The 60,093-nt window shown below is 47.4% G+C and overlaps 2 long non-coding RNA genes across 4 annotated transcripts; one reads left to right on the top strand and one right to left on the bottom strand.

The window, feature by feature from the left end:
* Positions 1 to 20,651: 20,651 nt before the first annotated feature.
* On the bottom strand, positions 20,652 to 43,696 carry LOC111939418 (uncharacterized). 3 transcript variants are annotated; one of them, XR_002869279.2, is made up of 5 exons: positions 43,576 to 43,696; positions 33,672 to 33,756; positions 31,420 to 31,477; positions 29,859 to 29,999; positions 20,652 to 24,646 (listed from the first exon to the last, which is right to left on the bottom strand). It is a non-coding gene; the product is annotated as an uncharacterized LOC111939418 (long non-coding RNA). The 3 variants fall into 3 exon arrangements; XR_002869280.2 differs by lacking the exon at positions 31,420 to 31,477; XR_002869281.2 differs by lacking the exons at positions 29,859 to 29,999; positions 31,420 to 31,477 and having other exon boundaries at positions 22,028 to 24,646; positions 43,576 to 43,690.
* Positions 43,697 to 43,764: 68 nt separating this feature from the next.
* On the top strand, positions 43,765 to 44,402 carry LOC147649487 (uncharacterized). The gene is made up of 2 exons (XR_015278899.1): positions 43,765 to 43,897; positions 44,005 to 44,402. It is a non-coding gene; the product is annotated as an uncharacterized LOC147649487 (long non-coding RNA).
* Positions 44,403 to 60,093: the final 15,691 nt, after the last annotated feature.

A 60,093-nucleotide genomic window follows, 5' to 3' on the forward strand; every position in this document is an offset into this window, starting at 1 on the left:
TGGAAAATTGGATGCAATTAGAGCCATTTTAGCAAGAGTTCACAACAGAGCTGACCTTTGCTTTCACATGTAGGGGGCCAACAGAAAGATGATGTCTGATATTATTTTATTGCTTGTGGGAGGAAAGCTTTTGTGTTGGCAAGTAGCAGAACAACCCACCTCAGCAGAGAAAAACACGTTGGGAACTGGGGTTAGAAATCAGTCTGGGGGCTCAGATTCCTAAATTTGAGTCTCATCTTTGCCATCAGCTCAGTGTGACAGCGACTTTGCCCCTCTGTGACTGGTTTTAGCCACCTTTAAGGCTTGGCTGGCACAAAAATCCCTCGGAGCTCCCAAATTTCCCCTGATTTCTGTTGGACACTTCCCCTCTTTGCTGTTGGCACCTTCACAGGCAATGATCACCTTGCACAGAGAGCCCAGCTGGGGCAGTCTGGTGGGGAATCAGATCATTCCACTGAGGAAATTCCTGCTTTGGGATAAATATTAGGGGTCTTTTTCCAAGCCAGAGCAGTCCTTAGCATCTAAAAGGCTTTAACAGCACAACTGTTGACTTTAACCACCACAGCCATGAAGAAAAACCTCTGTCTGCAGCCAGTCAGGACTGTGTGGACACCTAAACCCTCTCTCCTTGCATTTTCATGCCTAAATATCTATTTTCCTGCTCTCCCCAGTCCTGTTTCTAACCCCAGGGTCTGCAGCTACCAGGCAAAACTCTTGCAAAGTCTGGCATCGTGGGCTTAATATCCAAAGTGCTTATTTTAAACACAGACTGATGGCTTTTCTTCTAGATAATGATGATTGATTCTGTTTTCCATCCTTTGTCAAGGCTCAGCACATGCCTGGAATTTTAACTACTCCTTCTTCTGATACTTCCATGCATCCATCTGTTCCTCTGGATCTCTCTCAGCCTCCTGCTTTAAATAATGAACTTTGCTACGCTCAGAACAATCTATTAATAAATAACAATCTCGGAGATTACACAAGCCAATTAATAGTGGAGCAGCATCAGGAGCTGGGCTGGGGGATGCTGCTGAGGAAGGGGGTGGAGCTGGCAGTCCTTGGGCACAGAGGATTTCTGGGACCCTCCAGAAGGGCTGGGGGCAAATTCTGCAAATAAACAAACTCAGATCATGCCAAGGGAGGGGCTCTGGAAATTCTGACATTCTTCAGGACAAAAGGTGAGGTTTTGTTTGCAGCTCCACTTGAGGCAGAACCAAAGGGGAAGCCCAGCTCCCTCAGCACTGAGAATTCAGCACCAGGCAGGAGTTCTGCTGCTTTAACTTGAGCAGAGCACAGGGTCAAAAGTTCTGCACCTGCTCTGTCCTTTTTGCTCTCGAGCCCTGAATTCCAGCTCTCATTACTCTGATACAGCAAAACCCAGCTGGGATGGCCCATTCAAGATCCCAGCCTGAGGTTTGGCTGCTCTGCTGGGTGACCCTGGGACAAACAAGGACAAATGGGAGCAGCAGGAGCTGCAGGTGACACATGGGACATCCTCTGCCTCCTTCCAGCTCATCATCTCCACGGCCAGGGCGCAGCTCCTGCTCCTCAGGAAGGGACAGGAGCCTCGGTGGAGTGGCTGAGCCCATCCATGCTCCTGCCAGTGAAGCAGCCTGAGCTCAACACAGACAGGATTTGGCTTTTCAAGGCATCTCTGATGTGCTCCTTGAGGCGGCTCCTGCCCCTCTCTCCTGCTCTTCCAGCAAATTGGGAATTAAATCCAGGAGGTGGAATGTGGGAGATGGCAGCAAAAGGCTCCTGGGAGAGCAGTTCAGGGCTGTAGGAAGCACCAGGTCAGAAAATGGTGCTGTGATACCCCAGCCTGCTCTGAAACTCTGCATGAATTTCATTTTGTAGGGATGAGCAGCTGCCAGCTCTCCGTGTCCGGCAGAGCAGGGATGTGGAGCATCCCCATGGACCAAAGGGTGGCTCTGCAGGGCTGTCCTGCTCTCCAGCACTGTCCCCTGCTCTGCTGGGCATTTAGAAATGGCCTAAACCCCTGCCTGAGCCACTCTGAGTGTTACTGAATGCTCAGCACACCCTGCCAACATCTCCACTTACTCTGTTTGCCATCTCCTTCGCTCCTCTTGTTTTTGCTGTTCCTTCTCCTGTCCTCTCCTCCTTTCCCTTCCATCTCTCAGTCCAGCTCCTGTGGGGTTTTTTTTCCTCATTTCTCCTCCTCCCTGCCCTTCATAATGACTTAATCTGGCAGGCAGCGTGACAAGGCAGAGAATTGAACACGGAGTTTTCCTGCGCTCCAGATCCATTTGAAGATTTCTCCCAGCTCTCAAGCCCCAGATTCAATTTCCCTCTGACAGAACAACAGAATTAGTCTCCTATTGTCATAGGTAAATTACTCACAAGCCCGGTGTCAGGAGAGGGGGAAAAAAAGAGGGAAAAGAGACAAGAGCAGGATTCAAAGGAAGGTGTGAGTGTGACAAGCAACAACAGAATAACAATAGAGACCGGCGGGTGACATCGATCACAGCTGACAAACAGGGACAAAGCCAGCTCTGGATCAAACACACGAATTATTTACCTCTTCTTCCCTCAGCCCTTGAGCCATTCAACCTCATTCTGAGCACTTCTGTGTCTTGTGGAGGACACATAAAGTCTAAATAACTCCGAGATTGAGAAATATTGTGTCTGATTGAGCTTTGGAGGGTGAATTTGGGTTCTTTTTCACAAGACGCTGTTGACAGGAATGCCCTGAGCTGGGAGAGAGGCTGGGATGGGCACGCTGAGAGCAGGGCAAGCTCTCAGGCTGGCAACCAAATTGAAAGCATTCACATTAAAAAGATAAAAGGGGATAAGTAGCAAATCAACAAAAACTCCTCTGGCCTTTAATTCCTGTCTGCAGCAGAGCAGTCAGCTGGGGCTGGAGCTGCACTGCTGACTACAAAACACTCAATATTTGTCACTGAACACCATTTCTACCTGGTTTGGGGTTTTTATTCCCTGCCTGCTCTGCTGTTCCATCACACCTCAGGGATGTGTGTCAGACGCTGCTGATTGGCCTCTGGATGTCCCAGTGCCACGGGGAGATGCAGAGAATGGCAGGAATGGGAATTCTGCTGAGCTGGAGCCACCTGAGCCTTCCCAGCTCATCCCTCCTCACCCACCCAGCTGCTCCTGGCAATGGAGAAGCCTGAGCTCACACACAAATTTTTTTGGGTTTTCTGATGTGCTCCATGAGGCGGCTCCTGCCCCTCTCTCCTGCTCTTCCAGCAAATTGGGAATTAAATCAGGAGGTGGAAAGTGGGAGATGGCAGCAAAAGGCTCCTGAGAGAGCAGTTCAGGATACAGCAGGTCAGAAAATGGGCTGACACCCCAGCCTGCTCTGAAACCCTCCATGAATTTAGGGATGAGCAGCTGACAGGATGCTCCCAAACCCCAGGAACACAAACGTTTCTCATGGGTGCTTCTAAGGGAGAGAATTCAGGGAAAACTTCTATCTGGGTAAATATTGGCTGCAGAATGACACCCCTAAAACCCCAAAGCAGGACAGAGAGAGCCCTGGAGTTTATAAATACCAGGAGGGAGGAAAGTCCAGACCAGAGTCACCTGCAATAAGTCCCAGCCTTAGAGAAGCTGAACTTCACACCAAAGCCAGGCTTTATTTGCCTATTGACAGAATAAAGGGCTTTGTTGGTCTTTCTAACCCACCCTGAGACAGTAAAGGTCTCTCTAATCTGCCAAAGGCAGAACAAAAACTGGGGGCTCAAAGCTGAAGCCATTCAGGCTGGAAGGAGGAGAACATGATTTACTTTATTTTATTTTTCCAGAAAAGAATATGGATTGTGTCCCTCAGTGCCTTTAGTCAAAACTGGGCAAATCTTTTCTCCTGAGTTTTGTCTGGAGCTCCTGGGCAGGGTCACACAGCCTGACTCAGTCCAGCTCAACATTAATTTAGGTGGAACATTGAGAAGCACTAAATAACAGGAGAGAAGCTCTGGAATTGTCCAGAGCATTCCCCCACCCAGCCTGGAGATCCCTACAAATCCAAACACACTGGAACCTGTTGGAAATTCAGATTTTCTGAAAGGCAGAGGCTGGGCTGACTTTGAAATCACCTTTTCCTACAAACACCCCACTCCTCTGATTCCTCCCAGGAGCTGCCAGAGCCCCTCAGCAGAACTGAGGGAAGTTTCCACAGCAAAAAGCTGGAAGATCTCTCTTCCCTCCTCCTTTTCCCCCCTTCCATGAATAACATCAGCCATTGACCTTTTCAAACAGGGTACTTGCTGTAAAATACGAGTTCCAGTCCTCAGCAGTGGCTGTGGAGGAAGGAAGGGGCTGGGGAGAAGGCTCATCGTGCTGGCTCTGCAGGGAAAGGGCTCTGAGCTTGTAACAACCCACCAGGAGGTTTTATGGCTCCGTCTCTGGCATTTTAAATTAATATCATTATTAAGAGAGAGATTGTTTTACAGCATAATGGCTTCTTAACAAGGTGAACGCCACCAACCCCTGCCTGAGAGGAGAAAAAGGGAGGGAAAAAGGAGTTTGGAGGGGCAGTTGTGGCTCTTGAAGAGATCAGCAGTGCCAGAGGAGCTGGAAGGAGCAGCTCCAGGAATGAGTGGGGTTTGATTTCTGTGTTATTCACCCTCTGACTGTGCCCTGCAGAGCAGAGGGACAGAGCAGGTTCAGCCCCCGAGGTGGTGCCAGCAGCAGGAACGCTCAGCTCTGACTCCCCTGGGCTCTCTGTCCTCCTCCCTGCCTTGGCCAGCCTGAAAATGCACCCAAAAAATGGCATTTCCTTGTCTGAACAGTTCCTGCCTTGTGCTCCTGAACCCTGGAGCTTCAGCCCAGAGAGGAGGAGCCTGCATTCATTTCATTCACTTCTCTTTATTGCTGCATTTATGATTTTTATATATATATATATATGTGTGTGTGTGTGTGTGTGTGTGTGTGTATATGCATATATATGTATATATATATGTGTGTGTGTGCACATATATATATGCATATAAATATTATATAGCATATATATTTTATATTTTATATAAGTACATATTATATATAATATATTATAATATAATATATAATTAATATATATTAATTATATATATAATATGTAGTGTATATAATGAATACTATATAGAATATAGTATATACATATGTAAATATATAAAAATGTCGATAAATCTATATTAGATAATATACATTCGATAATATATATTATATTCTATTATATATTAATGTATTTATATTTTATTATAATTTTTAATTTTTAAAATTAGTTAGTTAGTTAGTTATTTTTATTATTTCTATAAACCAACAAAACAAGCAGTAAGAGACACCAATTTTGCCACTGGCCAGGTGGCTGCTGGAACATCCTTTTCAGAGCCACCAGGTTGATTTCTGCTAATCCATCCACATCAAAATCCCTAAAACCAGCCATGGATGGTGTTGCTTCCTCCAGAGGCTGCAGAAGTGCCAATATTCTGAATTAAGAAGTCTCAGGGAGATGCATTCTCTCCTTGCTTACACTGGTTTAGACTGGGATTAGCTTTGCAGGACCATTTCCAAGCAGGGTGTGATTAAATCCCCTGTTGTGGAGGAGACTCTGAGCATTAAACAGCATTTATTTGGTGAGCAGAGCTGCAGAGCAGTTAAAGCAATGCCCAGCAGGACAGCAAGGCCAACCTCTGGCAAAATACTGAGCTTCCAGAGCCTGGAATCTCAATTCCAGAAGCTCTGGGTGCTTTTAGCCATGATTTGTTGGACGGTGGCCACCTCACCAGGCACTCTGCCTGATGCTATAACAACAATAACTGCATTATTTGCAACATCACAAATCTTTACTTCATCTGCAGCCGAGCCCAGCAGAGGACATGGATCATCAGCTCAGTCATTAAGAGAGGTATTGAGTAGCTGAGGACCAAAATAATCCATCCCTGGGGAAGCTGCTTTAAACACCTTCCTCCAGGGATGCTGCCCTGAGCCTCTCCTGCACCTCGCTCTCCCCACTAAATTCCACCTCAGGAAAGCTCTCCTTGATCAAAATGCCAGCACTGAGAGGAAAACAAGGATGTTCTTGCAGCAGGCAGATGTGTCCAGCTGTCAGCAATGCAGCAGCTCCATTTGATGGGACCCATCTGACGCTCTGCTGACTCACACTGGTTTTTATTTTTATCCCCTGCTCTGTCCTAGCACATCAGTTCTGACCTCACAGCGCTGCTCTCCCCTCCTGCTCTGGCCCAGGGAGGACCTGGGCAGGGTTTTCACCTTCAGCCGTGTGTGCCAGGCTCGGGGACACTTCCCTCACCTTCCCCAAAGCCTCATCAGCTAATGCAGCTCCAGACAGCCCAGCTGGCCTGGATCCAGGGCTGAGCTCACGTCTGTCTGCAGCCACCCACCGACAGGCTCCCACCCTGGGGGATGGATTTAAATCAACCCCTCGGCTCCTGAGAGGTCTCATTTTGGGAGCAGAGCAGGGCCATGGCATCCCAGGACGGTTTGGGGTGGAGAGGACCTTAAAGCTCACCCATTTCTGGTCCCCTCCTTCTATCAACTTTGCATCAGGTATCGCCTTCAAAGGACAGGAAATTCTTCCTCTTGGGATCTTTTAGGTGCTCTGACACCCAAAACCCTGTACAAACCCATCAGCATTGAGACAGTGCACAGCTGCTGCCACAAATTTCCTTCCAGTCAAGAACCAAACAATTTTTCTTCTTTTTGGCCCAGAAAATGTGTGGGAGAAGACAAAGCTAACAACTTAGCTGTGTATTAGGGGAGGAAGATGCCTTCATTTCAGATTTCTCAAGTCTGTGTTGCTTCTGCTCCTTCCCAAAATGGAAACCCCAAGGAAAAGCAGCGCTCAGGCAAACCTGGATTACCTGGAGAGGTTCTATTTCCTTGGCAGGGAAACTTTTCCCTTTGGTGAGTGCGACCAAGGGGTTAAATTCAGCATAATCAGACAAAAGTGGGACTCTTCACCTGTCTGAAGTTAAACATGCAGGTGCCAACGCTTCAGGAGACATCAGCAATTCCCGAATTTCTGCATCCTGCCCTGTCTCCCAAACTCTGCTGAGCACTGAGGCGTGAGGGACTGGCAGTACCCAAAACCAGCAGAGCACAGCATCTCTCTGCTCCACAGGCAGCAGCCACTCCGGGATTCTTTGCCAGGAGAGGGAATAAATAAGCTGTGAGTGACAGAGTTTTTAACAACAAAATCATTCCACGGACAGAGTGTGTAATGAGTTCCAGTCAGAGCAAGTTATGGAGGAATAATTTTCTAGTACCTGGAGCTAGCAACCACTTCATGGGTGCTTTTTATTCCTGGGTTGTAAATTGATTTTATACATCATTTATCAATGGAGGCCTGGCTTTATAATGGGGATATTTTAATATTTATGCCTCTCCACCCGCATGCTCAGCAAACAAATGGGAACAATAGGACATGGTTGGTGTTACAAGTCCCTGCTCCCAGGTAAGGGTGATGGAGGTCTGCAAGTGACAGATAAACCCAGGGAAATTTGATTATGGGATGCATAGAGAATGACTCCTGTGTTACTGGAGAGGATTAAAGAAGTGCTGAGGGCTTAAGTTTTGTGTTGCATTTCCATATATTGGCTTTAGAAGGCAAGGGAATCCTCAGAGGGACAAGAGGAGTACATGAGATCCATGGCAGATCCAGGGAGCAGGGATGAACCCTGGTCCTTGGGGCACTGGGGGGATGTGATCAACACTGGGATCGCAACCATTCCCCCAGACCACAGCAAAGAAACCTCACTTGAACGCACAGCATAAACCCCACATCATCCCCTGACCCAGCAAAGGCTCTGCCTCCTGTCCTGTGGCAGAATTTGGCTGTTCTGGGCAGCAAATTGTCCTTGCAGCACCTCAAAACACTGCCCTGTCCTTGCTCACCCCTCTCTAACTTCCATTTTCATTGTTTTACCTGCTGGGGAGCAGCGATCCGGAGTGTTTTCTAAAAAAAAAAACCCAAACCCATTCATGCTTCTGTTTATTTTCATCAGCTCTGTAAATAAAACCCCTGACAAGTCCCTTCCCTCGTGCTGGGGCTCTCAGCTCTGTTGCAGAGCACTCACCCAGGGCTCCTGCAGAAAGATCTCCTGCAAAACCACACAGCTCCGGGGATGGGACATTAATATTCAGCAGGGAAACTGGAAAAAACACATTTACTCCCCACTCACAGCTAAAGCTGTTCTTCAGGCAGCACCTTAATCTGTGGTCACCGTGCTATTTACTCCCAGAAAGGAGATGAATGCTCAGAGCTCTCTCAGTTGCAAAATAAAAACCAACCCGGACTTAATTTAGGCTTAATTCATGCTGGTGTAAGTCAGAACGACCCGCACAGGCTGGGAACAAAGCCCGTGGGCTTTGGGGTGAGGATGCACCCCTGCAGGGCCATAAATAGAGGGAGTTACACTCCTGCTGCACTAATTATCTCCCCATTAATGATGCTGATGAGGCAGACTCTCTGCCTCGGTAAATACCCCTTTATTTATCTGTGCAGGTAAAACTCCAGCCAACAACAGCAGGGCAGGAGCAGCTAAAACACAACACTCGTTTTCTTTCCCCCACGCTCCAGGTAATGCTAATGCCAGGTAATATTCATCTCGGGTAATATTCATACCGGGAAATATGAGCCACAGGCAATATTAAATCATATTTTGCTTCCTTCCTCACTTCCCTCTGCACCTCTCCAAGACAAAAGCAGGAGAGGAGTGAAGTGCAGGAGGCAGAGATAAACCCCCCAAATAATTCTGCTTTGTTGTGGGAGGAAGTCTCCAGGATCCCGAGGCTCTGCCTGTTTAGGACAACACTAAAATCACTTCTCACTCTTTTTTTTCCCCATTCTCCCTCCCTTGCAGCATGAGGAAAAACTAAAACTTCACAGCTTATGGCTCTGGTGGTTGATTTTTTTGGGGAAGGGTGTGGAATAACCTCACTTTCCACACCGTTCCTGCAGCAGGATGCATCCACAGGGACACCCCAGTGAGGAAAACCCCAGCTGGAAGAGGAGATGCTCAGAGACCCTGCCTGTTTTAGCCCTTTTTGCCCTCTCAGTGGAGATCCTGCTTTGCCAAGGAAAAGGATGGAAAAGCCAGGCTGGAATTCAGCCCATCAAGGCAACAGTTAACCACACAAACACTCCCTGCAAGGAGGATTTCACAGAGCACAAGCACAGGAGAAGGCAATGTCAAGATAATCATGAACATCCACATCCCTCCTTGCACATTCAAACCGCTGAGGAGCCCCTTGGAGGGGAAAAAAAAGAGGTTTTCAGCCTAAAAAAAATTGCTTTGTCAAGCAGGAAGGGCTCCCTGCCCCCCATCACCTTCCCCACGGTGGCTTCCAAGGTCACCCCACGGAGCTGTTCAGCATGAGAGCCCCTGAACTGATGGGCCTGGACACATCATTTTTGTCCTGGCAGGCCACAGGGCAATGTCTCCAGGAGCTGCAGGCCCTGGGAGATGCAGCAGGAAGGAAATGTTGGAGTCACAGCGATGCCCTGAGCACCACTGGCCCGACAAATGTCACTGCCATGCAGCTGCACAGCCCTGCCCTCCCCGCAGAGTTTATTCCCAGACTCATTTAACCACTCCATTTAAATAAAAGCTCTGCTGTCAGCTGGACTTGAAAGCAGATCCTGTCCCTGTCCAGCCCCTTCAGCAGCAGGAATTGAGGTCAGGTTTGTGTTCTCCCCCAGACTCGGGCACAGAGCTGCGGTGGGCCGGGCTCAGGGGCAGGAGGCTCCAGGAGTGATGTCTCACCCTGTGTTTGAAGCTTCCACAGAGGAAAAGAAGGTGCAGAAGTACCAGGAGGAGAGCAGGAGCTCTGGGATTAGCCCCCCAGGAGAGCCCAGCTGGGCCATTTGATCCTCCTTGGCCCAGGAGAAGAAAAATCAGCATTTCTGATCTGCATCCATACCCTTCCTTATTATTCCCAAGCACCACAGCTCAGTCCTGGCACCAAATCCCTCCTTGCCAGCCCTGGCACTCGGTGAGCTCCCATCACTGAGCTGCTCCCCAGGGCCCCCACTGGCACTGGAGTGAGCTCTGACCTCCAGAACCCACTGCCCCACAAGAATCCCTCAATAATCCCTCAGTTCCCATTGAGCCATTCATCCTAAACCACAGCAGGCTCTGGGGGCAGCACCAAAATCTCTTCTCCTGTGAACAGGCTCTTATTTGGAGGCTAAATCATTCAATTAACATAGAAATGTTAATTCTATACCAATATATTTATATACACATAAAATGTATATTCTTTATTTATATATATTTAGATATTCATATAAATATATATCATATATTTTTATATATAATATATATTTTAGATGTATATGTATATATTTATATTTATGTTTATAATTTATATTTATATTTATATTTATATTTTAATATTTATTTGTATTTATTTGTATTTATATAGTATCTATTTGTTTGCATAGTCTATATATTTATTTATATAGTCTATATATTTATTTATATAGTCTATATATTTATTTATATATTCTATATATTTCTTTTTATATTCTATATGTTTATTTACATAGTCTATATATTTATATAGAATATAAACCTATATTCAGTCCCCCAACACCCTGGAGAAGGGAGCACAGACAGGTGGCAGATCCCTGCACATTTTTCAGTGGCTCAATTTCTCTTTTTCTTTTTTCATTTTTTTTGCCACCACCTTCCCCTTCTGAGGCTGATGTTTGGAAAGGATGCACAGAGCTAAATAAATCCTGATAACTCCCTGCTGGCAGGGCAGGGGGTCCTTCCCCTCCTGGCTGTTCCTGTCACTTGTGATCCACTTGGACACGGAAACAATTTTGCTCCTGGATGGAAAACAGACCCTTTGCCTTGAAAGATCAGCCCAGCTTCCTGCTGATGCATTTGTAAGCTGTCATTCCACCCTCCCAGCGTGTCACTCACTGCTGGAAGTGCCTCCTGCTGCTGGGGCAGAGGGGAGGAGAGGGGATCCCAACACCTCTGTGCCCACAGCAGAGCCAGCCTGGGCTTTGGAGGGAGAGCACCACTGCAGAGGGAGCAGGCTTTCCTCCCCAGCTCGGCTAATTCTCCACAGAAATAATAACAGTAATAAATAATCAATAATGTCTCACACATCCTGTCATTAATTTGCTAATTTTAACCACTGTGCGAAGTCCACAGAGCCTGAGCAAAGTCCCCAGCTGTTCACCAGACCCCAGCACTGCACATCCGTGCTGTTCTGCAGAATTCCTTGGGCAGAGCACTAAAAACCAACCCCTGCTCCACCATGCAGGAATTTCATCAAAGCCTTCAGGCCTGTTAGGGGGTCTCTATTTCCCTTGTGAGAGCAAATCTGCACATCAGCTCCCCAAATTACCCCCACATAAAGGAGTTATTGCTATTAAAATCACTCCCTTTACACTTGGTGATCTTTCACTGTCCCAGCAGGTCAGGGATGGGAGGGCACAGCAGCTAAATCAGAAATCAGTGCCTCTGGAGCAGGAATTGCCCTGGGGGACAGCACAACACAAATCCTAATCCATTGAAAAATCCCCTTTTCCAGCACAGGAACAAAACCACTCCTGAGGTGGCACCTGGCTCACAGCAAAGTGACACCGATTTTGAGCCATGTCTCCCTTTGGAAGTTTTCCTGGAGCTCCCAGAGTGTCTCTGGGGCTGGAAGGAGCTTCTCCCTGTACCCTGACAGCCTCATCCCACAACTCCTCAGGAAAAGGATCAGCTTGAACTTTGTGTTCATTGTTGATGGTTTCTTCAGACCTTCCCTAACACCAAATGGTCACTTTTCACCCAATCCTTTTATCTCTTTTTTGTTTTTTCACTTTTTCCTCCTTGAACTCAGCTGCCAGGAATGATTTAATGTGGTTTTTTTAGCTCACAAATGCATTTCCATTTGGAGAAAAAGAAAGTAATGTTTTCTGGACAATTGCTTCACCCTTCTGAGCCCTGTGAGTTCCAGTTCTGCTGTTCCCATTGATTAAAAAAATCCTCAGGGGAGGTGGGAGCTGCAGGTTTGGTGTGCACTGGGGATTCCTCCCCTGCCCCAAAATCCATCCTGGCTTTTCATCCCATCCAGTGTTAACAAAACAGCCTCAACAGCACCTTCTGAGCAGTTTTTTATTGACATATCAGAACAGAGAAGTGATGTTGGGAAGGTAAAATCTCATTTTTAAATACTGCACGTGAAGCAGGATTCCTGATTGGGAGAATAAAGGGATTAAAGAATTCCTCTGGTGTCTCAGCCACGGCCACTTCCCCTCTCTGAACTTGCCTTTTCCCCTAAAGCTTGTTCCTGATGGGATATCAGGACAGTACTTTGGGGATCCTGAAGTGGTTATTTCCCTCTCTCTGTACTGCAGGAAGATCTCAGAGGAGGTTTTCCCCCCACATCCCATTTTTGATGGATAGCATGGCTCGATTAAAGTCATTCTCCAAAGAACTGCTTTTTCTACAGGATGAAAGATTGGAATTACTTTTCTCTGGGGTGGAAGAGTGGAATTACCATGTCTGACTTCCCAACAGCACCCAGACCGTGGGGATGGAAGGAGATGCCTCCTCCTATTCCCTCAGATCCCTGATCCCTGCTCTTCTCTGGAGAACAATGATAAAATGCATTCATTACCTCCACTTCAGTGCAGGGAAAATGAGGGGAAAGTGGCTGTTTATTAGATGTCGAGAAATACCAAAACCCTTTTAACTTGTACTCTAAGAGAAAGGAAAAAGGTAAAAAGGTAATTTTCCAGGAAGCTCCTGTCACTGTTTGAAAAGAGAGGGTAAAAAAGACTGCTTTTATTATCTGCTTTATTTACGGTTACCTAATAATGACACAGACAAGTACATTACTCGCTCAGCCACTTGCCTGCTGCTGCCTTTGTAAAGACAAAAGAGCAATCAAATGTGGGCCTGTTTGCTAAAAGCTGAGCTCCAGAGTCAACCAACAGCAGTTTTCCTTGGAAAAAAATGAGGTGTAGTGCAGCTTTCATGGAGAGTTCCCTGCTCCTGGACCTCAGGGCAGCAGGGTTTTGGGAGAGAGGTCGGCCAAGAGGGGGAAAGGAAGAGAGAAGTGAATTTTAGAGGATTTCCTACTTCTTTGTGGGATATTGATTATTTTTGAGCTGTCAAATGAGAATGTCTGGCCAAGATGGGATTCTCAGGTTGTTCTGCAGTGCTGTCACCTACCAAAAAAAGGGAGCTGCTTTGGGTTTGGCTGGAATTCTTTGGAGCCAGGTGGATTCAGAGGAGTTGTTCCCAAATTCCACAGCCCAGCAGAGAATGAAGGGACAGCAAAGTACCAGAGACAGAGGGGGAAAAAGGGATAAAAGAGGGCTTGGATTTGGGTCCAGGCTGGACTCAGGATGTTTCAGCATCAGGCTGAGAGGTCAGTTCCCAGAGCAGAAGAAAGACAGCTGAAATATTGCAGGAGATCAGCTGTAGGAAGGGTTTGGGCATCCAAGGAAGTTGGTTTGGATCTAATGCCTCATTTTCTGATACTTGCTCTAATTGAAACGAGCACCTAGCAAATGTGAGCAAGTTCACAGTGAGACTCAAAAGAAGGGAACACCAACCCTGTCCCTATCACAGTCCTCCTTCTCTTTATTTTCCAATTTAAAATCAAAGAAAATCAACTCAGATATCACAGAGCCTGTCCTGGTGCCACCAGAGCCTCCACGCTGATCCTGCTCAGGTATATTTGCCCAGCCAGGAGTGCAACTTTGGGAGAGGAGGGACATGGAAAAAGAAGGTAAAATTCCTTCCTGGAAAAGCCTGAGCTGTGGCATTTAGCCTGAAGACACTTAAATAAACCCAGAGGGCTTTGTTTGTTGTTTGATATGGATTTTTTCATCTCCCCAGTACACTGACAGCCAGCACAAAGTTTTCTTGCTCCGAGGCACAGACAGTTCTTAATTAAGAGGCTTAAGTGTGTGGTTATTTATCCTGCACACAAAGATCCCCAGATCCAGTTTGGATCATCAGGGCACTGCTGACTTTCAACAGCAGGCACTTAAAGAGATTGGAGGTCTTTACTCGGGGCTGTTTAAGGTGAGTGAACAATCCATCCCTGAACATCGCAGCAGCCAAGCAGGGAAGCAATGCAGCCATTAAAACCCTCTCCTAATAACTCAGAGTGCACTCAGAGCCATCCCAAACACCCTGCTACGAGGCAGAGCATTAATAAGCTATTAACCCGTCCCAGAGCAGGCTACAGCTGGGAAGGGAGCTGGGAAAGGAGCAAGAAATGTGGGGGAAAGGCCAGGAGCATCAGGATCTCTGTCCAGAAGCTTTGTTATCACTTTTTTACCTTCAGCAATTTTTGCAAGGGTTCTCAGCACAGCTTCCTGCACCTTTGTGGCCCCTGAAGCTCCCTCAGGAGGAAAAATCATGTTTGTCTGGCAGGTATTTGAGACAGGAGTCCAACAGGCTGCCTGGGCAGGGGTCACCTGGTGCTCTCCTCACTTCCCCACAATCTGCTCAGCCCCTGTGTGCTCCAGCACAGCACAGCCGAGCTGTTTGCTCCCTGCTCTCATCCCATCTGGCCTGACACAGCTCTGGGAAGAGGAGGGGAGCAGCCCCAGCAGCCCATGGCCGGGCACAGGGAGTGCTGGAAGCTGGAACATGGGGAATGAAGGTGTGTGTTTGCATAGGCTTCTCTTCCCAGAGGGAAAAATCCCCAAAGAAACCTCTCCAGCAGGATTATTTGCACAGGGATAACTCTCAGAATTGAACTCCCAGAATTCTTTTCTGGGGTAACCCCATTTGGAGGTTCTCTCCCAAATTTGCCCAAACTAGGACAATCCTGCAGTGCAGCTAACCAGGGAGGGAAAGGGGCTTGATCTGGCTCCAGAATAAACTGAGTCCATCATGACTTTTATTAAGGGACAATGCTGGGTTTCTCCTAAAGAAACCTGTTTGCTAAAAGCTGAGCTCCAGAGGAGCTTTGTGTGACTCTGGCAGGTCTGAGCAGGACATTTGCACCTCCAGGACAGAGACAGTGGGGTGTGTGCACACAGGAGCTAATGAGGAATACAGCTCTGAGTGGTAGATATTCCATCCTCTTCAAGGAAAACCAGCACCAGGCTATCTCTGCTCCTCATTTCGCCCTGAATAAAGGTTCCCTTTCCCTCTGCATGGCTCTCACATCTCCACCTCTCATGGTGGTGGCTGAAAGCAGCGCCTGGCACAGTGGCACCCCTGGAATATAAATGCACTGAAAACTGTGGCGGGGCCACAAATTCCCCATCCCCAGCCATTCCCCACCCTGTGACGGCTGCAGCAGCAGCAGAGGGTGATGCATGGAAGAAAAAGCTGCACAGGGAGGCAGGGAGGGAGGCAAAATCACCTGCCTGGTGTTGCATCACTCCTCAGTTGTGGCATTCAGCAGCTGGATGAAAGGATGTGCAGGGACCCAGCTGAGGAATGATGGCAGGACAGGAGAGATCTGAGAGCAGGAGGCAGGCAGGGAGGTAGAAGTCCTGAGCAGGAGGGTTTAGAACTGTCTAAAATGTAAAATTGTACATTTATGAGGACAGAAACAGCCTCTGCACACATCTGGCTTAGAGTGCAGAAGGAATTCCGGGGCAGGGAGAAAAAGCAAGCTGCCTCAATCAGAAAAGCCCTGATAAAGGGCTTAGAGAGGGTGTAAAAGGGGGAAAAAGCCCCCCAAAGCACCACAGCTCCATCTGTCTCTGCCACAAACAGCCACACTGGGCACTAAGGAGTTTGCTGGGAGACATTTTCCCTCTGCTGATTGATGGCATTTTCCAGGCTGTTATTAACTGGACTTCACCACTTTGGGGTGATCTATGGAGCAGCAGCAGCTTTAAAGCATTTGGCACTGCAGCCAGGGATTATAGGAAGGAGTAAAAAATTGAAGCAGTTCCTCAGAGCATCCCCATCTGTCAAGGTGTGCACAGGGGCTGCAGGTGATGGGAGGGAGGAAGGGCAGGGGATGCTGCAAGGCATCACTTCCCTGAAAAATGAGCCCTCCCCTGTTGGTTTCCAGGAGCCCCAGCTCACCCCAGGAGTGAGAAATCTCATCAGGAGAAGGGGAAGGAAGGGAGATGCCTGGTGGAAGGAGAAGCTGAGGTTTTCAGGGTGAAAGAGTCGGAGAAACCTGCTCAGGACAGGCTGGTTTGGAGTGTGAGGGTGGAGGAAGGTTTGGGTTGAGGGCAGCAACCCCCACCTTGCAGCAAATGGCCAATCCTCTCTTGTTTGGAAGTGTCTGTGGAGCCTGAACCACCTTCTCCAACATTCCAAAGGCAGGCAAGGCACAGGGGGGCTTCCACCCCCAATAACTGAGTATTTAATTAGCAGTGAGCAGAGCACAAAGCCCAGGTGGAGGAAGCATGGAACAAGGTTGAAATATTTCCCTGACCCAGCACTTCAGCTCTAAAAACACACACAGAGTTGTGACCTGCAATCACAACAGCAATTCTGAATATTAATCTTGCTTTAAGCAGTTCTCACTTCTGGGCTGTGATCTACAATTCAAGATTTTCTTCTGCTGCACCCTAAATTTCCTTTGGCCTCCAGGAGCAAAGATCCAGCCCCACCCCAGCCTGCTGGGGATTGCTAATCCTGGATCCACACACAAAATCCCCTCCCTGTCTCTCCTCCAGCTCCAGCAATTTGCCCAACTTAAGCACTAATTTATGAATCATTTCAGTCAACTTGAAAGCGGCCTCTATGATATTTATTTGTCCAATACCCGTCCACTCAGCACTGTCTTGTCGCAGTTTCAGGGGGTCTAATTAAATCATGGCTTGAATTGGAAAAAGCCATTCTTGCAGCAAGGCTGAGCTGACCTCCTCAACTCATTTATCCACTGATAACCCTGCTATGGAAGCACTCAGCCCCCCTGAGGGAAAAACAACTTCACATCCCATTGATCCCCAGCTTTTTCCTCACTTCTCAAGCAGCTCTCAGTTTTATTCACTGATCAGAAATTACTTGATCACCCACCAAAAAAAAAAACAACCCCAAACAACTCCTCATCCACATCTCCCAGGGAGCCAAAGCTGTGAGAAATCATGAGGGGGGGACAGGAAGGCAGGGAGGCCCAGGGGGTGTTATGAAAGGTGACAGCTCTTGCTGTTGGACTGCGTTTGAAAATGTGAGTAATCATCAAGGTGTCGTTTGTGTTCTCCCTCTGATCAAAGCACTGGACAGAAAAACATCGAGTTTTGCAGGGGACCAGAGGTGCTGGAGAAGCCCCAGAGCTCGGCAGCCCCAGCTGTCAGGAGGAATTTAACTGTTTATGGCCTCCTGCTCCTGTGAGCCATAAAACCAAACAAACAACAGCTGCTTCCCCTCCTCAGCAGCACCAGCAGGACCTGGACTGTTCATTATTAATTCTGCTTGGCATTCCTATCACAGGGGTACAAAATCCTGCTCCCAGACCTTGTGGTAGGTGCTTAACGCTCCCAGAACAAACAGGTGCTGCTGGAGCGAGGCTCTCACAGCCTCACCGTGCCTGTGGAGTGAGGCAGCTCATCTGGAAAGCTTCACACATCCAGAAGGGAGCCAGGCAGAAGGAAATTCATCATCCCCACCCAGGTGGGCAAAGGGAGACAGAGAAACACTTCCCATTCCAGCAGATCCATCTCCCAGGATGGGCAGAAAGCACAGAGCTCCTTCCCTGCCGGTGTCACTCAATCCTGCGTCCTCACGGCGTGGGGCAGCAAATCCCAACAACCCCTGTGGTTGGGTACAAAGGAGGTGTAGAAGAGCCCCAAAATCAGATTTCCAGCAGCTGTGATTATCCAGGGACGATGCACAGAAAGCCTCAGCAGCTCATCCGAGTGTTATCCCTGAGCCGAGGTCCAGCTCCCAGTGGGATGCAGCCAGCTGATTTCCACAGACTGCTTTGGAAATGCCATCCTCAGCCACTGTGAAATGAAAAGGCCAAAGGAGAATTCCCTGGAGCCTGAGGCTCACCAGGAGCAGAGGGAGTCGCTGCTGCCAGGGGATGTTGCCCTGAGAGGAGCAGCCCAGTCTGTCCCACTGGAGCCGTGAGGCTCTGCTGTCCACTCATCCATTCATTCCTCCTCCAGAGGAAAAGGGGAGGATTTCTGTGCCCTGCCCAAAGACATCTGCCCTGCTCCACTCTGCTCAGTCAGAAATGTTCAGTCAGGGATTGGCTGGGGCTGTGCCTGGTAGGGAAGAAACTGGATGGATCAAGTGGCAAAGGGGGAAAAATAAAAATCCTGAGAGTTGCCACGTTGAAAGAAAATGTGTCCCTTGCACAAGAGCTGAGTCTGGGGATGCCAGAGCCTTCCTCATCCTCGTCATGCTCCAGCTCTGTCCCTGTCTGAGCCTCCTGGACAGCCCCAAGCAGGACAGCCCTGCAAAATCTGTCTCAGTTTTCCTGCCAGCTCAGCTAAGGCAGGAAGAGCCCTTTGGAGCTGAGCTGCTGGTGTGGGTGTCCATGCAGGGACAGGGCATGGAACACAAGGAGCATTTTTCACTGGGTGGAAATCCTTTTAAATCATTCCCTGCCATGTGGCAAGTGGAAGGAGGAGAACCAAAGCCAGCTCTTTTCTTGGTGAAACCTCTTCTCTCTGCTTCCCTTCCTCCCCTCAGAGAGTTCATCTTTGTCCCTGCACGGTCCTCTCTTGTCCTTGACCCACGGCCAGGCCTGGGGACGTTTCTCCACCATTTTTTTGTCCTGGACCACCCCTCCATATTTTCTTATTAACATTATATTATTTCAAGAGTTTACAGCTGGGCCTAGGAACCAGGTGGAAATACTAAGACAGTCATTCCTATGTGCCAAAGGGTATTTTTGTGATCCAGAGCTCAGCAGAGGGGCACAGGACAGGCACAGGAGAATGCGAGCACAGCAAGAACTGAAATTTTGGTTGGATACTGCACCAGAATGCAAGAGAAAATACAAATGCAGCAATTTGTATTACAAATACAAATTCCCTGACACTGGGTGCATGGTTACTCACAGAGGGCACAACAAAAGGCAAAATGTGGGAAAAGCTGCCTGCTAAAAGAATAATTTTTTTCTCCTCCTGCCTCTAAGCCTTTAGAGTTATGCAAGTTGACTTTATCTGCAACAAATCCCCCTTTCCGTTGTCAGACCTTGGGAAGTCAAAGTCCTTAATTCTCCTGCACAGACTGAATTGTAGGGTGGGTAAAATCTGCTTCAGCCTGCCCAAAATGAATCCCATCTCCATCCCCCCCGGCTATTGATTCCAGCCTAAACCCGGCCTTGTTTCCTGTCAGCTCAGTCTCACACCTCTTATCTGCCCTGGCACTTTTATCTCCCAGTTCTGTCCTTGCTGCCTCCCAACTCCCTCGGTTCTGCCGCATCATGAGAACATTCGGGTTTTGGCATCAGCTCCTCCATCAGCCTCTCCCCGACAGGATTCCTCCGCAGGAATCTGCCCCAGGATGCCGACAGCCAAATGTTGGGATGGAAAACATGGAATTCTTCTCTTTCTTAATGCTCTTTGTGGATGGCTTTGCTCTCAGACCCAGCACAGCTGCACATTCCCCTGGGCACTGCTCGCTGCTGGCAGCCTGGGGCTGAGCTCCTGAGACCCCAAATTCCTGCTGAGGCTCAGCTCTGCTGCTCCAAGGAGAACTTATTTTGCTTCCAGCAGGAAAGTGCCTGCAGGGTCTGGGCATTCCAGCAGCAGAGCTGAAGGGCATTTTATGAATTTTATTTATATATAAATATATATGTATATATATATATATGTGTGTATATATATGTGTATATATATGTGTGTGTATATATATATATATGTATATATATGTATATATGTGTGTATATATAAGTATGTATATATATGTATATGTATATGTATATGTATATGTATATGTATATGTATATGTATATGTATATATGTATATATGTATATATGTATATATGTATATATGTATATATGTATATTTGCATTTATATTTATAAAATATAAAATTATATAATATATTATATATATAAAATACATATATTATATAGAATATATAAAAATATACATATATATATGATAATAGATAATATATTATATATAATTATCTACATTATATTATATATTCTATATATAATATATAGAATATATAGAATATATTACCATATATAAGATTCTATATTATATATAGAATATACTCTATATCATATGTATAATATATTTATATACATAATAAATTTATATATATTTATATACATAATATATTTATATAGATTTATATACATTATATATTATATATTTTTATATAATATATATTAATATAATATATCTATATACACAATATATTTACTATATATTATTTATTATATATACATTATATTATAAATAATATATAATATATAAATATATATATAAGAATTTATTTAAATAAATAAATAACTATTTTTAAGGGCTGTGTGTGAAGGCTGAGGCTTTGTCAAGCTCAGCTTTCTCACTGCTGGAGCCAGGTGTCCCAGCAGATTTGTGCTTCCTCCAGTTCCTCCCTCCCCAGCACACTGTCATGGGGTGACTTTACCTTTAAGATAGCTTTGGGAGCTAAAGAAGTTGAAGTTGAAGATGCTGGTGGCTGATGGGAGTATTATTCTTACAGTTTTGTTAATAAACTTCCTTTATTCCTTTTAATTTTCAAGCCTGTTTTGCTCTTGTTCTATCCATATCTCACAGCAAGAAATAATTTTTCTAGTAATTTTTTAGTTACTGCTTTAAAACCACGACATTTATTTGGTGCGTTGGCCAGGAAAACAAAACTGGCAAATTTAAACCACTACACACACAAAATTCAGAATTTCTGTATCTCAAGCACTGAGGGCATTCTCTGTGCTCCTCCACACTTAAAATCTCCAGGAAAAATCACTTCCTTCAGCTCCAGGCTTTCCGTGACCATTTCTCTGCAGTCTCACCTGCAGACGCTGAGGGTTGGCTGAGGACAGCGCAGGTGGGGTGGCCCAAGCCCTCCCTCCGCTCACCTCACAGCTATTTAAAGGTGTGGTATTTCAAGTTTTAAGCCTCTAATAATATATCCTCCCCTGATAACACATCCCTGCTCTCTGTGCTGAGCCCTGGCAGCTCCTGCCTCGTCCTCCAAAGGCAGAGTGGGGACTTTGGCCAGGTGGGGACGTGGTGACAGATGCTGCTGACTCACGGTGGGGCTGCTGCTGCAGGGACATTTTGTTCCCAACTCCAGAGGGGCCAAAATCAGCCAATTGATGCAAAAATCCAAGAACTGATGAGGCAAACGAGTGCTTGTACAGCCACTTCTGGAGTCACTTTCCAGCACTCCTCTCCTCCTTTTTTTATTTTATTTTAAATTGCAATATAAAGCTGAGAAGGTCAGCTCGTTTTTACAGGCATAAATTAGACTCATTATTTGTTAAAAAGTCGGACTTGGAAAGAAAATGTGAATTTGCTGAGGAAAAATAAAAACATTAATGAGATCCAAGAATTATTAACCGGTCTGGGAAGGAGAGAAAAGGGAATTTAGGAGTGTTAATTAAAGATAATGGGCTCCAGTGCAGGAAATGGGGACACTGCAATGATGCTCAGAGGGGACCAATTCTCGTGGCTTGGTTTTTTACCTCAGCTCGTCCAACTGGGGGAGGATTTGATCAATTATTTGTGTGTGGAGGGCAGCTTCATGCACTGGGGCGCAAGAGAGGAGTTTGAGGGGAGTATTTGGGCCTGAAGAGGAAGGACAGAAAGCACAACTATTCCAGATTATTCTGTACTGACTTGTATCAGCTCTGCTTTGCTTCCCTGAATATTTTCTATGCCTGGAGCAGCAAATGTCTATCTTATTCTCCCCAAGATGGGAAGAAACAGATAATTCCCTTCCTAAAAGTGGCAAATTCCCAGAGGGAATGTTCCAGTGTTCTCCTGGCCCAAATTAATGCAGCCATGCCCCTGAAAACTCCCTGCTTTTGTCACTGGCTCCATCACCTCTCTTTTCCCCTCCTCCTGTGCCCTCTCCCTCCCATCTCCAGTAAATCTGAGTGAAGCTTTAAACAAAAACCCCTTCTCTTAAAAGCCCTCCCATGATTAAAGGACAGGCAGTGCAATTCCACAGCTGTTTAAAGTGAAACCCATAAAGGTTAAGTTTAATATCAGGGAGATGAGATTTCACCTCGCTGCAGCTGTCAGTCAGAGCTGGGCCAGGGAAGCTCTCACAAGAAATCCTCCGAGCTCTTTCCCTTCCCAGGGCACATTCCACAGCCTGGATCACACCTAGGCAAGGGCTGGGGGTGGATTTCCCATCTCTTGGAGTGCCCAAGGCCAGGTTGGGACAGTGGGAGCTGTCCCTGCCCATGGAACCGGAGGAGCTTTAAGGTCCCTTCCAACCCAAACCATTTTAGGATTCTGTGAACTGGAAAAGGACCCCAGCAAAAGGGCACAGAAAGTTGGGGTTTTTTCACTAGGATAGAAGCCAGAGGTGCCTCATTTTGGGTTTTTAGCTGGCAGTGCCTTTGCTGACTGCTGGATTTAAAAAGTTCCTGTTTCATAACAGCAGCTCTCCCTTCATTTGTCCTCCTCACCCCCCATACCCCACCCATCCCTGAGTGGAATCATCTCTGTCCACCTGAACCAGTCCATTCCCTCCTGGAAACCACTCCACATCCACAAAACCTGGAGACAGCCTGCCCTGGAGCTCCAAATCACTGCAGCTCCTCTCCTGCTGCATCACCATCGCAATGGGAATCTGCCCAAGCCAACAAAAAATAAATCCCAACCGGAGACGTTGCAGTATCCAAAATTCTGTGCCAACAGGGATGAGACAACAAACAGAAAAAGCAAAGCTTGACCCTCAAAGGCATCAGCACCAGAATCAGCTGGGTGAAGGTGCTGACTCTGCTGGAATCCAAAAGGGAAAGGAGGGAAATTGGTGGATTGGGATGGATTCCAGCTCCCTCCAAAAAGCTGGAGTTCTGCAAGGTCTGTCCCTGAGCTGATGCAGAACTTGGGGCAGCTGCTATTTGAGGGGGAAAGCAAATTTTAATTCTATAAAATTCCTTTTCGAGCTTCTCCCAGCCTCTGCCTCCAAATAAGCTGCTTCTTGGGAAGTGTTTGAAGGATAAATTAGGGATTAATTCCGGCTGAAAGAGTCCTTGAAACACCCTGTCCTCAGCACTGGGGGGATGTGGGGCATGAGAGCAGCTCTTTGAACACTTGAGCTCCTTATTTTTGGAACCTGAGACAGGAAAACTGTCATTATTACCTTTTTTCATTTTTAGGATTAGAGAAGACGGACTCAGGGAAGTCACCAGGTGCTCAGGAGTAAAATTTTCTGTACTGGCAGAAACAACCAGAGGGTTAAAAATCTTCCTGGGGACACCAGAGATCTGTGCTCATCCCACAGCCACAGGGGGACTTTGGCAGAGAGAAGTCATCCTATTGGTAAAAAAACCACAATAACCCTATTTTCCCTTCCCTGTTGCCCACCTCAGTGAGATTTCCCAGCACAGAAAATGCCCTTTATGCAGATGGCACTGAAAATTAAGAGTTTGTTGCTCTCAGAGGGAGCAGCACTTCCAGATTCTTGAGAGCAGCTGCTCAGCTGAAGGTTTTGAGCTCTGTGAGTGCCCCAGACAGGAGAGAAATGTTTTTATACCCAAAGAGATGGGCGAATTGAACATGGGAAGCATCAGCAGATGAGCTCAACCCTTTTCCTCTAAAGGATAAAAGATTTGCTGTTCTCTCTCTCAGCCTGCCCTGGTGGTCACTAAACTAAAACCAGACCCATCATCCCCGAGTTCCCCCCTCTGCCTGCACCTGGAGCACTGTTACTGGGAATTCCATGTTCACCAGCAGGATGGAGTTCCCCAAACCTTCCACAGAAACTCCTCCAAATCTCCACTGGCAACTTATTCCCCTTCCAGCCAATATTTCCCAGTGACCAGAGCTGACTCCAACACATCTCTAGTTAGCTCAGAAGCAGCAGGGAAAGCCACAAAAGTCCAGGGGATGTTGGGAAGAGCTCAAGCCCTGACATTTTCAGGCTGGTTTAGGCATTTACCATCATCTACCCTCTCTGCCCAGCAGCTCTGCTGGCAGGCTCAGAAAGCTTTGCAAGCAGGTGGAGAGAAAACAACTTTTCCCCAGGGAAATTTTCTTCCTGACCCTGATTAATTAGAAGCTGCCTGGTGCCCTGGAGCACGGAGAGGAGGAAACCAAAGGCAGACAGAGAAGGGTGCCCAGGGGAAGCAGCAGGTACCTGCCAGCTGACAAACTGGGGCTTGAAGTGTAAACCAGCCTGCAAGGGGATCTAAAAGCAGTTTAAAGTGTAGTTTCCTGCCATAAAAGCAAGACACTTTTCCTCCCTGGGAATCAAAGAGGGTCTCCTGGGCTGAATTTCATTTCCTCTGTAATGAAAATTAATCGTAGTGGTAAAGACTGAGGCAAGGAAGAGCTGCAGCTTCCTCCCACTCCTGCCACTCCCGTGCTGATCTGCATCATTCCCAGGAATAAAAACCCAGGCAGGGACTACATTTTAATTATGCCAGTAACACATTTGCAGCCAATATCCCCCTCGGAATGCCCACAATAACCATTTAAGCACAAGGTCAATTTGCTTGCTGTGACACAGGGCCTGCAAGGCTCCAGCATCACTTATTTCCACCACGTGCTCTCTTCCAGATAAAAAACTCTCCAGGTCTGCTCCTCTCTCCACTGACAGGATGGCAAAGATCCCTGGTAAAAAAAACCAAAACAAAACAAAAAAAGAACTTGAAGATTCTTTCCATAAAAGTGATAAGAAAATACATCTCCAGGAAAAAGTAGGATTTCACAGCAAAAGTGGTTTTTTTGATTTAGGCTCCAAAAGTTGCATAGTTGTAGCAGTCCTAGAATTTTTCTGGGATTAAGACACGAGGTTAGAAGGGAAAAAGGAGAAAAATAAAAAGAGGATTAATAAGCAAAGTATGGGAGTATCAGATCTAGGAAAGGACCTTTACAAGAGAATTCCAGGCAAGGGCAGCTCCTGTCCCCTGCACTGAGGAGGTTTTATGGGATAAAAACTGATTTTCATTGCTTGAGGCCTAAAATTTTATTCCTGAGATCATGCAATCAATGGGAGTGACTGGAAGAAGATCAACCATGGGATGAGGAAAGGAAAATGCACTTTGCAATGGTGAAGACAAACAGGTGGAGCCAGAGGAGAAAACTGATCAGATTTTAGGTTTACATCCCAAAAAGGCTGGAGGTGTCTGCAATCCAAGCATGGAATAGGATGGCCCAAATCAGCTGCTTATTAGAGGGATACAATTCCCAGTTCAGAGGGATGTAATTCCCAGTTCAGAGGGATGTAATTCCCAGTTTCTCATCCATTCTCCTCATGGTCAGTGCTGGTAATTCCATACTTATGGAAGGGCCAGAGACAGCATGGATATTTCTCTTCCCAGATTCATTTCCCGGGCTCAAACCATCAGCACAATCCATGGTTTCTGACAGGTTCCTTCTTCCCCAGGCTGACAACATCAGCAGGCAGAGGAACCAGAGCCACAACTCGAGGGCCAGCCCTCCCTCACTCTTTATTTAATTTAATATTCATGAGTGATCCCAGCAGAGGAGCTCAAAAATCTTCCACTCCTAAACCAAAATGCTGCATAAAAGCACATTTTAAGTTATTTGGCAGAAATAAAGTGACCTTCAGAAGTGCGGTTTCCACGTGCTGCGCCACATCCCAGAAATCCCTCAGGAACGACTCCCCCGGACCCAAAAATCTCACAGCTCTTCCTTGAACAGGCAGAAAATCCAGCTGGGACAAAGTAAAGCATCACATGAATTATTATCCAAACCCTGATACTCCTTGAAGAGGAGGTCTGAAGATGGGTTGGCTGAGAATGAGGTGGAAATGGATCTAAAATCAGAATTAATTGGAGAGTTCAGATGAATTAAAGACATGAATACACACAAAAAAATCAGTTCAGTTGAGAACATTGTCCTTCCTAGAATTATACCCGGTCCAAATCAACTCAAGGTGAAGGATAAACCTGAAATTTTCGGATTGCTGCAGAAATTCTTTGCTGCAGATCTGCTTCTAACTGGTTTTCAACCTGAAAATTCTGCAGCACTGCTGCTTTTTACAAGTGGAAGGCTCCTAAATTGAGCTTTCCAGTTGGGTTGAAGCTCCTCAGCGATGCCAGCCCTGAGATTTACAGCTCACCTTGGCCTCTAAATCCAGAGGCTGCCTGGAATTTCTTGTCAGGGAAGAGAGGAGGCAGCTGCTGGAGAGGCCTGATGTACACCTGGGCACCTGGCTGCTCTCCCCAGAGCATCAGATGCTGCAGCAGAGAGGGAAGAGCCACAAATCCCTGGAATGCTGAGTCACAGGCAGATGATTCCAGAGGGAATGCACAGCTCTGGCAAAGGGCAAACAGCCCTGATTGGCAGTGACCTTGCTGTCCCAGGACATCTCACCCTGCTGGCCCTGGCTGCAGAGGGAAAATCCACACCAAAAGCAAATTTTGGGAACAAGGTCAGTGAAGCACTTGGGGGACAATCCTGGAGCTGGTGTGATCTCCTTGATTGTTCCCAGCCAAAAACCCTCCCTGTTCAGGGGAATTCAGCACTGCTGGACAATGCTCCAGGCAGAGGGACAAAGGTTGTCACCTCTGCTTGGCCAGCACACCTCCAGAGAGAACTGGCAACCCCTTCTCCAGAGCCTCTCTGCTGGAATATTGCAGGGAAGAGTAGCTCCAGGAGAATCCTGTCCATTCCCAGCCACCCTTTATGGGCTCAAGCAAAAGGCTCCTGCCTGTGGCTTTGCAGGGGATGAAAGTTCCTTTTTGAGGCAAAACAGATCACAAAGAACTCAGGGGAGGGTGGGCAGGAGGCACAGGAATAAATCTCATCCCAATACCCACATCCCCACAGGGCTGCACATGCAATATAAAGTTATCACATTTGAAACACCTCTAGGTAAGATGTTTGAAAAGGAAATGGGGATAAGCTGAGCTTGCTTTGATTGTTTCCCGTCCCTCCACTTGTTTTTCTCTGTTAATCCTGCAGGATGGAAGTGCCTCTTCTACCTGGCCTCACTTGGCTCAAAGCCTTCCAATAAAACACCAATTTCAAATTCTCTGCATCTTTCTTTTACAAAGCTCCTGCCTGTTCTTGCTGCTTGCAGCAATTCCCTCTCCTTCCTTAGAAAGGAAAGTAAATGCTGAGTTTAATGTAATTATATCTTCATGCATAGATTAATTTGGGGTTTTTTCCCCCAGCTGCTGTAGCCATCATGGTATTCCCTGGAATCCTGTATTCCCTGGAATCCTGTCAGTCCCAGGATGTGATGTGGGAAGGTCAGTCCAGGTTATAACCATGGTGAAGGAGAAGTGGTACCAAGTAAAGAATCACAGAATCATAAAATAGCCTGAGCTGAAAGGGATCTTAAAATCCCATTTGTCCCCTCCCTAAGAACACCTTCCACAATCCCAGCTTGCTCCAAGCCCTGTCCAACTTGCCCTTGAACATTTCCAAGGAATGGGGAAGCCACAGCTTCTCTGGACAACTTCTCAACCATTCCACTTTGTGGGGAAATTCTCCATCTCCTCCTTTAGTTTCAGGCCACTAAATCCCAACCAAATTCCCTTTCAGCAGCTTCCCCCTGTCCCATGGAACCTGCTCAGTATCCCTGCCCCTTCCCACTGTTCCTCTGCACCCGGATCAGGTTTTTCCCACTCAATGCCCCACTTTGCCACGCCTTGGGGCTGCCCCCAGAGCCCAGCAGCACGGGAGGAGTGGAGCTGATGGAGAGCAGAGGAGCAGCTCCAGGGCTCTGCTTTGCAGCCATCCATCAGCACCATTTACATGAAACCTGTCAGGCTGCAAATAGAGAGCCAGGCGACGTGAAACAATCCTGTCTGAAGGTTTTTAGCACTCCTTACAAATTGCCGCGGTGAATAACTTGTTGCCTGTATTTATCCCTTTTCAAATTGTCTCTTAGCTACACTCATCCATCTTCATTCCTCCCCGCCTGCTCCAGACACTCCGGGCTGCTGCCTCATTATTTTACATTTGTGCGCTGCCACTTGGCTCAGGCACACAGAGCAGCCCCAGGAGGACAGATCCATCCTTGGGGCGATGCCTCTGGGCTTTTTGTGGCCTTTCATACATTCCCCAGGACAGATCCATCCTTGGGGTGATGCCTCTGGGCTTTTTGTGGCCTTTCACACCTTTCCCCTCATCCTTGAGCTTGTGAGGGATCGAAGCCCTGGCACCAGGACACCTCCACCCCAGCCAGGACAGCATCCCTAAAGAGCAGAGTTCCTGCTCCCTAATCCAGAGATTTTATGGGGTGTGAGGGGCTTCACTCAGATCTTTCTGCTGTGATGGGCTCGGAGATGTTTGAGCTCTCAGCAAGGCTTTGTCCTTGCAGAGAGGAGCCAGCTCGCTGTGACAGCGGTGACAACTCCTCCTTTGGAGCCCACAACTCCCTCATTTTCCTGTGCCAGTGGCACCAGGCACATGACAGATATTCCAGCAGTCCTGCTTGGAGGCTGGAGCAGCATCCACAGCCCGTTTTAGCAGGAAATTGCAAATCAGAGCTGTCACTGGGGAACAGACACCACACTTGGAGGAGCTTCAGCTCCAACTCCTCTCCATCACCAGACAAGCAGCTGGTGAAAGTGTGCCTCCACCAGATTTTTATTCCAGTTTTCTATTCCAGTTTCCTCACTGCTCCCTTTCTCAGGAATGCTGTCATCCATCCTCAAACCCCTCCACCAAGCACACACCTTCACCCCCAGTTTCTCTCACACAGCTCCACAGCTGTCCTGCTCATTGAAACCCCTCCAAATTAAATATATCGCTTCTCCCATGCTCCAGCTTTTTCCCTCTCTCCTCCAGCCTCAAATGTATTCCCCAGCCCACACCTCCAAAGCACTGCTCTCCCTAATTTGTACTCTGCTCTGCCTCGCTTTTACCTTCCTCTGAAAAGCCTTCAAGTGGCAGTGTTTGTGTGAAAGATGCTATCCAAAATAAACTTATACTGTGCCATAAATCCCAGCCGAAGCACAGAGAAGATAGGTGCAAAATTACAGGCTACAGGAGGTGGTTTGAGAGCTCCTGCTTTTATGGAGGAGGGAAAGAAGTGTTCCCTCCTGAGCTCTGGGGAAAAGTGTGGCTTGGATTATTCGAGCTGTCAGGCTCTCATGGCTTGGCTCTTCAAATCCATAACTCCAAAGGTCAGGTTTTGTTAAAGACACTCACAAATCAAAACCCCCAAAGCCCTGGAGAATCTGTGGGACTGCTTCAGGAGAGGTCCCAGGAAAAACAGCAGAGAAATGCTTTGGTCAAATGCAGGGTTTGAGGCAGTGGCAGGAGTGGGACTGACCCAGGGGCTCCAAAATTTGTGCTGGATAAAAAAAACAGAGGATTTGAAGCAGGTCCTGTTTAGGGGAAAATGAAAAGGTGGAAAGCACAAGTAGAGAAACATTTTCCAGCTTTGGGGGTGAGGTCAAAGGCAGGAGGGGAAAGGAACAAAGATCCTGAAGGGCTTTGTTGGGCATTTTCCAACACAGGGATGGCTCAAGGCTTCCAGCCCCTCTCCCAATTCCTGGATGACCACAGGCACTCAGCCTTCACTGCTTTCCTCTCCAGCTTCATGGACAGGCAGCACCCACTCAGATCCCATCCATGCAGGGATCAGTTCCACCTCAAAATTCTTCTCACCAAGACAACCTCGACTTCCCAACTCCAGCTGCTGCACACCTGAGCTCAGTGCCCGGAGCATCTCCACCATCTCTGGGTGTCACTGCGCCAAAACCTCTCAGCACCAACACTCCAGGCTCTCCTCCCCAAGGCCTCCTGCATCACCCAACCCCTGTCCACCCAGGATATTCCCCAAACTGCAAGGCTGGGCTGGAATAGACAGATTATCCAGCCAGACACTTATTTTTATTACCTTTAATTCACTTTATCCACTGTTAATTTCCCTTTTCCGTGTGCCTGTCAGGAATCCAGGGCTCAGCAATCCAGCAGAGCAGTCTGAGCACACAGCAGGCTGCAGAAACAGCACCCCAGAGTCTGGGACTCGCTGAAAGAGCTGCCAAGCAACACAAATCTGCTGTGATCTGCCTTGGGAGGCTCCATTTCCCAGCTCCAATTCCCCCCAAAGCTCCCCCTGCAAGTCCAGCTCCCCCATGGCATCGTTATTACTCTATAGGAGCCACGTCAGCCCTTTGGAAAAATCTCAAATCCTCAAGCTGGGGAAGGATTTGCTCTGAGAGCCTTCAAAAATTGGGGGTGTAAAAGGAGTTTGGGACCTGCCGTGTCCCCAGAGCAGCGCAGGAGGAGGGGAGGATTTGCCCTGTGGGAATTCCCAAGTTTCCAACTCAGGATTTACATTCCCAGCCATCCTTCTTGCCAGCAGGGGAAGCAGGAGCATCAGTATTCCCCAAAGCTTTGGAGGCAGGAACAGCCACGGGGAATAATCCCAGGGAGGGAAATAAAACCAGGTGGCAACGGGAATTTTCCAGGAACAGGCAGAGCTCATCCCCCTGATCCCTGTCACTGGTCACACCTAATTTAAAGCCTGAATTCCTCCTAAAAGAGGTTTAATATGGGAAAAAAAGAGCGCTGGAGTTTGAGCTTCATTTGTTTAACATGCCAGCCAAAACTGAAGCACCTAAAAAATTATTTTTCCTATTATTTTTTCCCTGCTGAAAATCATTAAACCAACTTGCCAAAGCTCAGGAATTGTTTTAGTCAAGTCAAATTATATTCCTCATTCCAAATTATATCAGGGGATAATATTGAACCTTCCCCACACTTCCTTATAGCAGGTATAATTATGAGAGTAAAATAATTAAATCAGGTATTTCCAACTATTCACAAAAAGAGGGATAAAACACCCTAAATTCTTCAGTGTGGAGATCCTGGGAGGGAATCCAGAATTCTGAACATCTCTCATCACCAACAGCTGGGACAAGAATCATCCAGAGTAATAAAAAAAAATAATAAAAACCACCAAACCAAGCTCAAAAAAGGGAATTAAACCCTAAAAGGAAATCATTCTTCCTAGTTTAGGGACAAAATATTTCCTAAACTCATCAGAGCTCAAACTTTTATTCAAAAAGGAAATAAAAAAAATTGCAATATTTTTGTGATTATTCATTATTCAGCAAAAGACCAGGAGAAATTACATAACCATGAGGAGGAAAAACATTTGACCAAGCTGGGTTTGTTTTTTTGATTTTATCTCTAAATTCTGCCCCCAGCCATCATTTGAGTGATGCTGGGATTTTGGGGGTGTTTATTTTTCTTTTAAGTTCATCCTCTCTTCCCATAATTGTATTCATTTTAATTTGTTTTCCTTTGTCATAAAGCAGGAATACCCTGAAAACCAGGATTCCTTTTTAGCAGAAAGCACTGAGACAAGGTAACTCCAATTAAATAAAGAACCCCAACAAGGACATTAAAATAGGGAAGTAATTAAAATTTACAGCTGCTGGGTAAACACTCACTGGGTGCTGCTGATTTATTTTGCCTCCCTCAAATCCATTTCTGAATGACCATCAACATCTGCCAGGCAGAGGAGGAGAAATGCTACATGTGAGGAGGGGTTTAAGGATGGTTTTTTTGGGGAAATTCACTATAAGTGAGGATTTAGAGTTATATTTTTATTTTCCAGTGTAGAGCTGGAGGAAAAACCAACCCCAGGATTCTTAAGTAGCCTCTGTAATCCTGGGACGTACCAGGATGGTGAAGTTTCCTGACAGAAATACAAAATACCACTAGAAAATTATTATTTCAGGATAACCAGCAGTGTTTAATCCAAGGAAATGAACGACTGAATTTTAATTTCATAAATAAAAAAGATCTTTTGAACTGCATGTAAGAAAATAAAGTGCACTGCTGGTGACACGGGGAGAAAGAAGTTCTTTTCTTGTTCCCTAGCAGCTCAAAAGCTGTCAATTAGCAAATCCCTATGCAAATGTGCTCCAACTTGACAGGCAGAGCTCCAAAACAGCGATAACACCCCAGGAAAAAATGCACCAAACCCCACAATATTTACAGGAAGCAGCAACACCAGGTAAATATTTTCATATACTGTAAACTGTATAGGTTTAAAGCATCCTCAGCATTGCTTTTAATGTGATTATTTGGGTGGGGAGGAAAGGCTCTGTGCGAATAAATTGCTAAGAAAAGGTGAAAAATGGGAGGTTCAGACAAGTGAGTGTCAGAGAGGAGCGTGCTGAATCAATAAATTGTGCTCTCAGAGGCAGAACTCGCTTGCCCTTTAGCAAAGGTTGGGATCTATTCACTGTCTGATATCGTGGTCACTTCCCAGAGCATTAAATCAAGGCTGGGATTTGTTAATCCTGGTATTTTGCTGACAGAGCAGAGCTCGGGCCCAGCCAAAAGGCACCAGATGGGCACAGGGGGGGATCCTGAGCACAGCAAAGTGAGAGGGAACAGTTTGGTGCTCGCTTGCAGAGTTTGTGTTTTGCTTTATTGCCTTCAAATTGTTGTTCTGGGGAGGAAGAAAAGAAGTGAAGGAGAAAATTTCCCCAGATTGTGGAGTTGGGGGGTAACTCACCCTCCAAATAAAGCCCAGAAAAACAAAGAGATGCAGCAGCAAAAAAGATTTATGGTCAACACAATCAGGTGCTCCTAAAAGCAACTCTGACCCCAAAAAGAATTCCCTCTTTCCCAACCTGCCACTGGTTTGGGGGATTTTTCAGCCAAGGGATGAAGAGGGAAGAGCTGGGATGGTGTTAGGCTGGTCTAAAGCTTCAGGCATGGTCTAACAACAACACACTTCAGGCAAGGCTAAAGCCCCGCTTCAGGCTGGTCCAACAACAGCTCAGGTTTATCCAAAACCCCCACTGTAAACCAGCCTAAACCCCTCTCCAGGCCAGTCTAAACCCCATTTCAGCCCAGTCTAGGAACAGTTCAGGTTGATCTAAGCCCCTCTTCAGGCCGGCCTAAAGCCCTCCCTGCAGGCCGGCCTACAATGCTCTCCCTGCAGGCTGCCCTACAGTGTTCGACACAGCACTTCACCAAGGCAGGCATTGCCCAGAAAAGGAATTTTGACTTTTTGTGGCAAGACAGGCTCTGGCCTCATCCCCTGGGCTGCCCTGGAGAAGCCTCACCCTGCCCCTGAGAGAAAAAGCTCCTGACAAAAGGATCAGTTGATTTTCTGCCTCAGTAGTCACTGAACTCTTCCTAAAAGTCACTCCTAGGGAAGGATGAAACCAGAGCAGGCACTGAAACATCCCAGCAAGGCTTCCCTTGGTAACAATTCCAGCAAAACTGCATTTCCCAAGCAGCTGGATCATTGAATCCACGCTCAGGTAACACAACAGGCTCCTGAAAATCCCCCTTTCCTTTAGGTACTTTTTTTTTGTTGCTGCATCATTTTGCAAGGGCAGGAGGAAATCTGATGGAAAGCAAGCCTTGATACTAAAATATTTTGATGCTCTCTTTATTTGCTGCTGGGGCAGAAGAGTCTTTAGTTCAGCTTTTTTATTTTTCCCAGAAACAATCACTGTTCCGTTTCCTATAGGAAATGTGTCACAAAAGTTTTGCTGGAAGGTTTTCCATGAGCACACAGAGGGCTCTAAAAACAGGAGAGCAAAGCAATTCCCTGCAAGTCAGACCCAATCTCTGTCCACCTTCTGCCTCATTAGAGGAGAGGAGGTTCTGAGCCTGGCCCAGGGTTTTACAGCAGCTCTCAATTACCCCGTGTACATTTTAAACACTTCCCAATTACCTGGGCCACCTCTCCACAATCGATGTAGGGCTGGGTACAAACTCCAAAAAAGCAGCTCAGGGAATAACAGCAGCCTGCTGCAATCCTAGGGAAAGGAGATGTGGATTTTTACTCCCTAATAAAACATCACCCCCTTCCCAAGCCCAGCTTCCTCTGGATGTGGATCTCGCTCCACTCACTAATGATTATTATCTCTCCAGCAGTGAGTGGGAAGACTCCAGCTTGGTTCTGCAGGGATATTTATTACCCAGGCTGCCCTTTGATCCTGTTTAGTCTAATTGAGCCTGGCACACGGCTCAGGGCTGCTGATGGATCTGCCCCATAAAGGATCTTTGCAGACAGATGGAAGTTCCACGATTGCCTCCTTTTCCCTGCTATTAGAGGAGCTGGGCTCCTTCCCTTGACTCACAATTTAATTACCAGGCATATGGAAACGTCAGGAGCACTGAAGCCAAGGCCCTTGCACAGATTTCAGTGCTCATTCCTGTGTCTTTGAGCCACCTTTGTGTCCTTTTTAAAGCTCAGCCCCTGAAACAGCATCCAGGAGCAGAGATCCCTTGGTGAGATGCTGTTCTGGGTGCGTTCAGTGGAAGCAGCCAGCAAAATTCCCACTCCTACAGGACGAGGACAGAGGCTGATTCCCTTCTCCTCAGCCTGATTCTCTTCTCCTGAGCCTGATCCCCTTTTTCCCAGCCCAGCATCTCTCTCAGTCATCATTAGCTCTGTTAGCCTGGCCCTGATCTCATAGCTGGAGCTCCTCACACCTCATCAGCTCCTCGAGGGAGCATTTATCCCATCACAGCTCTCCCAAATGTCAGGAACCCCGCAAGAAAAAGAGAAGCTTCAGCTCCTGCCTGGCTTTGAAATATCAAGATGCCATTAAGTGCCCTCCAGGAAGCAAAATGAAGGGACAATGGCAATTCCTGGGCTCTTTGTGGCTTCCTCCTCTCCAGATTCCCGTGGGGATAAGGATGCTGCGCTCCAGGCCTCCCACTCCATAAAGAAGGCACTGGATTCGAGGCACACAGGAGCAGGAAGGGCTGGATAAAGGGAGTTTTCCAGCCATTATTCATCCCAAAAGAATCATCCCTGCAGTATTGATCCCTGCACATCAGGGACGGCCCGGACCCAAACAGCTCCTGGCTGCTTTAGGTGCTCCTCAAAAACCCCTTTCACTCCTAAGGACAGAATTTCCCAATAATTTTACAGGAAAGAGCCAAAAGAGAAGGAAATGTCCCCAGTCTGATGGGAACCTGACAGGCAGAAACAGCCCCTCCTAAAGGGAGTCCATTAAAATTCACCTCACCCTTTACTGCCCCCTCATTATCCAACATTTCCTTGTTTTACTTCCCCATTTTCAAATCAAATCCTCAATAAAACAAACCTGAGAGGGAAAACAAACCCAAAGGGAATGGAGGAAGGGAAGGATGGAGAGGTGACATTCATTTCCCACCCCCCCAAAAGAGACACCTGACAATTCCCACTGCTGAGTGTGTGACAGTCATATTCAGGGGGATAATTGACTCCCTGTCAATTAGACAGGAAAATCAGATCAAAGTTAAAATAAGATTTCTATTAAAAAAAAAAAAATAAATTAAAATGAACAGAGAATGGAAGGAAATAAAATGTACAGAGTGGTCTGACTCAGCTGTGGCCTAAAGGGGGAAAGGATGGAGAGGGACCCTTTGGAGAGGTAATGGGAGCACAGCTCGGTTTCCTTTGGCTTGGAATCACTTCAGTGCTCCCACAGACCTGGAGAAATCATACTGGACATTAAAAGCTTCATCTCTAGGTCATGAAAGGTGCTGGAACACCTGGAGACATCCTAGGAAACAGCTGGATGGAAGGGCTGCTCTCACTTCACTGCTCAGGGCAATGGAAAATTGTCACCATGTCCCCTTCCCCCTCCTTTCAAAGGCTGGAAATCAGCCTGAACTGGGAAATTCCCCTCTGAGGGTGAAATCCAGAAGGAAAATTCCCATTTTCTTTGCCAGGCACTGGGGTTGTGTGCTCCAAACAGCATCCTCACCTTTGTGCACTCTGACCCCAGCAAAGCATTCCCAACAGCCAAGAATATCACCGCTGGGTATTTCCCCACTTTGTCACTTCTCCTTGATTTTTCCCCCATTTTTAACCTCCTTTGAAAGAAAAAACCCACCCAATTCTCTCCCTTTGCTTTCCTTCCCCTCCAGTAGAACTCTGCACTTCTCTGCTCCTTTTCTCAATTTCCACTCTCTGTTTGGCCGAGTCCAATTCAATTTAAACCAAATTACTTTATTGGTGCCACTGAAACACAGGGCTTGCAGGAGCCATTAGGAACATGTTCAACCTCACATTATGGAAAAAATATTTAAGGGGAAGAATGCTCCAGCAAATGGAATCAATACATTCCACGTGAGGAATTACCAGGAAAGGGGTTGGAGTCAAACTCAACAAAATTCTGAGCTGATAACGTGCTAGGACATCACCAACAGCATTCCAAGGGCCCTGGAATGCAGCAGCCTTTCCCAAGTGGATGATCCCTCATTTCTTCAGGGATTCTGGGCTGAGAGCTGGAGCTGTTGCCTTTGGAGCTCTTCCTGGCTGTGCTGCTGCCAATGAATCCACACATCCCTGTCACTTCTGAGTCACATCTCAGATGGGGCTGAGGGTGGGGAGAGGCATTTTTAGACCCCAAGAGGGAGTGGTGTCTGTGGCCAATTTTAGCAATTTAGCCTCAAATGACCTCAAGACATTCCAAAGGTTTTGCCTGGCTTGGGTTAATTTTCTCTATGGATAATTATTAATTACTACACTGGGGCAAGGAAGCTTCACCTAGAACAAGCAGATCCTTAATTGCACTCTTTTAAAGTCTGTGTAATTCTACTCTTCCTGAAGGAGTCAGGAGTTCTCCCTCTCCTCAAACCCATTCTAAATAAAACCTATTTTTTATTTTTCCCTTATCATAGAGCAAAGCTTTGCCTGGTGCATTTCAGAGAGGCACCCTGAAGCCAAGAGTTTGCTGTGAGAACCAGAAAGCCAAGCTTAAAACCCAGACCCAGCCACCAAAACCAAGATTTAAAGGGATAAAGGAAAAAGGAATCACCCACCACTTACACACACACAGAAAAATCAGCAAAATCTACCATAATAAAATTGCAGATTCCCATTAAACAGCATTTAACGTGTGGATAAATAAGTTATGAAAAGCAGAAATGGTCAAATTCTTGGACAGCTCCCTGTCCTCACTTCTCCCTTGCTGGATTGTCATCCCCTTGTTCTGACATCTCCTGCATGCTCCAAAAATCCCAATACACACAAAAAAAAAATAAAAAAGAAATTCAGTTTCCTCCTTGGAAGCAATCAGCCAGAGCATGTTGTACTTGCTGCGGAGATTAAGAGGTCTCAATAATAATTTGATTTTTAGCACAGAATGTGTCAGTGCTGCCTCCCTGTCAGCCCTGGGGATGGCACAGCTTTTAAAGGCACCTCAAATCCCAGGCACGGAATATTTTGATTATTCCAGGTGAGGAATATTGTTGTTATTATCCCAGATAAATCATGTCAAACCCCTGGCAGAGCACCACGTGTGGCTCAGCCTGTACCACCACACCTGAGTGAGAAGCTACAAACACTCACTGATGATATTTGTCAAAACAAAGAACAACAAAATAATGGTGATAAATACAGACTGTGCTGGATTCTGAGTGTTAAATTACAGAGCCAGGCTCGGGTTCAGGCAGGTAGTGAGGATCCAGCTGCTGACAGGGGTGGATTAATCATTATTAATAGGGATGGTTATCTCCTCTTCTGCTTTTTGTGTCCTTAATAGCACAAAACGCTTGGAAAATAATTTGCTATTCATCATAATTGATCGCTTTCCTCCTAAATATTAATCCTCAGAGCCATCCCTGTGTGGGACTCTTTACCTGGAAAACTTTCCTCTCTGACCAGCCTGGGGAGACCTTGGAGTGCCTTTTCCAAACATTTCTAATGCATTTTCTGTCTGCACTTCCCTGTTTGCTTTGTATCGCTCTTCCCCCACGAGCCTGCAAATAAAAATTAATTTCCGAGCGTGCTGCAAGCAAAGCGTGGCCTGGGAAGGCCTCCAGTGGAATTCTGGATGAAGTTTTTGGTTCAAACAGCACTTTCCAGGCTGGGCTTAACAAATCCATCCCTCAGCATCTGCCTGGGGGCTGCAGGAGGGAGGGGAGGTCACAGGCTGAGAGCTGGAGCTGTGGCAGCAATCCTCACCCCTGCCCTGGGTGACAATAATCACCTGCACCAGCTGGGCTCAGGGGAGGGCAGAGAACATCCCATTGCTCAGAGAGGTGCAGATTTCCAGGGAAATCCATCAGGGATCCCAAATCCTCTCCTTGGGAAGGCAAAGAGCCCAGCACAGCCCTGGGAGATGAAGAGGAACAGCAGCAAATCCCACTGGGCACCAAAAGAGGCCAAATCCGTCATTCCAGTGGCGTCCTCGGATGGAAAATGCAGCCAAAATTCCGTGTCTGGACACCCATTCCCACATTCTGCTCCAAAAGAATCCTCAGCCCCTGCCCTTGGTGACAAAAATCATCTGCACCAGAGGGGAGGGCAGAGATGAACCCACTGGGGAGACCCTAAAAGTGGGAAAAACACCAAGTGTGGCACCTCCAGGGAAAGAAATCCCTGCCAGGAATATTCCCATTAAAACTCCCAGCCTGCTTTAACCCCTGACAGGAAAATTGCTTTAAAACAAAAGCTTCTATGCTAGAAAACATTAAAAAATTTGCCCCTCGTTATCCACTGCTTGCCATTTATCCATAATTTTTCATCTGATCTCGTTTAGAACACCTAGTGCCCCTCTAACTCGCTGGAGAACATTTTGAAACCTAAATATTATCAGCTGCATTGTTTTTATCACCTTTTTTCCCCTTCTCTGCCGGCCCTTGAAGTCTCCAGACTGTTTAATTAACAGACCTGGAGTAAAACTAAAGGCTCTTTATCTAAAAGGCTCTTTAGAGCAGAGGATTCCTGTTGGCATCTGCTAACTTTTTATTTCTGAGGAAAAAAAATAAAAAATGAGGAGTTCTCTCTCAAGGCGCAGCAAAGAACCCCAAACAGAAGAAAGTCCAAACAAATAACCCTAAAATGGGCTCAAAAAGGAGACAATCAGTGCTAATGACCCAGAATTTCCCCTTTTCACATTGAAATGAGCAGCGTTAGGGAAGGAAAAATCAGATATTTTTTGGAGGGGACAAAGCAGGAAAGGGATTGGAGGGGGTTTTTTCCCAATTATTTTCCTTCCTAAGTGATGAAAGGAGGTTTTTGGAGCAAAAAGTGAAGGGACAGTAAAGGAAAACCAGTGAATTAAAGCATTTTTTATCCATTCTCCTCTAAGTCTCTCAAGGTGTTTTTGCTGTCTGCAGGTTCTGGCTCAGACCAATCCCACCACAACGCAGTAAAGGGGTAAAAAAGCCTAAAAAACCCCAAAATTTTCCCACAAAATTAAAAGCAAACAAAGCCTCCTGCCCTGGAGGAACAGCCACTCTTGAGGCGCAGGGATTTGGAGCCGTGTTCACCCACCCTGATCAGCACAGCCAGGAAACTGCGCCAAAAAGGGACAAATATTGAGCTTTTCTGTCAATTCCACGAACTAAACAGCAACGGAGATGCTTTTACTTCCTCAATCCATAAGGTTTTGCGTTTCTTCTGCTACCAATACACACTTTCCAGGATATCTGGCAGCAATCTGGAGGGAATAAGACTTCCCAAGGATATTTTGCAACTTCCACTTAAGCTCAGTCTGTCTTTATATTCACTGTCATCTAAACTGTGAATATATTATATTTCCCCCCCCCCTCAACTTTCCAATTTTATCCTCTCCCATCAGCCTGTCATCCCTGGGATGGGAGCTGGGGGATTTTTTATTTATTTCTTTCTTAGGCAGGAACTTCACCTTAATGTGTTATAATGCAAAACATAACAGCCATTACTGGCTTGGGTGGCAAAGTTAATATTTCATTTTCAGGTGTTTTACATCCTGATGGCTTCCCACGAACATCAGAAGTAATTCTCACATTTTTCACTGGGAAATGTAATGGGGTGGAAAGACATTCCCGAGTTCTGCATTCAGCTGAGGCACAGATGGAATAAGGACCTGCAAAAATGCAGTGGTGCTGCCTATTCTGGGGCAGAATTTCAGAGATTTATTTAGGATATAATAACGTTTATCAGGGAGGCAACAGAAGATTTTCTTCCCTTTTGTTTGCTCCCCACACAAATGAGAGAAAAAGGAATGGCTGCATTTACACCCAGAGCCAATCTTTAAGTCAGTGGTGTGGAAAATTGCATTGATACTTCCTCACTAAAATGATCAACTTTATTGAACAGCAGCAAAAGCTGCACATTTGCATGAGGTTTTTAAAAAGAAATCTTCATCTCCCCTCCCTGAGAAGCCAAACAGGAGCTACAACAATTTTATCGGGATGTTTCCCAAGGATTTAATTGGAGGCAAATTTATTTGGGGGGTGGGCAGAGGAAAACTTATTGACCAAAGGCTCTGGGGATGTAAAACTGGAGGCAAACTGAGCTGAAGGTGCATTGGAGTGGGGATTTGATGGTTTCCAGGTCTGGGGTGTGGGGTGTGGTCCTTTCAAAGCTGCCAAAATTGAGCTGAACCCACGTTGAAGGGAAGCAAGACTGAAGCAGGTGTGAGGAACTCACATTGCTGCCATGAGCTGGCTTTTTCCTGCAGGTATTGTCCCCTCTTAACTGACAAAATCAATGCAAAATGGGATTTCCAATTCATCACGAAAAATAAATAGAATCTAGGAAATTAATCAAATCACGGGACAGAGTCTAAAAGCAGCTGAAGCATTTTTATTGCCAATATTTCTTCGCTGCCAGCAGAAAAAGATCTCATCCCTTATCACAAACTGTCGGGGCCTTTTAGAGGCCAGACAAGTTCCTTGTGACAGCACTGAAACTCAGCCCTTGTTCTCCTGCATTTATTCCATGTCTCCCAGAAGGGTTTCTGCTCTCCTCAGCCCTCTCCTCTAATGCTGTACATCAAGGTTTATAAGAGTTATTTATTTACAAATAATTCCACTTCCCTCTAAGCTTTTAATTCCCAGCTGCAGCATTCCTGCATTTGCAGGCACAAAGGCAGCACTGTGTCTGTGAGGCTGGTTAGTGAGCAAAATAAATCCTCAGGCTCCAAAATGCTGCTCTGGGAGCTCGGGATCAATGGTGAGGATGCACCAGGAGCACACGGGAGGATAATCCAGGTGAGCTCAACCTGTGTCGCTCCCCATGGCATGACCTGGCACCCTCTGTGAGAGTCAGGGGCAGAACTGTGCAAGGGAGCAAAGGAAAAGGAGAACTTCTGCTTTCAGCACCTGAGGGTCTTCAAAACCAGCTTTTGGTTGAGAAAGGGGAGGATAAAACGGGATCAAGTTTGGGCAGATTCAAGGAGGTGCAGAAGAGGGAAAGCGAGGGAGGAGCTGAAAAGGCAACCACGAGCTCTGCCCTGAAATGAACATAAAGCCAAGGAGGAGCTGCACAAATTCACTTGAGAGGGGCTGGGATTGGGCAGCTGCACACCCCAAACAGCCCTGTCCCCTTTCCTCCAGCAGCAGTGACCCCACGCTCCTCCTCCCCTGCCTCAAGGAGCTTTTGGGAGCCTGCAAGGCCGGCACTAATGAAGCCACTGGTTCCACATCCATCAGGAGCCCTTTGATCTGGCAGCCCCAGCTCTGCAGCCTCGCTGCCTGTGATGTGTGACATGAGAGGAAGGGATTGGGCCCTGCAGCTACCCAGGGCTGGGAGATGCTGTGGAGGGAAGGACACCGTGCTGCAAAAACCCGAGGACAGCAAGTCATGATCATAATTCAGCTGAAAGCAGCAGGAGGAGGAACGTCTCAGGCAGCTATTTTTGACACCAAGGATTTTGACAAGGATGTCTTTGCCCTTCCTGAGCTGCCTTTGTGCCTGTGCTCTGCTCTCTGAGGAGAATTTGAAGGTGAGCTGTAAAACAGGGGGAGAGAAGAGAATTCTGTGCTGGACTGAAAAGCTCCACTGAGGAACACCTGCCTCCCCCCTGAGCCCTGACCTGCATTTGCAGCTTGCTGAGGTGCACTGAATACTTCTGGGACAATATCTCAGCAGGCACTTGTTGAGCATCTCCGATTCTTATCTTGAGGGCAGCAAAGGGGTCAAAAAGCTGCAACACCTCCAGGTGTGAGGAGACAAATCCGGTGTTTTACTGCCCCAAAAATCTTCCTGTTCCTTCCTGACCCCCAGGGGCTAAAAATGCAGAATAATCCACACCTCTAAGGGTTTTGGTCATTGCCCAGCATCAGCAGGCAGGAGAGCCCTGAAGTGCTTTTCAGGCTCCCCCAGTTTACTTTTTACAGCTGTTTTAAAGGAATTCCTCCCTTCCCTCCTGGTGGCAAATCCCCCCTTTTGCCAGCTGCACTCGGAATTCTTGGCCTCAAAGCGATTTCAATGCACCATATTAAAGAATTGTCATCAAGGAAAACCCTCAGACCTGGGGGCACAGCGAATTCATAACATCAGTGACAATTTCTTATTTCTTCAGTCTCTCATCTCGGGCTGTGTTGCCCACAGGGCTGACATCGGGTCTCTGGCGTGTACATGTATTTTCATTTAATCACTGCTGAAAAACAGCAAGGCTTTTCACACACTTTTAATGAAAAGCACTGATTCTGGTGGCCAGCCAGGCACTGTCTCTTCATCTCCCCTTGCTTTCAAGGGCAGGGGAGAGCAGTGCCAGAGTTCTGGAGAAGCTCAGCCAGTGCCTTCTCACCTGGGGAGGACCACAGGTAATGTCCCAAAAAAATCCCAACCTCGTGGAAAATCCTGCTCTTGAGGCAGCACAGAAAAAGAAACACAGATAAAGAAAGACAGATAAAGAAACACAGATAAAGAAAGACAGATGAAGAAATGTATCCGTGCTGCCAGGATGTGGCTGGAGAGAGCAGCACACAGGTGGGGTGGTTATTCCAGCCCTGCCAGCTGACCCCACAGAGTGACCCCTTCTTTTCAGATATTTCATCCAGCTCTGTTCATGCCCCTCCTCTCAGGACAAGACAAAATCCCTGCACTTCCCAAAATGTCCCAGGAGCCTCCTGATGCCTGTTCAATTCCCTACTGGATTTTGGCAGGAGCTGATTCCCATTTCAGCTCCCCAGGAACATCTCAGGGAATGTTCCCTTCAGGCACCTCCTTCTCCAAGACCTCTCTCACCACTGCCTGAGGAGGCTCCTGTGCATGCAAACACCCTTTATATATAAAATATCAATAAACATATAAATATCAATAACTAAATATCAATAACTATATAAATATCAATAACTAAGTAGCAATAACTATATAAATATCAATAACTATATAAATGTATTAACTATATAAATATATGGTTATATAAATATATATTTTATATGTGATCTAGAAATATATAAAAATAATATATAAATATATAAAATAAATTTATATGAAATCACCATCAGTAGAAGCACACACCTGCCAGAGCATGTGTCCTACCACAAAAAAAAATCCATATATATAATATCTATATATATACACACACAGAGCATCATTCATATCATGAACAACCACATTCAAAGCACCCTGAACAAAAGGAAAAACCCTCAAAGCCTCCTGGAAAGTTTGTACAGACAGCACAACTCCCTGGCTGGCTGCAGCATCCTCCAGATCCTCACCCCAGGAGACAATCCCAGCCCACAGAGCCTGGTGAATCCAAACACCTGGCCCTGCAGGGAGCTTGCTGGCTACAAAAAGTCCCTTAAAACACTGAAGTTCTGCTCTTTATCTTTAAAAAAAAAATAAAGTATACACACCCAGGCCAGCAAAGAAAAAGCCTCATTATTTGTATTATTTTAGGATCAACATTTCCTACCTGGCTGGAGTAAATATTCAGGCAGCAGCTGCCCTGAGGGGCTTTAAGCAGGAGCCAGAGCAGGAAGGATCCTTGTGGCTGGTTTGTGGGAGGAATGGAATGGTGCAGATGTCACAGAGGAAGTTCTGGGGCAAGGATGGAATTTTTATCAACCCTGCAGGTGAAAGTGTTAAACTGAGGGGCTTTTTTAATGTCTTCTGCTCTACTCTAATGGACTTCTGGCATTTGGGAAGGGATGCAGATTCCAGGAAACACAATTTCAGAGCACACATTGATGGGAGTCAGCAATTCCTCTCTGGAAAAGCAGGAACAAAGCACTTAGGTAACCAGACAAGTGAATCTCACCACATTAGGTAATTCTTCAAGGGTGCAGTGAAGTTCCCTCGAGCAGGCAGGCTCCAAGCCTCTGTTCAAAACCAATTCTTTCAGCTTCAACTACCTGAAAAGAGGCATGGAAGAGCAGCTTGGGAGTAGGAACAAGCACAGGGATTCACATCACCTGGATCCAGCCTGCCCTGGCTCTTAGCAGCTCTGCAGAAGGTTTTGAGAACATTCCCTCACCCAAAGGGCAGCCCTGGAGCCAGGAAAAAAAACATCTCCTGGGATTAAAACACTGCTAGCACCCACCCAAATATTTTACAGCTTCATGCCTGTCAGGAATGACAAAAAATAAAGCCTGGAATGTCCTTCCAAGTGACACTGCAGGAGACAGGGAAAACAGCAGGGACACGAGCCAAAACACTGACCAAATGTTTCCACTTTGTGTCAGGAAACAAAAATAAGTGTTGACAAATAAAAGCACTAGAGCTGGGCTGGGCGAGAGATTCTTCAATGTTTCCCTGTCTGGTTTTTGCTTTCTAATGTTGACACATGCAAGAAAAAGACAAAAAAAAAAAGCAAACAAAAAAATCCTCCCTGCTGTGCCTGGATCTGGGAACACATCCCAGAGCCATGGAAGGTGCCAGCCCTTCCAGCAGGCGTTTGGCTGTCAGCAGGCACCAGCAGGGAGCAGTGGGGACACTGGGGACAGGCAGAGAGCTCTGCAGGGTCACTCTGACACCTCCAAGAGCCCTTTGCCACAGCTGTCCTGCCACCAGGCCGGGCTGGAGTAGCACAAGAGGTGTCACCTGCCCTGGTCTGGCTGGGGACAGGGTGACCTCGCTGTGCTCCAGGGCATTCAGGCTCCTCTGCCCCAAATTTGACTCTGCTGTGGCACAATCAGGAGCAAGAAGAGCTGAAGTCCCCCTCAGCAGGAGGACAAACCCCTGGCAATGACAACAAACCTGCCTTCAGCCCTGCCTGAGCTGGGGTTTATCGGAGAATGAGGATGGGACACAAAACCAGCTCCTTTTCCCCCAAACCACAGCACTCTGGGTGCACACCACGCCAAGGAGTGGCCCCCATGCCCCAGCAGGGATGATTTTCCCATTTTCCAATAATCTCTTCCCCCTTTGAGCCATTCTGCAGAATCACAGCAGATAGATCCACATTCTGCTCAGAGAGAACTCATTAAAATGCCCAAAAACCAGGAGAAGGTGTTCATGGAGCACATTATCCACACTGGTCCCTCAGGTAGCCAGGAGCAGGAGGTGAGGAGCAATCCCCACCCCAGAGCAGGCCCAGGACAGGCAGCAGAACTTTCCTCACCTCTTCTTCCCCTTCTAACCCTGGTGAGCAGATCAGAGTAATCAGAGGAGCTGCCTCCCTCAGGCAGTGGTGTGAAAAATATTAAATCTCAACCCAAAATGTTCATTTGGGCAACAGATTTGGATAATCCAGAGGAGCAAGAGCTGTCCCTCACCTTCCATCCATTGCAGAGCTAAGGGGAAAGGGTTTCAATTCCACTGTCTAACAAAGTGAGATTGTTTTGGCTGCGAGCACAGGGAAACATTTGCAGAACCACCACGACCACCCCGAGCTGGCATCTGACTCTGTCTGGGGGGCTCTGCAGCAGAGTTCTCTTCTCCTTTTGCAGATCCACAAGAGAACAAAGCAAGGGAAATGTTCTGGCTCCCAGCTGGGCTGGGACAGCAAAATAGGAAGAGGAGAGGATGAGCAACAGCTCTTCCTCCTCAGAGATGGCTCCAGCTCAGTCTGAGAGAAGAGCTTGTGGGGCTGCTGAAGCTTAAAACCACCAAGAATTTTCTGTGGACACGGAAATCAGTGCTGGGGGTGTGGCTTTGCCATTTGAGAGCTTTCCTTTCAAGGAGAAGCATGTTCGGCCATCCCATTCCACAGGTAATTCCATGTTTTATCAGGATAAAGACATCCTGCAGCCTCTCCCTCGGCACAGGATCCCCCTGAACACCCAAACACGTGCAGCCCCAACCCCTGACCCTCCTGTGCTGTGCTAAGCACGGCCACAGTGAGCTAATGGTGCAGAAGTTATGGGCACAGACACTGCTTATGTAAGGCTCATTTCTTGAGGAAACTCAGCTAAAAACAGCACTGAGAAGCTGTGTCACCTTCCACACGCTCTGAGGTTAAATCAACCCTGCCATAAAACATCCCTGAAACCCCATTTCCATCCCCAGGCTCAGCACCACAACAGCCCCTGCCTTTCCAGCCCTCATCTCCAAGAGGAAAACAGCTGGAGTGGAGAAACGATTCCCTCACGCCTCCCAAAGGACACTGCGACAGCAGGTCTTTATTCCAGAATAAAAACCCTCTCCAAAGTAATTAGCATTCTTCCAAAGTGGAGTAATCACTCTCCAGTGAAGTCACTTGTGTTCCAGAGGAGCGTGGCCGTGCTGTTCCGGAATGTTTCCGGCTGAGCAGCTCGTTCTGCAGGAGCTGTCTGCCAGCCCCACCGGGTGACAAGCTCCATCTCCCCCCTTGCAGGGAGGGCAAATCGAATTTGGAACCCAGCATTCTTCAGGGGATGTTGGAACCCACTTCAGCCATCCACCAGTTTCAAGGAAAATTCGGGGGTTTTGCTGTTTTATAACCGCTGGCGGGAATTCAAGGAGAAAGGTCAAATTCTTTCCCTGCCCCTAAAGAAAAGACAACAGCTGAGCCCAGCTCAGAGACATCCAGAGGGAAGAGGATTTCTGTGAACACCCCAACCATGCCCAGAGCTCCAGAAGATCAGAATTTTACGAGGCACCAGAGATTCCACCATAAATCACTGAAGGAAAGCTCCTGCAGCTCCTGGAACTGCTTGTTCTGCAATAAAAGGACATGAAAGAAAGACAACTGATTTCTGAATACACAACTGTGTGTGTGCTCCGTGGGCTCACAAGAGGTGGGACAGCATCTCCCTGCCAAAAAAAAACCCCAAATCAGTGAAGGCAGAAGGGTTAACACACAGCAAAATGGCCTGGGATGATTTTCCTTTGGGCTGGGCATGTGCTGAAACGTCCTGATCTATCTTTGGAGCTCCTCAGCATATTTGCTCAGCTGATTTGCATAGGCAAATATAAACTGTGCTCTCAAAAAATTGCTCAGGCAGAGTCAGGAGCAAATTAAACACTCAGGCTGAGGGGAGGGAGGGAGAGAAAGTTGTAGCTCTCGTGTGCTCTGTTCCTGGAGCTGATCTGACTTAAAGCAGAGACTTGCAAACATCAGGTGCTGGGGGAAAACATGACAGGAGAGCCACGCCAGGCTCCGGGAAGGAGATGCACGGGTGGTTTATTCCTGCATGTTTTCCCAGCTAATAGGGAGAGCTGGAGCTGTCAGCACTGACAGGGATTGCATCTCACTGTGGAGAAGCTCGAGGCGTAAAACCAGACCCAGAATTTCTTGGGATAAAGGATTCCACTGATTTCCAGCACAGCTTTGGCTGGCAGGGAGAATAAACTGCGCTGGTGGAGCCTGGGAGGGCACGAGCTGTGTGAGCAGATCCCACTGGGAAACACATTCTGTGTCCAAAGACAGCTGGGAAGGGGCTGGTGACAGTGGCAGGTCTCCCCCAGCCAAAGCCATCAGCTCTGCCAGGGAAAACAAACAGTTTGTGGTTTTGGCAGCCAGGTATGGGCTTACTCTGACTTTTAGAGTCCTGATTTTCGCCATCCTGCCCCAGCAGGAGGTGGGAATTCAATCGTTTTGTGGGATTCTGGTGGACAAAAAGCCCACCTCAGGCTCTGTATCAACACTCAGCACATGCAGGAGATGGAGGAGAGGCTTAGGAAAGACAAGCCTCAAAGAAAGGCAATTTAATCTGACCTTTCCCAGCCCGGGGAAGAGTTTTCTGAACTAGAGATAGAGCAGATTTCTTTTGTGTAAATGGTTGTTCTGAGAAGAGGGCAATTATCCTTCAGGCCATGGGAGGGCAGGACAGGGGGAAACAGGGTGAAGCTGCAGGGAAGGAGATGGGAAAAGAGAGGTTTGAATTTCTTCTTAGGATAAACTTTTAATGCTGAGGGTAAATAACAGACAGCTGAGTGCACGGAATCCTTGTTGGAGGTGGATTTTAGAGACTTCCATCAGGGTTAGTGCGATAAAATCAGTTGGAGAGGGGATCAGGGGATGGATTAAATGATCCCCAAGTCCCACCAGCCCCACTTTTCCATCACCAAACATCTCCTGTGAGTTCAAGATGGGAGGAAAAGTGGGAAAGAAGAAAAGCTGTTGGTGCTGATTCCTCCTTCTGCTGCAGAGGAACCCTGAAACCTCAGGAGCCCCAAAGAGGGGCTGCATTTAATACACTGCAAAAGCCAAATTTCCTTTTGGTCTTCCCTCACCCACCCAAAAAAACCCCAATATAAATGTGACCTGCCTTGAAACAACCTTCAGGATGATCCTGTGAAAAAAACATCCACCTGAGCTTCACAGGGGTGGAAGTTTTGGTCACCAAGCCCTCCCAGACATGTGGCTGTGATCAAGCAGCCCCAAAAACCCCCTCTGGAGCAGACCCCCAAATTCCCCCTTTAATCCAGGAGCTTTTCATTGGGAGATTCCAGCCAAGATATCCATGGGGGCTCTGTCACTGAGAGCAGGGAACTACAGGAGACCTCTCCTGATGTATTTTTGACTTTATTTTGCACTTTCCCCTCCCCTCCAGTGAGGGAGGGGAAGGGAGGGACATCCCACCAGGCTCACACAGCCTCTGCCACCTCAGCACCAGGAAAACCAGCTCCAGCTGCTGGGTTATCCAGGGAAAAATTATGGTTTATCCCTGGATTTGCAGCTCCCAGCTGGACACAGCTGAGTGGAGATGGTTGGGACCTCTAAGGGCACCTGCAAACGTGGCTGGACCTGGGGAAATCCTGAATTAGGTTGAAACTTGTCATAAATTGGATCATCAGAGAGGTCCCTCCCCAACAGGGACACCCCCAACAGTTTTAAATCCTGACCCTTCCCAAAGCTGCCTCCACTCTTGCCCCACACAACAAGGGGAAAAAAAGAAACTCTGGAAAAAACCCAGAAGAATTTGGTTTGCCTGGGGGAATTTGGGCACATTCAGTGACAAAACCGGGAAAAGATCCCAACAATTCACTGCTGCTCGACTTTGATCTGCTGAATAATTCTTGCCAGGCCAGGGAGCATCTCTGGCACATTTTTGAAGGAATTATGGAGGAATCCTGGAGCTGAGGCTCCACACAAAGGATTCTCAAGCACTTTCAGAGGAGCAGAGTGAGGAATCCTTTTTGTTCTGGGCATGTAACATTAGGAAACCTGTCAGCTTCCATTTCACTTCATGACTCGGGTAAATCTCTCTGGTTTTTTTGTCTATTCCTGCTTTTCTCTCCTTTCTTTTATTGGTTTAGGGTTTTTTTTTTCCCTCCCCGAGAAGAAGTTGACGTGAAAAATGAGAAACAAGAATTGCATTGTCAGACAGAAACACACACATGTAATGAATTGTAAGCTGCTTGACCCTTCCTGGGTATTGATTCTACACTTTAAGCATGGACTGCTTTGCAGGAGCTGATAAAAGGCAAAAAAGAAAAAAAAGAATTCTGCCAAATAAAAATTGAACCCAGGATTTTCTTATTTTGAGCCCAAGCTTGTCACTGGCAGAGCTGCCTGAAACACCATAATACACTGCAATTTCTTCACTCTCCCCAAACACCATTTTCTGTGTGCATGAGAAACTTGCCTGCTTTCATTTATCACACTTTTTTATCTTCAGGGAAAATGTAAATAATTGAGACCGTGAGAAAAAAAAAAGCCAAAAAAAAACCCAACAAAAAACACAAAAAGCCAAAAACAAACCCACCCCAGCATTCTAAAAAAGAAAGCTCAAAAAAGAGAAAAACTGTTTTGCTTTCTGGGATCCCATCTCCCATCAAAACCTTAAAGATGCTCATGAAATATTTTCACACACCAAAGAAGTATTTTTATGAGAAGACATATTTCGTGGAGAGAGAAAAAAAAAATAAAAAATTTGCATTTCTCCAACAGCTGCAATAAATCCTTATCTCGCAGAGATGCTGAGAGAGGAACGCTAAGCTTCAAGCAGTTTTAGAAACACAACTTCAGCTGGCATAAATCAACTTATTTCCACCGAAACAACAGCTTTTGAAAGCAAATTCTGCTCCAGAAAGGAGTTCTGGGTGTTGATTTGGATCCATAATTTTACAGAAATAAGGGAAGTTTTTCCTAACTTGAAGCAAGCAGCGTTTTCAATCACCCTGGGATAAACCCAGCGGCTCAAACTTAAATTTTTCAGCTTTTTCATCAGCGATTCCCGAGGATTCCAAATGATTTGGAGCAGGTGAGGAAACATTCCTGGACCTCCTGGTGCTGTTTGATGGATGGGGTTTGCAGCAGCAATAAACAACAGGTGCTCAAAGAAAATAAAGGTGCTCAAAGAAAAGCCTTTCCAGGGAATTTCCGACACACAGAAACATCATTTCCCCCCAGAGCACATCAGGCCAGACAGAAAAAAATCCTTTATGTTTTATACCCAACAAAAGCTGCTGGTTTCTTCCCTGTGACAGCCTGGCTGCTTCCAGCACCTCCCAAAAAGCTGCTCTGGGACATCCTCAGTGCCCTGCCTGACCTTCCCCAGCCTCACAGGGACAATTTCATTATTTTAATAATTAATTAAACAGGGACAATTAATTTCCAAATGCCCAATTAGCACACGGCCACTCCTGGGTGGATTTGAGCAGCTCCTGTGGCTCAGCCTGGGTAAAATTAACTCATCCACCACTGACAAACCCAGGGAGGGGCTGCACAGACTTCCGAGCTTTCCTTAATTTTCTTTGTCCTTTCCTCAACACGTCCCCTAGACACAGTGGAAGCATTAAAAAAAAAAAAACCCTCAATAAACAACCCAAGAGAGAGAAAAGTGCTGTGTCGACATTTCTGGGCCAGGAGGAGGAGGAGGCAGAGCTGGAAATGAACTCCAGAGCTGTCTCATTGACAGATATCACTGCTCTTTAAAACACACTCATCTCCCCCCACCCCCGAGAGATTTTTCCTCCTTCCCCTGGCACTCCAGGATGCAGGGAGGCACAAAAAACACAGACAGAAAGTTTTCCCACCTTATTCCGCAGCTCTGAGGTCGAGGGAGGCAAAGCAGATGGAAAAATCACCTGGAAGCTACAGGCACAGTGAGGTGCAACTGCAAACTAAAAACTTACCCCAAAAAAAACCCCAAATAAACAAAAATAAAACCTAACAAAAAGCTCCAGCTCAAGCAGAACATCCCAAAAGGTGGGAAGGTGCTTGGACTGCTCAATAAATATCATAGTGGTGTCCTAGGGGATGGGGATTTGGGGACATTGGTTTTCAATAAATATCCTGGTGGTGTCCCAGGGGATGAGGATTTGGGGACATTGGTTTTATTGGAAACACCTGGGGGAAAAAATTCCTAAAACTGAAATCCCTGGGGAAAATGTCTAAAATTGAAACACTCAAGGAAAGTGTCTAAAACTGAAACACCAGGGGAAAATGTCTAAAACTTGTTTTAGCTACTACAAAAACCACCTGCTCCAATGCCAGTCAAGGTCTAGAGGGTTGGTAGTAGCTGTAGGTGATTTTTAATTGACAGAGTAAATTTATATTGAGGATGGGAGAAAATATTTTTCCCAAGGAAAAACGTGAGGTGAAATCGTAAATTTGAATTGTCCCCATTGATGGGATCAGCTGCATGGCCAAGGACTGCTGACACTGCTTTCAGCTGAACCTCCCTGGGACAATCCTTGTGCCTGTGCTCCTGCCAGTTATCCTCCAGAATTCCCAAATCCCTGCCCAGTTCCCTTTGAGAGGGAGCTCTGATGGATTTCTGTGTTTAAATCTGGGAGAAGTTCCTGTTTCACAACTCATGCAAAGTGGATAAAGTTTCCTTTAAAAGATCCCTCTCTGCCAAGCTGGTTCTTAGACATCCCTGGGGAACGGCCCCAATTATTATCCAAATGGCACCGTGATGCTCAAGCACTTGAAATTTCCCATCTGTTAATCCTCATTAAAAAAGACTTGAAATTCATTGATTCTAACCAAATATACCTGGGAAAATACAGGCTTGGGTTAAAAAGTGAGTTGGGCTGGCTGAATTCCTGAATTACAACTTCAAAAGTGGCCCCTAGACCTGAGCCTGAGCTGAGCTTTAGTCCATGCCCAGTTTTTAATCAGGGGAGGGGGAGAGAAGGGCTTCAAGGTGTAAAATCCAGTGATGGGGGAATCAAGGGAAAAGCTTTATGCTGATCACATGGAAAATAACATCAAAGCCCAAACAATAAAGTGAACTTATTAAATTGCACCCCCAAAAAAAAAAATTTAAAAAAATGTTTATTTTTAAATCAATCAGTATTGAACCTCCATAACAAAGAAATCATAAACTCCTGGCAGAGTAATGAGCTTGGGCTGACCTCAGCTGCTCCTCCTGGGTGAGGACACAGAGGCTGTTGGAAAGCAGGAAATGGCACAAATCTGAAATTCTCTGGCAGACAGAGGATGCTGTGCTCCCGGTTTGTGGAGTCCATCAGATTTGGAGACTCTTTCCAGGCTGGAGTTTGTTACCTGTGCACACCGTGATCTACACTGGATCCAAAATTAAATACAACCCGCAGTGGAGCAGCCTGCAAGAGCGTTTTTCCTCTTTTTTTAATTGTTATTTTAATTTTCCCCTCTGCTGAATCCTCGGAATTTTCTCCAGGAATAGCGGCTGATGGGGAGCAGGAGAAGGCGCAGGGATGGGAGAGGATGCGGTCAGCAGGGCAGAGCTGCCGGTGCTGCCGTGCCTCGGAGCCCCCAGCTGTACGAGGGATGCAATGACATTCCTGCCGCTCATCCTCACCCTCGGGGTGCCTGCACAGCGCCCCGAGCCCCGGCGATTTAGATAAAACAGCGGAATTTAGATAAAACCCCCAATATTTCCCATACATAGCATGAGTTACCCCCACTGGTAACTGTGAATGTGCCACACCGGGCTGGTACAGCCACCAAAGCACCCCCAGAGTGTTCAAAACCACAGAGCAACACCTGGATGTCACCTGAAGAGATTGTCACCCGAAGAGATTGTCACCCAAAGAGATTGTCACCCAAAGGCACAGACTCTCTCCAACCTCCTCAGCATCCCCAGGAAGCAGTGCCTCACAAAACTCAATCACTCTTATCAGGGAAATGGATCAAAACTTGGATAATGGCTCTCCTCAAACTCAGGAGTGAGATATTTTACAGAACTGATTTGGAAATGCTCCTAATGGTACAATTAAGGGATCAAGAACAAGTTAAGCTGGACTTAAATAGCTCTGAAACTGTATCAGAGGCATTAAAACATCGAATAATTCTGCATTGCGGCATTGTTGGGAGGTTCTGGCACACAGGGCCGGGTTCTGTCTGGTCAGTATTTTAAAACAGGGCTGAAATTCCCACATCCAGGGATTTTACACCCTGCCAGGATCTCCACAAGTCACTGCCAGCGTGCTTTTAGTGGCTACAAAGCTTTCACCTTCATTTGCAGACCCCACAAATCCACCAGCGGCAGCGTGGAGCCAGCGTGGCAAATTAAAGCCTGATATTAGTGAGCTTTGCTTTCTTTAATCCCTCTGAAAGATCCTTTAAAAGGACCTCAGGCATGAAATTCTTGGTTTAAACTCATCCTGGAGTTTTTCAGCCTGCACCAAGCAGGGCAAGAGTTGAATCATCCCATAAAGGTAAATGGGTTTGTGTGGGGAACTCGGTAAAATTGTACAGAAAAGATGAGCAATATTGGCTGCCTTCATTTTTTGGGGGGGCTGGAATTTAAGAATTAAGGGATTAAACCTCAAAATTTGAGGCATTCCAAATTCCTCTGCTCCTTCCCAAAGCTCCTCCTTCCAACAGCAGCTGAAGACCCAGCATTTGGAGACTGGAGTGATTTAGAAACTGCCCCCATTTTTTATCTCTCTGATTCCTGAGCATAAGTCACATCCTGATTGAGGAGCGGATCAGACCTCGAATTATTTGTATTTTTTCCCCTGATTGAGGGTACATTTGTGGTGAAAGGAGTGCTGTGTATTTTATTTACAATGCCATGCCTGGCTTTGAGATTGCCCAAACCCAGTGATGAATTCCTGCTTTGTTCTCCTCACAGCATTTTCCTGCCTCTTTAGTGGGAGCTTTATGACTTTTTTTTTGGTGCAATATGAATTCGCCAGCCTATATATATGTATTCTTTTAATAATAAATACAATGTTTACAAGAATAAAACCTCCATTCCAGACTGAATTATGTGCCTGCATAAGGATGGCAGAGCCAGAGGCTCTGAGCTCTTCCCAGGGGTGAGAACCAGCAGCTCCAGGAGGGATGCAGGAATAAAAGCTGCCCTTTGGAGCTCACCTGGGAGCAGGTTCTGCTCTTAAAGCACAGCCCAGGAGGAGAAGAGAGGTCTCAAAAACAAGATTGGATGCATTAAAGCTTTCCTTGAGCTTTAACCTAAGAGTTTCTTTCCCAGATTTGGTGCCAGATAAATTCCAGTGTTCTCAGGGGACAGGCACAGAGCTCAGGGGGTTGTTCCCTGTGCTGAAACCCCCAGAGCAGACAAGACCTCCAACCTTTCTGTCACACAGAGGGATTTCCAGCTCATCTGGACCATCCCAGAGCATTTCCATCCTCAGCCAGGAAATGCCAGGCTGGGCAGATCTGAGCTCTCCTGATTCACCATGGATTTCTCCAGATCCCTCACTGTGCAGTTCTACAGATCAAAAACCCCCAAAGCTTCCCAAATTTACCATGTGGTTTGTGATTATTCAGTTGGGGGTCACATTAAATCTAATTAATTCTCAGGCTTCCAGGGCATTTTGCCATCAGCAGCTCAGCACAGGAGAGGGGAGCAAAATTATTCCTTTTCTTTGTCCCTGGTCCTCCCAGAAATATCACAGCACTGAAAGGGATCAATGAGAATGTGCTGCTACACTTCCTTAATGCTTTATTACAGGCACCAGGGTCCTGCTAAACAGCATAATAAAATATCAATAAACAGACTATTTGCTGTAAAGGCTCCTTCTGCTGCTGCAGTTTCTCCACCTCGAGCAGGATTTCTGCACTGCAGCTCAGAACGTGTCAGGGTAGCCAGGGGCTGCTCTGGAACACAGGGAAGGATGGGAATGGGATGGATGGATGGATGATGGATGGATGGATGGATGGATGGATGGATGGATGGATGGACTCACAGACACAGGGGTGTGGGTTTTCAGAGGCTGAAAGGAGAGGGAAAAAAAATCACACCACCAGAGGAACGCTGATGCCCACAGAAATTGTTCTGGTTTCAGGCTCCAGCAGAAAGAGAAATCCCAAAAGGTTCATTTCAAGGCAAGACAGATGCCCCTCACTCAACAGCAATCCCAGAGAAAAAGAAACACAGCAGCTCTTTTGTTCCAGATTTGAAACTCGGATTTGGGGGACTGTAGGTATGAAGGGAAGGGTGGTGAATACATGTACAGGAGTAGAAAAAAAAATATTAAAAGGCCCAAATGAATCATTGTGATGAAGCCCAGATAAAAATGGGTTTTGATGATTGATGAAAAACGCCAGGATTTTTATTTTGGAAAAAAAAAAAGGCTTTGACCTTCCCCCAGAGCAGTAAATCCTCTCTCCATCCTGCTCTCCTACCAGTTTTGATATCATCTTTCCTTTCGTGCCTGAGCAAAGCTGCTCTGCTGTGTGATGCTGCAGGTACAACACAGACCTCCCTTTTTTATTAACAGCCAGCTCTGCCCCAGCCTTTGGCTCAGCCAGGGCTCCGTGCAGCCGGAATCTCAGCCAGCCTGTGCCTGAAAAATCCCCGCTGACCACGCTCTGTCCTCCAGCTTCCCCTGGGGCTTTGGCAGAGCCCCTGATAAAGATGTCTTCGGTGTGTCTGACACGGAGCTATTATGCTGTTTACAAGAGATCTGTCACAGACAAGTGCCTGCTGCACAGGAGCCATTTCCTCCCCAGGCAGGGAGCAGAGGATGTCCTAAATTAGCTCCTGAGGATGGAGTCATTCCAACACCCCTCAGCCACAAACTCAGCCACGGAGCTGCGTCCTGTAGCGAGTTTGGCTTGTGACCTGTAAATTGTCTCTCGTTTCTGCTCCCCTTCCTTCTTTGTTTGGCTTCTGTGTCTTGCAGTTTATCCAATAATTCAGCTGGAGAGAGGGCAAAATTCGGAGGGGAGGGGCAGGGGATGGCGAGGCTGAGAAATACCTGCTGGGAATGCTTTGGAAATCACCCAGAAGTGGGAATACATCATTATGGAGAGGACTGTTAACATGGAACGAGCAGACAGGAGCCTGATGGAGTGGCTGCAGTGCCAGCTTGCAGGTCTGTGGACAGAGCCCAGGAACTTTGGATGCCCAGATTCCCACAGAAGCCTTTCCCTGCTCCCTTCATTCCAGGGGAGCAGCTATCCTGCAGGAATTCGGGTGTCTCTGTCAGAGCGCAGCAGAGCAGAGCGAGGTGCACACTGAAGGGGCTGGGGGAGGCCCAGAGTGGCGAAGGGTTAATTTCTCTAATCATAAATTCAGCCTCCCGTAAATTCAATTCCGTGATGCTGCGCCTGTGACGTCAGTAAATCACAGCCATAAAGCAGGGGAGGCAGGAGCAGCGTGTGCAGGGAATGTCAATGCCTGGGGGAGGCAGGGCCATCCTCACCCCGGGGGCTGCAGGGTGCCCTGGATCCCACCCAGGGAAGGATCTCCTTGGAAGTGGACTCAGGGAATGGGTTCAGTGCAGGATACCCTGCATCTCCTGCAGGTCTCTCTCTCTCTTTCTCTCCATGAAAGCTGATGTTCCTCTTGTTTTCCTGACCAGGTTTTCCCCAGAAGAAGAGCACTGGACAGCTGCTGTACCCAGGTGTGGAGCTCCCTGCTCCTAAAAGGGCATTTCCTGACACTCCCACTGAAGGTGCCCCTGCTCCATATGCTCCAAAATCCCTCCAGAATCCAATACATTCCAACCTCCCTCCTGCAGGTGGGAAAGGACTGCAGGTTCACCGGCATCTGTGCCATTCCCACAGCCAGTGGGACCTCTGCCTCTCCCTGTGCCCTGAACACTCCCTGCTCTGCTCCCAGCTCACCCTGCACGGCTCTGCCCAAACCACTGCTCCTCCACAGGCACATCCCAACCAGCTTCCCCAGCCAGGTGACCTTCTCCAGGGCCACCTCCTGGTGGCCAGGGAGCTGCCAGGCCATCACATGTGTGGCTCTTGACGGCACAACGTGACGCTGACCTGAGCTCGCCTCCCGCGCCCGCTGTTCTGCTGAGCTGAGGCCAAGCCAGCAGCGCCTTCTGACAGCCCCAGGGGAGCCCTGACAGTTGGGAGAGCCTGTCCTGCCCTCTGTGCCCACAGCATCCCCTCTCTGGGTGTCCACTTTGGGGTGTGACCCCTGTGCCGCTCCCCTGTCCCCACCCTGGGTGGCTTCGTGGTCCCCTGAGCCGTGGCTGCGCCTCGGCCCCGCTGAAAGTGAAGCTAATGCTGTGTGACATCGCACTCCCAGCACATCACACACCCCAGACAGCACCAGCTGAGGCTGCTCCCTGCTTCCCAGCCTGGAAACTTCCAGCACCAGACACCTTTGTCTCCCTGCAAAGAGCGATTCCCACAGTGGAGGGGTTTTGTGAGGCAGCTGAAATCAGCCTGTCACAGACATCGCCGCCTGCTCTTCCCCCCCAGAGCAGGGTGACTAACACAGCTGCAGATCGGGTCACAGCCTGCTCCCTGCTCTGATCCAGCCAAACCAGGAGTGGCAATGTTAGAGGAGATTCAGGACTGCCAGGAGCACACAGTCTCCACTGCTTCCCCCTTGGCTGTGCATGGCAAAAGCCATCAATAAGGTCTGTGAGAGAGGGAGCCGGGTAAAAGATTCTGCCCTCCCCTCCTGCTTCCGTAGAAAAACTCATTTCAGCCCTGCAGGCTTCCTTCAGCTGTCTCTGTGCCTCCTCTGTGCACAGAAACACGGAGCCACGGCCAGGCAGGGGCCGTTTCTATTTGCAGCCATCCCTGCGCTGCAGCCACTCGCTGATAAAATGCACCTCACCCAGAAACAAGGAGCAGCTCCTAAAAAATCCCTCCCTGCCCTCCACCTCCAAAGCAGGCTCCCTGTCTGATTGACAGCTTGGGAAAGTTCCTAATTATGTCCCCTGGACACTTTGGAGGCGACCCACCCCAGAGCGGGATTTGATGGCTCAGCGGCTGGATGGCCTCGTTTGTACTGATTTATATTACAGAGCCAGCTCCAGCCTCATCAGCCTGGCCTGACCTAGATTTTCCTCTTGCATAGGTCAATAAAAACACAGCAAATAGAGCTAATCAGACACTGAGGATGCACAGTTAATCCAGGCTGGCCCGAAGTTAACAGGAGCACTGCAAACTCTGCTGTCAGAGAAAGGAGAGGATAAATCTTTCCCTAAACAGTCAAAGGGAATTGTAAAAAGAACACGCTGTTTCCAGGACAGATAATTCATGAGGGGTTGGGTTTTTTCTTGATTCCCTCTTGGTCTGTCTGCCTCTGGTGGATGCTGCACGAGCCTCCTTCCCTGTCGGTCCCTTCTCCACTCCGAGTTTATAAGCAATCACCAAAAGGGCATGAAGTCAGACAAAAAGCAAATGAAAAAAAAAAAAAAAAAATGTGTGCAGCTGGCTTTGGAGCGTCCAAATAAACCCTGGGTAAATGCCAGGCTGCCTTAGTCACCGCATGGAGCGGGACGAGGACGACCTCCCTTCAACCGTGCGGGAGCGGAGCTGTGGATGTGCCTTGTGCCATGGGCCCGGGCAGGGACACAGCCACCCCTCCTCAGAGGTGATGTCTGTGCTCAGACAGCCCCGTCACCACGTGTGTCACCTGCCCTGTGAGGTGTGCAGGGACCCCTGGCTGTGCTTGAACTCCGTGTCCCTCTGTGATCCCGCTGGGAAATGTTCTCAGCGTGGATGGATTTCCCTGGGTTGTCACACTCCAGCATCCTCACAGCTGGCCCGTGCACTCCTCTTCTGGAAATAACAGGGATGTGTTACCAGGCCATGGCAATAACAGGGATGTGTTACCCAGGCCATGGCAATAACAGGGATGTGTTACCCAGGCCATGGCAATAACAGGGATGTGTTATCCAGGCCATATAACACAAATAAAATGCACCCAGCATGCCCCTATACGATATCACAGTCTACAACCTCCTGAAAGGCTCTTCCTGAACATTTCCAGTACTTTTCCCTCCCCAAAGCAGCCAAAATTTACCACTAACCATAGACCACACCTGTCAAGGTGCTCCAGCCTTTTCCCTCTGGGGTTTAAATGCCAGCCTTGCTCTTATCCCTCTTTTCTCCTGGCTCTTTTTCATGCCTGGAGTGAAGGAGCCCAGCCTGGAGTGACAACTTAACGAGAGCATCTCTCCTCAGTGTGCTGATGTCACCCTCACCTGCTGATGATCACCAGTGACAGTGGAACCTCACAGAGTTCAGGGTTGGCTCAGCCTAGGGCTGAGGTCAAGTGGGCATTTTCCACGGGAAAATTAATATTTGCTTTCTCCTTGCAGAGCGGGCAGGAGCTGGTGCCTTTCCCAGGGAATGTTCCCTCCCAGGGAGAGCCCAGCCTCCCTCCTGCAGCCACCGCTGCCATCCCCACCCAGGCACTGCGGCTGCAGCGCTGCAGGCGCTTGGAAGCAGCCTCAGAAGGGCAGGCAACGGGGCCAAGGTCACCCGAGCCACGCTGGCACTCCAGCGACAGCAGTCAGTGGCACTCCCAGGAGAATCAAAGCTGGCACCGACACGCCAGCAGTGATGAGGTCTCCACTTCTGGACAGAGCTGTGATGCTCAAACTGACCTCAAACCACCCTGGGAGAGAACATCGATCCCTGCAGGCACTGAGCAGCTGAGTCCCCGAAAAGGAAACTGCATGGGGGGGAGAATCGGGGAAGAGCTGGGCTGCGGTGGGCAGAGGCTGAGCTGGCCCTCGAGGGACTGTGGGGCAGCGTGGCTGGATCTGAGGCGGTCACAGGCGAGCACAGGGCACAGCAGAGAGGGTGAAAGGGCTCAGCTGCACATTCCCTGAGCCTGGACTCTTGGGGACAGAGCCGTGTGCCTGGGGACAGCCCGGACCTGCCACCACGGCTTCAGGGCAGGAGCAGCAGCTCCCTCCGGAGATGCTCCCGTGTTTGAGGAAAGGGAAAAGGCAG

The sequence above is a fragment of the Cyanistes caeruleus genome, chromosome 23, assembly GCF_971803275.1.
Source record: "Cyanistes caeruleus chromosome 23, bCyaCae1.hap1.1, whole genome shotgun sequence".
In the NCBI taxonomy this organism is placed as follows: Eukaryota; Metazoa; Chordata; class Aves; order Passeriformes; family Paridae; genus Cyanistes; species Cyanistes caeruleus.